The sequence below is a fragment of the Oreochromis niloticus genome, linkage group LG9 (assembly GCF_001858045.2).
Source record: "Oreochromis niloticus isolate F11D_XX linkage group LG9, O_niloticus_UMD_NMBU, whole genome shotgun sequence".
NCBI lineage: Eukaryota > Metazoa > Chordata > Actinopteri > Cichliformes > Cichlidae > Oreochromis > Oreochromis niloticus.
In genome coordinates, this window is record NC_031974.2 from 26,815,820 (window position 1) to 26,887,106 (window position 71,287).

The 71,287-nt window shown below is 40.0% G+C and overlaps 3 protein-coding genes, 2 long non-coding RNA genes and 3 other non-coding genes across 8 annotated transcripts; 2 read left to right on the top strand and 6 right to left on the bottom strand.

Moving 5' to 3' along the window:
• Nucleotides 1-1,842: 1,842 nt before the first annotated feature.
• On the bottom strand, nt 1,843-16,357 carry LOC109199467 (NACHT, LRR and PYD domains-containing protein 1-like). The gene is made up of 5 exons (XM_019354847.2): nt 15,761-16,357; nt 15,030-15,203; nt 12,527-12,700; nt 2,595-2,641; nt 1,843-2,489 (listed from the first exon to the last, which is right to left on the bottom strand). Exons 1-5 carry the CDS (start codon nt 16,237-16,239, stop codon nt 1,966-1,968), a joined length of 1,398 nt encoding a protein of 465 aa, XP_019210392.1. The 5' UTR covers nt 16,240-16,357; the 3' UTR covers nt 1,843-1,965.
• A 16,249-nt stretch (nt 16,358-32,606) lies between these two features.
• LOC112847933 (uncharacterized) lies at nt 32,607-33,357 on the bottom strand. The gene is made up of 3 exons (XR_003221776.1): nt 33,308-33,357; nt 32,807-32,941; nt 32,607-32,669 (listed from the first exon to the last, which is right to left on the bottom strand). It is a non-coding gene; the product is annotated as an uncharacterized LOC112847933 (long non-coding RNA).
• A 6,815-nt stretch (nt 33,358-40,172) lies between these two features.
• On the top strand, nt 40,173-40,261 carry trnat-agu (transfer RNA threonine (anticodon AGU)). The gene is given in 2 exon segments: nt 40,173-40,210; nt 40,226-40,261. It is a non-coding gene; the product is annotated as a tRNA-Thr (tRNA).
• Nucleotides 40,262-41,133: 872 nt separating this feature from the next.
• On the bottom strand, nt 41,134-41,205 carry trnap-agg (transfer RNA proline (anticodon AGG)). The gene has a single exon. It is a non-coding gene; the product is annotated as a tRNA-Pro (tRNA).
• Nucleotides 41,206-42,162: 957 nt separating this feature from the next.
• pomp (proteasome maturation protein) lies at nt 42,163-43,796 on the bottom strand. Its single transcript, XM_003459484.4, has 6 exons — nt 43,637-43,796; nt 43,218-43,315; nt 43,025-43,085; nt 42,731-42,832; nt 42,550-42,643; nt 42,163-42,454 (listed from the first exon to the last, which is right to left on the bottom strand). Exons 1-6 carry the CDS (start codon nt 43,712-43,714, stop codon nt 42,387-42,389), a joined length of 501 nt encoding a protein of 166 aa, XP_003459532.2. The 5' UTR covers nt 43,715-43,796; the 3' UTR covers nt 42,163-42,386.
• Nucleotides 43,797-43,904: 108 nt separating this feature from the next.
• Nucleotides 43,905-43,976, top strand: trnac-gca (transfer RNA cysteine (anticodon GCA)). The gene has a single exon. It is a non-coding gene; the product is annotated as a tRNA-Cys (tRNA).
• A 584-nt stretch (nt 43,977-44,560) lies between these two features.
• Nucleotides 44,561-47,758, bottom strand: lg9h11orf65 (linkage group 9 C11orf65 homolog). The gene is made up of 9 exons (XM_005465063.4): nt 47,621-47,758; nt 46,606-46,687; nt 46,421-46,513; nt 46,296-46,349; nt 45,976-46,185; nt 45,670-45,800; nt 45,285-45,455; nt 45,097-45,152; nt 44,561-44,919 (listed from the first exon to the last, which is right to left on the bottom strand). The coding sequence occupies exons 1-9, from the start codon at nt 47,623-47,625 to the stop codon at nt 44,861-44,863; spliced, it is 861 nt and encodes a 286-aa protein (XP_005465120.1). The 5' UTR covers nt 47,626-47,758; the 3' UTR covers nt 44,561-44,860.
• Nucleotides 47,759-56,739: 8,981 nt separating this feature from the next.
• On the bottom strand, nt 56,740-58,991 carry LOC109199463 (uncharacterized). Its single transcript, XR_003221767.1, has 3 exons — nt 57,849-58,991; nt 56,887-57,281; nt 56,740-56,793 (listed from the first exon to the last, which is right to left on the bottom strand). It is a non-coding gene; the product is annotated as an uncharacterized LOC109199463 (long non-coding RNA).
• Nucleotides 58,992-71,287: the final 12,296 nt, after the last annotated feature.

Genomic DNA, 71,287 nt, shown 5'->3' on the forward strand with positions numbered 1-71,287 from the left:
TTGTCCACTCTTCTCAAAAAAATCTGTAATTGAGTGCTGTCAGATGCATCATCAAGCTAACGAAAAAAAGTCAAACTCCACTCCTTTTGCATCCAACTGCCTCTTAATATCAGATGAAACATCTTCAGTTCTTCGCATCACAGTGTTACGAGCCAGGCAAACATTAGCAAACTCTTGCTTCTTCTCAGGACAAATGTTCTCCACCATTTTCATCGGACCTATATGACAGAGAATGTGCATCTCCTTTTCTTTTTGCATATTAATTTATTGTATTGTGGTTTGCAGTGCTTTGTGTTGTTTCACTTTAAATTTGTTTAAAAGGAAAAAGCTGAAAATTTAAATAGTTAAAAGTAGAATTGTAAATGTTTGGTTTTTGTATTTTATAATTTATTTTTTAAATTTTATGTGGAGTGAATAAATAAAAGCATACTTATATAATAAACGTATGTAAATAAAAAACACATTTTTTTTTACATTAGTAATTCATTTTCTGCATAATTTTATATTGTTGTTGATAATAAATTAATTAAAGTAGACAAAACAACCTGAAGAGCCGTTTGGGAGCTCTTTTGGCTCCCAACCAGCACAAAAGTTCACAGTTCAGCTGTTCCGGGGGCCGACCACGTGGAAAGTAGCAGCGGCGGCAGAGCAGGTCCGGAGGCCAGCCGCGTGGAAGACGGCGGCAGCTACAGAGTGGGTCCGGAGGCCGGCCGCGTGGAAGGATTAGACGGATTAGACGCTCAGCCACGTAACTTCAGCTATAACTGTGTGTTTTCACTGTGATGGAGGTGCTTCATTACCATGGAAACGTCACATTCACATTCACTAAATACTCCTTATACAAGTTATACACTCTTAGTTTAATACTAGATAAATTCAGACATTTCCCCCAATTCAATCAAATGTTTTTACAGCTTTTCTGTTTCTTATCGAGGCTTTTATTGTGAAACATCAGCAGCAAGAAGTGTGTTTTTCTCTGTGAAGACAAACAAAGTGTAAATGTGTGTGTTGGTGAGCTCACAATCAGTGATTGTGCTTCTCTTTTCTCTCTGTGGCCTCAGAAATGCTCACTCTGTTTGTACATCACTTATTGTCAGCAACAGAGCTCGTTCTGCTTTGTGGACATAAACACATCTGTCATCACTTCCTCTTTGTTTTTCATGCAGCATTTTATCAAATTGGAAAACAAAAAAACAACAAATCTAATGTCTGTCAGAAATTTCAGCAGATATTTCACCAGGACCCTTTGTGATAGTTTTCATGTTTCATACAAACTAAAGTGATACACAACATATGCAGTTCGATACACACATATTTACATATTTCATGTGTTTGATAACCAAGCTGTTACCAACATCCTGCACCATGTTCTTGTTCAACATTGGAAAAACACAAGACTACCTTCAAATCAGGATTGAAGCCTTTGCTGTTTATTAGATAAGCCACATGCATTATGATCCCTCAAAACAATGATATTCTGGTTATAACTGCATTTTAAACTATTGTGCCAATATTTTCAGCTTATATGGCTGAAACATTTTCCAATTATGAGCTTCAACAATGAGTGAAACAGTAAGAGCATGTGGAGACTTTGGAAAAACCCCATTAAGAAAGAGAAATCAAACATTTGGATTCATTTTAATGAGCTCAGACTTGATGAAAATGCAGAGGAGCTGGTTGTGAACTGAGCTTCAGAGAAACACAACATACTGATATTCACTGTGAAGCTTTGAGTGGAAAAAGGCAGAAAAACAACATATGGATCCTGGAATAATGGTATCATCCATCTTTAAAGGACTGAAGAGGAAGAAATTTACAAGGAATCATTTAGAACAGTTTAAAACATCAACTGAATCCATGAATCTGAAAAGGTGTTTCTGAGTGAAAGAGACAGACATGTACAGACTGAACTATCTGTTCAACAGTCAGTGTTTCTCTAACAGGAGGACACTCTTTACACTCAACTCAGCACAGACTCACTGAAGCACCCATAAAGACTTTTAATCCAGGATAAAGAGGTTCAGTGAATGTGGTGTTGAAGGTGTGGAGATGGATCAGAGTGTCAGAGGAGACTCTGTAGAAGGACAGAGTGCCAGCAGGACAGTCCACATACACTGCTACTCTGTTAGAGACAGAGGAGGAGGTGGTGGTGGATACGAATTTGGTATCGTGACAAACATAAATAGGACCATCATTAGTGCAGTACAACCTCCAGGAATGATCATTCTCTCCAAAACAACAGTCATTACCACCTCCTTTCCTTCTTATTCTTCTGTAACTCACTGTTATCCAAACCTCTCCTTTCCACTCGACCTCCCAGTAACCGCGATCAGTCAGACCATCTCTACACAGCAGCTGAGGAACATCAAATCTGTCTTCATGATCAGGATACGACTGAACCTCATGCACATGTGTCACCTTCCTGTTGTTGTCAGACAGTTTGAAGTATTTGTGTACTGTGTTTGTGTCAATTGTGGGTTGACAGGAATCTGATGGAGAGAACAAACACAATCCAGCTGCAGTGATGTGACAGTTTGAAGATGGTTGAATGTGTGCTGCTTTGTTTTCATGAATCACATTAAAAACACACTTACACTTCCTCAGACCTGGTGTCAACCATTGGACTCCAGCAGGCTCCACCCTGAAAGGAGGAGGGGAGTCAGACCAGCACAGTCTCTTTCAGCATGCACACATGGACATTACATCACTCTCATACACATAATGTTAGACACTGATAAAGGAACAGTCCAACATTTTCACAAATACACTTCAGTCCCAACAGGTTCTCACTCCCGAAGCATAACATTTTACGCTAGGTGAAAAATTGTCAATATGTTAGGCTTCCGGGCACCCAACACGTCCCCAGATTACGAGATCGGAAAAATGAGGAAACATGAGAGCTGTTTGGAATGAATCTACCGATAAGGTATAGGTAAAAGTAAATACCAGAAATGATGGTTGCAGCCAAGTCTCTGTGAGTAGTACAATGCTGCTGTCCTGTACATACTTGTTGACTGCAATCTGTAATCTCAGTTCGTCATTTTTGTTGGTTATGGACCTGACGTTGGAGAGGAAGATACTCGGATGCGGTGGCTTAAATGGTTGTTTCTTTAGCCGTGCTAGTGGGCCCGCCCTGCAGCCAAGATTTTGCCTCCTTTGTTTATGTTTCCTCTTTCGCTTTATGCTGGGAAGAACCAACCATGGAGACCCTGGAGTTCTTACTATGTCCTCCAGAATGCCATGGAAGTGGTGATAGTCCGACATAAGGTACCTTGCACAGTGTAAACTCAAAAGGTCCTGACAACTGTAAGTGGACTCTACTCAATGTATAGTAATAGAGAACACATACACCCACACATATACACATAGAAAAAGTAAAAAACAAAGCACCGAACGTGAGGAGCAGTGAGCCGCTGCATCTGTGCGTGTCGGCATCTTTAAATTTTCTATTAAATAGACTGAACTCAGTTTTTATCAACTTGTTATTAGAACTCAGTTTAAGTTTTCAAGCAACTCAAAGAAGTCCAGACGCTTTTCTTTGCAAACTCCTTTCACTCAGTTTAAGTAAGTTACCAGTACTTTTCATTCAAAAAGCCGATCAACCCAGTTTATTTGAGTTGTCTTAAATTAGAAAAACTAAGTAAGATGGAAATTTTGCTTCTCAGTGCAGAAGGACAAAACGATATGGTTTGAAAATTCCATGTCACTGTTTTCCTCCTCCCTGGCACAGATCAGTTCGCATGTTCAAGGTGCACAGGTTTTTTTTCTGAAATATGTTGAGCAAACCTGGAGACGTTTCACCCTTATGAACCTTGATAACATTACATATTCTTAACCCCCGTATTTATTTTAAGGCTTTTTGGTTGCTTTTGAACATCTGTAGCATCTATTAATGTCAAATCCAGCCTTTCTTTAACAAAATAAGCAAACTGCTTTTATATTTAATGAACATTTCTGTTTAATTACATGTTGAATAACAGTAATAATAATAATAATGATAATGATAATATCAATAGTAATTGTTTTATTAAAACAATGTGTTTAGATACAAGTTTGGTTGTGAAAGTGCAAAGCCATAAACTACATTAGTGGCCTGTTAAATAGTTAAAAACTAGGTTGGCCTTAAAGTTGAAAATAAAGTAATTTAGCTTGTCCTTCTAAAGAATTAAGTTAAATCCCACAGTTGAATCATAAGAAACATTTTAAGGTTGCCTATGTTACATATAAACACTGCCATATGTTTCATCTGGTTATTGTGCTTATGGAAGTTAGCTTTTAACAAGCATGTAATGATTACATTTAAATTAGGTGGACTTTTTTAAAAACTCATATCTCTTTAGGCCTAAACTGACAGTGCCAATACCACACATTCAGACACAGTAGTAGATGGTGTTTTTTGTACTTGTAGGTGCTAGTCTAATTTGCTTGTATGAGGTCTACATTGACCTTCTGTGTTGTAAGTTATAACGACTGACACAGTCAGTAAGGATCAAAACAGCTTCTAAATAATTTCATGGTTTTTCTCCCTCTTCTTGCTTCTTACTTTGAGGCTCAGGTATCAAAAGATATATTAGAATAAACCATTTTGTCGAGAACATGAAGACCAGATGTGAAGTTTCATTAAACAGAACTTTATTTAATGTGATGGATGTGCTTGGGCAGAGGCACACAGCTCTTCAATGTTTGGCTCATTTTAGGAAAGGCTTAGTCCTAATTTGTTTTCCACACAAAGTCTTGCTGTGTATCTTGTCTTCCTGTTTGGTAAAGCAGAAAACCACCAGTGGTGATGAAAGGCATCAGAGTATTGACAGAGTGCTTAGCCAGTGCAGACTGTTCAGTGTGCAGTCCTATCCAGAAATCCACCAGGGCTTTTTGAGCATATTCAACTTTTAGAGAGAACATGTTTCAGACTGACAGGTATTCCCTTTGCAGGAAGATCCTTTCGGTAGATGCTGCAGTGTACCCAAGAGCCATCTGGGGCAACTGCTTGCCTACACAAAACCACCTCCATGTCTCCCAGTCATGGCCCGTGCACCATCAGTGCAGATGCCAACACATCTGTCCCACACAAGTCCATATGTGTTCATGAATGTGTCCAGCTTTTGAAAAATATCTACTGCAGTTGTCCTTTCTTCCAGCGGTTTACAAAACAGTATGTCCTCCTTGATAGTTCCTTCATGAATGTGGCGCTCATATATATCTCCACATATATGAGGAGATGTCTTGATGCATTCTCAATCATCCAGGAAAGTAAATCTCCAAAAGTTGAATCTGTTCATCTGGATGAACAGAACACAAAACGCTACGTCCAGATGAACAGATTCAACTTTTGGAGATATATGAGGAGATGCGCCAGGCCAGACACATCCGTGAACTAATACAGTTGTATTGCCTAAAATTCATTGTGGCATACGCGCTGAAGTAGCTGCTTCTCTTGGTTTATTTTTCAAATGGGGAAAAATGTCTGCCCAATAGTGAAGGTTTCATTGAGTTGTGAGACAATACTTTTGCACAATTATCACATTGTGGCCGGGAAAATCCACCAGTTTATACATGTGAACCCAAGCGAAATATAATTGTCATCATATTTGTGCTTCTTTGATGAGATTGTGTTACAGTGCGAGGTGACAGGCTCTGCATCAGACCCTTCATCACTTTCCTGTCTGTCTCCAGCTATGCTAGCCACTTGGCTAGTAACCACAGATACATTCGTGCTACTATCCCAATTTTTGTCTTATGGTTTTTCAATGTGTTGATGTTAGAGTGAATTGTTAAATGTTGTCATTTTTATGCTTACCATCTCTACATTGTTTTAACTCTGTGATGAAAGGATTCTTTTGTCCCCCTCCCCATCCTCTCGAGGTTCTGGGGGGATGTAGTGTTTTATTGCAGAAACATCCTATCTGGAAGATCTGTTTCTTGTGATGTTGCTTCCTGCTTTTATGACCCTTTTCGGTCAGCAGGAGGTCACACACACACACTCACATAACACACACACACACACACATTCTCACATGCATACAGATGTTCACACATATACATACAATGCCTTGTCTTAGAACCATGTGGGCGTTGCTTTGCTGTGATGTGTATTGTGTGAACTGTTTTCCCAATAAAAGGCAGCGAGAGGAGGCCGGATTTGGGGTCATTTTCGTGGTAGACACCGACGAGGCCTCCCTTGCAAGTAAATCGATCGATCGCTGACTGTCTTGTTTTCTTCATGATGAATAAGTCCCTAAACCAGCGGGGCTTGTGGAAACACAGACCCAACAGTTGACAAACACCTTATTGAACAATCATCCGTGCCATCACCAGCAAATGCATCTTCAGATATGAGCTGATTCTATTCGTGGCCGGCATCTCAGTGGTAGTGGTATTTTTTTCTTGTTAACCATTTGTCCATTTCGGTGCTGTACTGAATGCTTGGAGGCAACTTTGACAGTCAGGTGTGAGTCAATTGTTCAAGTCACGCCCATGTATCTTATATCTTATATATCTTATATCTTATGTATGTAAAGTGGCAGGAGTGAGCAGCAATATAAACTGAGCAGTACAAGATTTTAGAGGGTTTTTATTTTTATTTAAATACTAATAAAAGTAGAATGACCAGTGCAGAGTGTAGTATTTACTTGTGAGAGTGTAGGACAGCTTCTGTGTGCATCCTGTGGAGTTTAGTGTGAGGGTTTAAGTGTTGTAGTTGAGGTGTCGAATGGCTTGATGATAAAAGCTGTTTTTGAGTCTTGTAGTCTGAGGGAACAGGCTCCCGTAACGTCTGCCAGATGGTAACAAGGAGAACAGCTGACATGCTTGGTGGCTGTGGTCCTTAATGATGCCATGTGCTTTAGCGTTGAAGATAAATGTCCTGAATGGCAGGAAACCTCGTGCAAGTGATGTGCTCTGCTGCTTTCACCACCCTCTGTAGTGATTTATGGCTGCTGGCAGAGCAGCTTCCGTACCAAACTGTAACGCAGCTTGTCAGCAAGCTCTCAATCGCAACTGTGGTGAGGTAATGTTGGCATTCGTGCCAAACTTCCTCAGAAAGTAGAGTCCGAGGAGAGCTTTCCTGATTGCAGGAAATTGTCTGTATGAAGGGTCCAGGAAAGATCCTCAGTGATGTTAACTCCAAAGAATTTGAAGTTGCTGACCCTTTCGACCTTGACACCGCTGATGTGGACTCGTTGTTTCTGGTAGCCCACTATCATTTCTCTTGTTTAGCTAACATTGAGAGACAGGTTATTTTCCAGACACCACTTGTACAGTGCCATCACCTCCTCTCTACAGGACGTCTCATCGTTGTCTGTGATGAGGCCTATGATGGTTGTGTCATCCGCAAACTTGATAATGGTTTTGGACTTATGTCTAGCAACACAGTCGTGTGTGAACAAGGAATATAGGAGGGGATTAAGCAAACATCCCTGTGGCGTTCCTGTGTTTAGGATGAGTGATGAGGAGGTGTGTTTGCCAACTCTCACCACCTGGGGCCTGTTTGTGAAAAAATTCAGAATCCATCTGCAGATAGGTGTTTCTAGCCCAAGGCCAAGCGTGTCAGCGAGGGAGGAGCAGATGTGACCTTTGACCAGCCGCTCAAGGCACTTCATGATGACGGATGTGAGTGCAACAGTACGGTAGTTATTCAGACAGGAGACCACTGATTTCTTTGGTACAGGAATGATGGTGGATGTTTTGATGGATGTGGGGACCACTGACTACCTCAGGGAGAGGTTGAAGACCTTGGTGAACACCCCTGCAAGCTGGTTGTCGCACGCTCTGAGAACCCGGCCTGGGATGCCATCTGGTACTGGAGCTTTGTGAGGATTGACCTTTTTGAAAGACCATCTCACATCTTCTGAGTTACAGCCTCACTGTCTTCCTGAGGGTAGAGGATCTGATCTTTGTTGACGCAATGGGGTGAACACTGCCTGTGTTTTCCTTCTTGTAGTCAACAATGCAGCACAGCCCATTCCACAATCACCTGGCATCAAGGCTGTGGTAACTAGACTTTACTTTGTCCCTGTAGCCCTTTCTGGCCTTTTTTTTTCTTTCGGAGGTCCGCACCTTGAGCTTAGCATGCATGTCTTTATTTACCCAGAGTTTCTGATTTGCATATTTGCAGACGGGGGTTTTGTTGATGATATCTTCTATGCATTTTCCAATATATCCAATGACAGAGTCTGTGAGTTCAGTGATGTTGCCATTTGTTGCATCTTCAAATATCTGCCAGTCAGTTGTCTCAAAGCAGTCCTGTAAAACCTCCTCAGCCTCACTGTCCCATTTGGAGATGTCCCTGGAGACAGTTTTTTCCTGTTTAAGCCTTTGTCTTTATGCAGGCAGCAGCAGTATGGAACAATGGTCTGTCTTGCCAAAAGCTGGGCAGGGAAGGTGTTTGTAGCAGTCCTTGAATGGAGTGTAGCAATGATCCAGTGTCTGATCACCTCTTGTAGGGAAGGAGATGTGTTGGTAGTATTTAGGGAGAACTTTCTTCATGTTGGCTCTGTTGAAGTCTCCCAGCACACAGTTCGTCCACAGCCGTAGCTTTACTGAACTCCCTCGGGAGCTAAAAAGGACTAACTTTGATGGGCAGCAGCTCAAGGGTCTGGAAGCAGTATGTTTTTAAGATATTCACATCCCTAGCCCACAAAGAGTTAGCCATAAAGCACACACCTCCTCCCCTTTCCTTGCCTGAGTCCTGTGTTCAGTCTCCCCAGTCTTTTTGATGTTTAATCTGTGTAAGCAGCTCGTCGAGTTTGTTGTTTAGAGACTGAACATTTGCAAGCAGGATGCTGGGCAGAGGTGGTTTGTTGTTTCTCTGTCAGGTTCGGCTCAAAACTCCGGGGCTTTTCCACCTCTTTGTTTTCCGTCGGTGTCGAATAGACAAAAGTAGACAAAAGATCCCAGGCAGCAGACCATCCACGGTGTTGAAACCTGCTGTAAAGTCCAAACTTGCTGACGAACATAACTCCAAAGTGTTTGTCTGTCATACAGACTATATGATTGTGCTGTGCACACAGCAATAGCAAGTAGTACAAAATAAATAATAAAAGTTTTGCTGAGATGACTCAGAGCTCTCGTCGATGCGGCCATCTTACGGCGCAACCGGAAGTTTAAAAAGATATTGTAATAATGCAGCTAGATTGCCTAACTTGAGGTTTGTTATAGAGCAAATACAGAAAAAAATGTTTTAAGAAAGCAAATATAAGTTGGTGTTTTAAAGAATATGATTGTCTGTGAAAGTTCTCAGTCATCCAGAACATCCTAGTCTAAGGAGCTTGAACAGAAAAGCATCTGGACTTCTTAAAGTTTCTTGAAGACACTTCTTCAGTTCTAAGAGCAATTGGTGGAGAGTCCCAGATTTTTAGCCCTATGGGGTCATGAGGGTCATGGACTCCCTAATGATCCTCTATCTAATCAGGCCAAGGTGTGAAAACGGGTGTGGGTCACAATCAGCCAAGGTTTTGAGTGAACCATTGTGAAACCTAGGCCCACCCTATCATGTGATTTCTTGAGGTCGGATAGCCCAGGATGTGAGTGGGCGTTAAGGCGTCTGGGAAGGATCTCAAAACTGGATTCTGGATGGCAGACAGTTGGTGTGGTAAACCACTGCCTCTGTTCAAAAATGGTCATTCACAGTAGACACAGATGGCTTCTTTCACTCCTCTTTCAAACCATCTGTCCTCTCTGTCCAAAATGTGAACATTGGCATCCTTGAAAGAGTGACCTTTGACCTTTAAATGCAGATGGACAGCCGAGTCTCGACCCGTGGTGGTGGATTTTCAATGTCGTGCCATGGGTTTATGAATGGCTGTTTGGTCTCTCCAATGTAGAGGCCTGAGCATTCCTCGCTACACTGTACAGCACACGCTACGTTTTCTCACAACTTTCTTAAATTTAATGGCAGTAAAACAGAATTCATTTTTGATAGGTACCAAATCAAAGCTGACCAAAGTCCCAACCAGAAGTCTTTCATTATCCATTGATAACTCTGTTGTAACACCCTCCCCTCAGGTTAAGAGTCTTGGTGACATCCTCGATAGCACTTTCCTTCAAAGCACATATAAATAATATCACTCGGTCTTCCTATTTTCATCTCCGTAATATTAACCGCCTTCGTCCTTAACTCACTCCAAACAGTACCACCATACTTGCCAATGCTCTTGTCAAATCTGTTTTAGATTACTGTAATTCTCTTATCTATGGTCTACCTCATTAATCTCTTTTACAAGGTGTGGGGGCAATTCCTGAAATACTTTTTCAGCCTTCAGGTTTTTTTTAAAGTTATTTGTGTGTTTGTTTTATTTTGTTTTGTCCTATTGTATTTGCAATGGTGTTTTTTGTTAGTTTGTTTTTGTTTTTTGCTTCTTCGTCTTTTTTTTACCTGGCCTGAAGGATAGGGCTACTGTGTGGTATGGCTAGGGGATAAATTGGTAAAAGCTGGTCCTGGGTCGGTGACCCAATGTTTTTGGTTATGTACTTTTACTTTTGATAGTTTTGCATTATGACTGTTGTTTTGGGTTTCCTAGGGTTTAGTGGTGATCCCTCTTTTTGGTGTCTTCCCTGCTTGTGCATCCCCTTAGTGTAGTAGGTCTCTGTGTTTAGTCCGCGTCTCTGAGTCTGTGTCATTATGTGTATGTGTTTCCTGTTTTACTTTGAAGGTCTCTGTCTTATGTCAGTGTGTTCTGTTTACGTTTCCCCTGCCTCGTCAGCTGTTATGTCTCCCAGGTGTGTTTCCCTCCTGTTTCCCATTCCCCGATTACTGGTGTGTATTTATAGTGTGTGTTCACTCGTTCTCATTGCTGGTTCGTCTGTGTTGTTCCCCTAGGTCTTCCTGCTTCTCTCCGTCCGTCTTCCTGTGGATTTTCCTCCCTGCATCTACGTTTCTGGTTTGTTTTGTTAGTTTTGCCCAGTTTAGGTTTTCCTGTTTCACTTTCACCCGCGCCATTGCTGTTTGTATTTTCTTTTGTTATTAAACTCACTTGCACCAGAGCTGCCGCATTTTGGGTCCTATTTTCAACTCCACACGTCTGCCACCCCGGACGTGACAAAAGCAATTACTAGATTTGTGAATGTGTCATTAATCTATATTCTATTATTTCACTTCAAACAATCATTGTGAACGGCTTGCTTGTTGTTTAACAATTCTGTGTGTATCTGTTTTTCTTTGATGCTTCAGTTTAACCCATCTAACCCTAAAAATATCTTCGAGAAAAAAAAATATAGTAAAAAAATGCTAACAGACTACTGGTAACAGTTGCATTTAATTTGTGTGTAAGCAAAACAAAGTAAATTAGCACAAATTGTTCTTTTTTAATTTAGTAGAACTTGATATTTTTATCAGTAAGTAAATGATCAGTATTTTACCCTCAGAAACATCCAATTATTCTTAGTACTGTGTATTTGCAATGAATAAGTTGTCCTAACGTAGATATGTTAATTAAGCTTTACTTAGTTTTTTGAGGCAACGAGTTGCATATTTTATTTAACGTCTGGGAACTTGTGGTTAAATTAATTAATTTGTTTGGTACTAAGTAATTAAGTAATGTACTGCATTATTTTAAGGAAATGGACAATTACTGTGTAATACATTAATGACCACAACACTAACAATGATAATAATTTATTGTTGTTTTTCTCTTATCATCATTTTAATCCCCGCTTTTTCCTCTGCCCAAATGCGTTAATCATGGAATGAACATAAGATGAGTACCCTCACATTGACTACATGCAGCCACATTTAAACCTCTCATATTTTCTTTACCAGCTCTGTTTTGTCAGATTTTTGTCTGTTAGTATCTTTCCATTTTCATGGGATGTCATACTCTACTTTGTATGCTCTATTTTTTGAAACAAAGTTTTAAAAGAGGCAAAAGCACAAAAATTGATTATTTGTCCCAAACAGACTTGAGGCTGTAATTGCTGTCAAAGTTGTTTCAACAAATTATTGAGCCACAGATGTAAATACTTATGTCAAATTATATTTAACTTTCAATACATTTGCAAGAAATCTCAGGCATATTTTTTCACCCTCTCATGAGCGAACTATTTCTTAGGAGCATCAAATTGCCTAAAATGTCTTAGCATGCTGAAGCATTGAGAGTTCCTTTACTGGAACTAAGAGGCTGAGCCCAGCTCCTGAAAAACATAATATAATCATATTACCCCCTATGAGCAAGCAACAATGGGGAAGAAGGGGGAAAAACACCTTTATAACAAGAAGAAACCTGCAGCACATCCAGGAAAAGGTTGCCACAACCAGTTAGTCTGAGGGGAGGAAGACTAACTGGTCAAAAGACACACAGGTGAAAGAGAGCCAGAGATTAATAATACCTCATGATTAAATGCAGGGAGGTGTATTAACACACAATGAGTGAAAAGAGTTGAAAGAAGGAGAAACACACAGAAACAATAGATAGAAGTTTCCTGTGTGTTTGTTTATGTCACGTCTGCATGAAACAAACACAAATTGAAGAATTAAATTATTTAAAGGAAATGTTTTCAGCTCTTCTTCCTCTATCAGACATTATTCCCATACCTGAGAGTGTCCAGTCTGCAATTTGGATCCTTCAGTTGAGATGAGAGGAGCTCCACTACTGAGTCTCCCGGATGATTGTAGCTCAGGTCCAGCTCTCTCAGATGGGAGGGGTTGGAGCTCAGAGCTGAAGCCAGAGAAGTACAGCCTTCCTTTGTGATCAGACAGCCTGACAGACTGCAGACAAAAGTAAACAAACAAAAAAAGAAAAAACAATCCATCTGTGAATACTGCATGTAAGGATTATTTTATTTGTTTTTCTTATTTCCAAATACAGGGCCATCCATCCATTTGATTAGATAAGACTAGTTATGTAGTCAGATTATCAAGGGGGTGGCTGTAGCTCAGGAGGTATAGCAGGTCATCTGCTGATCGGAAGGTTGGTGGTTCGGTCCCTGGCTCCCCCAGTCTGCACGCCAAATATCCTTCGGCAGGATACTAACCCCGATTTGCATCCATCAGAGTATGAATTTTAATTAGAAAACAGTGCTTGGGTGAATGTGGCATGCTGTATAAAGCGCTGTATAAAAGTTAGTCCATTTAACACTATTGTTTCAAGTTTAATTATCTAAATCTACTTTTTGGAAACACTAAGAACCACAAGTTTAACCTGCAAAAGTGAATATGCTATTATTGTTTCTTTATGGCCTGATCATTCGGGAAATCGTGAGAAAAGGATTTTTATAAACTCTGAATTTAAAAGGAAACCGCAGATTTACGCGGCCACTCGGGGGCTCACTCAGTGAGGTAAACTTCCTGGCAGCCTACAGGTGTCTCGTTCACGAGTTCATTCTTGCTGCTCCTCTGTCCATGGGGGTTGCGGAACGGCTGCTTGGCTCTCAGGATGGACCTTCGGGTCACATCTCTTGCTCAGCCTGCTGTTGCAGGCTGTGTCCCCTGGCGTGTTGCCCGCGGATTGCCGGTTAACGTGCCAGTTGGAACTCACTGTGTCTGACACCTCAGCCAGCGGGTGACAGTTCTCCATCCACCACCATCCGCTTCCTATCTAGGGTATTGCCCGCGTGTCATGGGTTTGCGCGGCTAGCAGGGGTCCCAGTCAGTGGTGAGCTACACTTCTGCACCTGGTGTCCCAGCTTCGGGCCCTGGGGATCAGCTGGAGGCCTTTGAGGACCCGGTGGCCACTCTCAGGGCTTGCCCTCCCTCCGACCGCCTCCTGACTTTCAGCCACCTCCCGTGTCTGCAGACAATGTGGGGCAGTTTCTCTGCTCTTGGGATGGGCCTTTTGGGTCGCATCCCTAGCTCAGCCCCTCAACTCAGTGGCTTAGCTGCAGCTGCAGGCTGTTTTCCCTGACGTATTGCTCTTTTTCAATGCCTCTGTCTCTGTAATCTCACTGCAGCATTTTGGAGCAACTGAAACTTCTGTGAGAGCATTTAGAAGATAATGATTACAGTCAAAGTCAAACCTTAAAGTAACAAATGATCAAACCATTTTTTCAGCATCACTCTGAGAAAAAATTATTTTTGATTTTAGCAGGAATATTTTCAGGACAGTAAAGTACCTTTAGTGTTGAAAGAGGCAGATGAATAACCAAACATTTGACAGTGAGCAGGAAAGTGGTGGTGACACAGCTGGAGAACCACAGACCATACTGCTACTGACATAATAAGAATTAAATTTGCTGGTGGTTCAAGTGAAACTGTGCTCTCAAAAGCAGATGTAGATCACAGTATAAAATAAGTCAATATGTAAAAGTTTGCAATTATTGTGCTGAAAGGTTTAAGCAACACAAAACACCACATTCTGTTGTAACAGGAAGTAATACATTAACACAGTGAAAGCAAAGATTACAGCATATATGCTATTAAATCTTCTCTACCATAATGAAACATCTATGGGAAAGACTTACACAGTAAGACAATAATTTATACTACCATTCACACCTACAGCCAATTTACAACTGTAGCCAGAAATTAACAAGAGTAGCCAGAAAGAATCCACACAGGCACAGGGAGAACATGCAAAATTGCTTTGTGGCACCAATTCATCTGAGGCAAAAAACATATAGATTCTCAAGGTGGGACACAAAGGATGAAAGGAGTAACCAATTGATACGCATAGATTCCTATATAAAGACACATAAAGACACAGAGGTCATTGGTTATGGTTAATGGCTATGTGTCGTAAATTGATAAACCGGACTAAATTCTGCAAAAGACAAAAGAGCACTTTATCTGTTTCAACTTCATTCCCACAGGATCAGATATAGAAAATGTTTCCTTTATTATATTAAGTGCCTTGTTTTGTGTAATTTTTTACCTTTCAGAGCAATTTGTTTGTGTTATTGAATGTTTTTTATTTATTTTATCCATTTTTACAATTGATAGGTGCTGTTGATTCCTTTTTTCACTGCCTTAAGATTTGTAAATCAGAGGCTAATATAAATATGAATAATAGGTCAATTTGGAATTTAACAATGTTTTTCTTTAATCAATAATATAATCCAGATTATAAACATAAATTAATGAAAAAAGCTTTCATTCTTACCTGAGAGTTTTCAGTGAACAGCTTGGACTCTTCAATCCAGCAGATAGAAGCGTTACTCCTGAGTCCTCCAGGTCATTGTTACTCAGGTCTAGTTCTCCCAAACTAGAAGACAGGGAGCTGGGAACTGAGCACAGAGCTCCACAGCTTCTCTTTGTGAGGTTACAGCCAGACAGTCTGAAATTATATTTGTGATCAAATTAAATAACTTATTTTCAACTTACCACAAAAAGAACCAAATAATTCCATGTCCACTTCATAAATAATAATACAACTTGTAATTCAAGCATGGAAAAAAGAAAGAAAACAGAACTTGCTTTAAAATAGCAGCTACACCACTGTATCTGTTAAGCAAGTGGGGATCTAGTACTTTTAGTGATTACAGATCAATACCCACTGACACAGGCATCCATACTTTCCTAATTAGAGTAGCAGGGATTGCTGTTGCTAGATACAGTTCAAAAAATTATTAATTATCACATATTGAACCTTGATGAAGCCACCATTCATCCTCTGTTGGAAAACAAGCTGCCTTAGCTCTTTTAGGATTTTTTTTTTTTATATAATTTTCTTTTTATTTATATTAGTTTTTGAAGAGCTAAAGAAAATCTCTGGGTCCACTTTGATAAAGGTTAAATACACAAATGTTTTAGAAATGCTAAGACTTTCTGTTGCTATAAACCGTACTTGCATAAACATTTCAACAATAAAAGTGTATATAGATGCATACATACAGAGCTTTGTTGGAGACTTTGACCACTGGCAGCAGCCTCAGAAGAGCCTCATCTGAAGCAGAGTATTTCTTCAGGTCAAACACATCCAGATCTTTTTCTGATGACAGTAAGATGAAGACCAGAGCTGACCACTGAGCAGGAGAAAGTTTATCTCGGGAAAGTCTTCCTGATCTCAGCGACTGTTGGATCTCCTCCACTAGAGAATGATCACTCAGTTCATTCAAACAGTGGAACAGATTGATGCTTTTCTCGGCAGACAGATTCTCACTGAGCTTCTTCTTGATGTACTGAACTGTTTCCTGTTTGTTACTTCGTGTCTCTGTCAGAAGGCCTCGTAGGAGAGTCTGATTGGTCTGCAGTGAAAGACCCAAGAGGAAGCGGAGGAACAAGTCCAGGTGTCCATTTGGACTCTGCAAGGCCTTGTCCACAGCACTCTGGTAGAAGCGTCTCCCTGCAGATTCTTCTCTTCTTTCAGACATCTGGGATGTAATTACTTGTTCTTCCAGCAGATTGACTCCAGAGTTGACGGAGGTCAGATGGACATGAAGAGCAGCCAGAAACTCTTGAACACTCAGATGGATGAAGCAGAAAACCTTGTGCTGGTACAGTCCTCTCTCCTCTTTAAAGATTTGTGTGAACACTCCTGAGCACACCGAGGCTGCTCTGATATCGATGCCACACTCTGTCAGGTCTGATTCATAGAAGATCAGGTTTCCTTTCTGCAAGTGATCAAAAGCCAGTTTTCCCAGAGACTCAATCATCTCCCTGCCCTCTGGACACCAGTGTGGATCTGTCTCAGCTCCTCCATCAAACTTCACCTTCTTCACTTTGGCCTGAACCACCAGGAAGTGGATGTACATCTCAGTCAGGGTCTTGGGCAGTGTTCCTTTCTCTCTGGTTTTCAGGACATCCTCCAGAACTGTAGCAGTGATCCAGCAGAAGACTGGGATGTGGCACATGATGTGGAGGCTTCGTGAGGTCTTAATGTGGGAGATGATGGTGATGATCTGCTTCTTATCTCTGAATCTCTTCCTGAAATACTCCTCCTTCTGTGGGTCAGTGAACCCTCTGACCTCTGTTACCCTGCCAAGACATTCAGGAGGGATCTGATTGGCTGCTGCAGGTCGTGTGGTTATCCAGAGACGAGCAGAGGGAAGCAGTTTCCCCCTGATGAGGTTTATCAGCAGCACATCCACTGAGGTGGACTTTCTAGGGTCAGTTAGGATTTTAGTTTTGTGGAAGTCCAGAGGAAGTCGACACTCATCCAGACCATCAAAGATGAAGACAACCTGGAAGTCTTCAAAGCTGCAGATTCCTGCTTCTTTGGTTTCAGTAAAGAAGTGATGAACAAGTTCCACCAAGCTGAACTTTTTCTCTTTCAGCACATTCAGCTCTCTGAAAGTGAATGGAAATATGAACTGGATGTGCTGGTTGGCTTTGTCTTCAGCCCAGTCGAGGGTGTATTTCCGTGTTAAGACAGTTTTCCCAATGCCAGCCACTCCCTTTGTCAGCACTGTTCTGATTGGTTCATCTCTTTCACGTGAGTCTTTAAAGATGTCTTCTTGTCTGATTATTGCTTCTAGACTGTCTGGTTTACTGGATGTTGTTTCAATCTGTCTGACCTCATGTTCATCGCTGACATCTACAGTCTGTCCCTCTGTGATGTAGAGCTCTGTGTAGATCTGATTCAGAAGGGTTTGGTTTCCTGCTTTAGCGATCCCCTCAAACACACACTGGAACTTCTTCTTCATGTTAGATTTAAATTCATGCTGATGCCACTGGACACTTCGAGTGGAGGTTTCTGAGTGACACACACACACACACACACACACACACACACACACACACACACACAGAAAATCAAGGATTCATCACATATGTTGAATGTATTTTTTTCTATTACTTGAAATACTGTTGAATGTTTTAGCATGTTTTTTTTTAGAATGTTTTTTTATTTAGAGAATAATTCTCACTTCTCAGCAAACGCTCAGCGAGCTTATTCTGTTTCATTTTCTTCAGGAAGTCCACTGTAATCATCACAAATGCTTCTCTGCTGCTCGTACTCTGTTCTTCATCCACACTCTGTAATACAGCCTCATCCTCACATTGACTCTTAAAACATTGTAGGTCATCTGGACTCAGATCTGTCTGGATCTTCTTCAACTCGTTCTTCACAAAAGAGATTATTTTGTCCTCCAGCATCTGGAACAAAATATTTTATGAAATACCCCAAAACTGTTTCTAGGAATCAGTTTAATTAGGCTCAACATACACAAAACCTCAATGAAATTCAAACCCTGGTTCTTTAAAAGAAGTGGGACAAGGCAAAATCCACAGTTTCTCAGAATATTTTTCCATATATCTATCCCTTTATATTGCTCTTAAATCTTAATGTTGTCACAAAGTTATGTCTCATGTTGTTCTTAAGAACACGTCTCTCTATATCTGCAGCTAATTCTGGATATTATGGAGCCTTTATCCAATCTGGTGAAGCCAGAAATGTTCCACCTCAGTTTTACTGTGCTGTGCAGTGTAATACCTTTATGCCCTTTTCAGTACTATAATTTTTACGATCCCACAGCATGTGCCAGGTAATCCATATAGTACATTGTATGACCATGCATTGTTATTCGGAGCTGAGGAGCCTAGATGTTTCTCTTGATAGCGCCCTAAACTTTGAAATACTTATCAGTATTATTACTTGGTGATCATATTCCAACTACATAATATTAGTTATCATTCCCCACAGATAACACTACTGCTATTCTTGTACAAGCTCTGGTTATATTCCATATGGATTAATATAATTTTATCCTTTCTAGATTACCACACAAATATCTCCATAGACTTCAGCTGGTGCAAAATTCATCTGCTTGTGTCATTAATAGAACCCATTACTACTGCTCTTCAACCACTTTCTGCTTCTTACTTCAAAGTATCTCCATAAAGTCACACCTCCATATCACATATTCTGCACAGCTCCACTCCTTCCCGTACTCTGACATCATCCTCCTCTGCTACTGTTACTTTCCCATCTGCTCAAATTACCCTCCAGTGCTTTCAGCTGAGTGTCCACTGGAACTTTCTTTCACACCACTTTCACAACATTAATCCTCTCCCTATATTTAAAGTAGCTATAATACACATATTTTTAAACTTGCCTTTTCTGATTCATTTTATGCAGTATTCACTACTACTACCCAGTACTATGCAGTAATATGTAGTATGTTCTCTTTCAAGTGGTATTAGCCATACTGTGATTTTGTTATTTAATTGCTTCTAAGGTATACTCAATTCTTGAAAGGCGCTTCTAAATAAAATGTTATTTTATTCTATTTATTTATACTGAGGCATACTTGATATTTGCCACTGTTTTTGCAGTTTAGTGGAGGCACAAATCTGACCAAATCATTCTGTTCAAAGGAAAACTCACTCTACCTTCTGAGCCAGAACCAAGCATGAGTTTTATGAACAGAATAGATGTAAAAGTAATATTTGTATATGTACAGACCATAAATATGGAGTCCAGGTGCGTCTGATGCTGCTGGGTAGAATGACCACTGGGAACCTCTGAGCTTCCCTGGTCCCCGCTGTGGATACATCATAAAGACTCAGAATAATACACCAAAACTAAAAAGAAAAACTCCCACTTGATAATGACTATTAAAATATGAAAAGGTAAAGACTCAGTATCCTCAAAGAATTTGCAATAAAATTTTGACATTTTTCGTAGATATTATCGAGAACCTCAGCAGTCAAAGACAGGAAGAAGAGTACCACTGATTCCAGTGTTTTTTGTATGTCTGGAATGTCACAAAAGATCACTTTCTTAAACAGAGCTGGCTGCTCTTTTTGCTATTTTCACTATTTCATCCAGCATGAATGGTGATCATTTCGTCCCAGATGGGCCTTAATCTTTTTTTTTTTTTTTTTTTTTTTGCCTCTGGTCAGTTACAGATATTTCAAATATTAACAAGTCAACCGCTTGTTTTTATTTATTTATGTAAATCTTTATCTCTTATATCCACAGATAGATAGATAGATAGATAGATAGATAGATAGATAGATAGTTTAGTTTATGTTTGAGTTAAATGTTTTTTCACTTCGTGTTTGCTGAAGTGGATTTTCAGTTCTTTAGAAATCAAAGGCTTCTTTTTAAGAGACAGTTTAAATGGGATTGAGGGAATGATTTGTTTGCACTGCAGATTATATCCAACAACACCAAGCAGTTAAATCGAAGAGTTCATGCTATTAACAGCTCACATTTTTGCTGCAGACAGAGGCTGAAGTTCAAAGTGAATGCCCTCATATTTAGACTTGTCACTCTGTAAGGACCCACAGCTGGGTTCAGGTCGAGGTTGGTTCCTGTGAATAAATATGGAGCAGTGATGTGAGTGCTGAGCTGTGACATGGAGAAGAGTCATGGACAGTTAGAGATGGTCATCTCACCTCTGAGCTTTGGTCTGGCTTTCATATTCCCCACACAGAGTGGGTTTAGAGGGAGGGACTCCCTCCTCTCTGTCCTCACACTGATCCATGCTGCTGAATTCACATCCACATCAGCTCACACACACTTTCTACTTTCACCTGCAGAGGAAACACAAATCATTCATGTGCACATCAACAGAAATCCTCCTTTCGATCAGCTGCTTCTTTTCTGCTTCATCTCAGTGTCAGCTGAATGCAGTCAGACAGCAGTGTGAGGCAGAGGAAGCTGCCATCAGCTGCTCTACTTCTACTATCAGTCCACTAGATAGAGCCATAAAGCACACACGAAGCATTCACTGACACACACTGATTCACTGTTAATAAGAAAAATAAGTGACTCTATCTCTGTAAGTGTGTTAATATGGACAGAAAACGAAAGGGGACAGGTGGAGGCAGATTTTCACAACAAGAGGAGTTTTTAAAATTTTCTGTTGTTGTTTTTTTTCTTACTGTGTACCTTTAACTTAAATTGGAGGAGAAGAGTATGAGTTTAAGAGTTAGAGCTCTTTCTCCAGTACTTCCTCTCCTCCCCTGGAAGCCAGAGGTGGCAGAGTTAAAGATGCTAAGATTTTAAAAAAAATACTACCAATATCAATGTTTTATTTATTTCTAACACGTTTCTTCAGTCACAACATCTCACTTTGCCTATTGACATACCTGATAACTAATATCTAATTATCTGTTAATGTTTTCAGTAATTTAATATGATAATTTTGTTTCGTCTAATTAAGTCAGTCTGAATATCAAATCCAAAAACCTTTGTCTTGTTGTTGTAATTAGTTTCTGTTGAAGCAGGTGCAATAATAAGTAATAAACAGACAGAATGTTCTTATGTTTCAGGTACATGGGCCAGACGTGGCCATCAAAAAGGCCAGGTGGGTCTGGTACCAGGTAGTTTCTTGAGCACCTCCTCTTTTTGCATTCTTGCATTCAGACAGAAGCCAACAGGTTTAATTCAGTTCTATACTTCATCTACACATCCACCTGCACTGTAATTATAAAGACCCCCGACCTTCAACCGCTGTTGACACTATAACTGGTTATGATCAAAAAGATGTGTCCACCTAACAGCAGTTACTGTGGAACAGCGGCCGAGCTCAAACTGCAGTTAGTCTGTCAGTGAGAGCAGCGGCTCCTCTCCGCCTTCTCCACAGACTGATGGAGGCAGCAATCTCACTCTGGATTCAAATGATGAACAAATCAGTCCTGTGTTTACTGCCATGGAGCTGACACATGCCATACATGAATCCTGAAATCAAACGAATGAAGACATTCTCACCTAAGGGTGTACTCACTTTTGTGACAGACTGTAAATGCAGTTTTTTACTGTCTGTGTACAAACTGATCTTTGAGTGTCGCTTCAGACTGGATTTAACTCTGTGTGTCTGTGAGCCACACCTTTATGTGTTCACTCCAAAAAAATGTTGTCTAACTGCTCAGACTGAGTCAGAGTAAAGTTCACACAGTGATGTGCACTGTTGGGGTTGTTATTCGAGAAAATTATTACTCTATTACACATAACTTCTTGCTTTTCTTAAAAAGTCATGCAGTACAGTAGTACTTGATCTAGTAAGTAACTACCTGTCATATTCTGTTCCTCAGGCCAAGGGGTCTATGAACCAACTGTTCTTACACATTTTTAGATCTGGGCTCTAAAATCTGCTTACTGGCTGGCAGCTCTAGTTAAGCAGGATGTCTTTGCTCAACTGAGGTTGTTATATACATGCTAAAGAAACAAATCTTGACTTATTTTTCACTCAGATATACTGTGACAATTAAATGTTAAAAATGTATTTTTATTCGTGGTCTGCAGGAATAACCTTATATGATTCAAAGTTCAAATAAATCCTTTCTATCCTCTGTCTTCTATGGAGAACAAACTTAAATATCAGACTTGTGTTAAATATGATTTAAGCTTTAAGATGATCTCATTCTGGATCTCAGAGCTGAGCTTCTGGTCCTGGGATTTAAAACAGCAAAGCAAAACTGTCAATCTTCAGGAATGACGTGGAGATATTAGATACAGAAGGACTGAGAACAGAAAGTGAGCTGCTTATTGAGAGGAACTCAAGAAAGTAGAACACAAAAAGCTCTGTCCTTCAATATATTCATGAGAAACAAAGTTGCCTCAAGTGATGTGTGGTGTTTTAAGTGAAGGAAACACTCTTCAGTGGAAGTTTAAACTAGAAAAACTAGTAACTCCATGCAGTAGAGTTTCAGTTTGAAGCACACCTGATCTTTGTAAAGTAGTAACAACATGTTATTTAACAGAGCTGAAAACACTATCACAAGCCCGGGAGTTTGTTTGATTTACAGTCAAATTCAAATCAAACATCTGACATTTGTATTTACATAACATACAATAAGTATGTTATGTAAATACAAATGTCTCAATTCACATTCTCCTCCTAAAGTTCCTAAAGACAAATTCTCAAAGGAGGAAACAAAGCAAACTTACAGTTTCTTCAAACACATACACCAACAACAAGCTCCACTCCACACCTGAACACTAAACACGGACACACAGGTGAGCTGCTTACTGGAAGGAGGCGGGACTACATTTGAAACAGGACAGGTGGGAGGGGGGAGGAGGCACATTTTTTACAGTTTTTCTCAGTCGCTTTGGTGCGTTTCTCAGAACACCATCAACATTTGCACAGCAGTTAGTGCATTTCCCAAAACAATTAGTGCAAACTGCAAAACCTAGTGGATAGCCTGCAAAAGCACGTCACATGCACAGAATTGATTATCCATACCGCAAAAGCAAGTATCCATGTCAATGAAACTGCCAGTGCCATCAAAATGAAAAGTCTTGACACCATCTGTATGAACAAGATAGTCAAATGGCATTGTCATGTTTCCACTATGACAGTTTATAATTTCAGTGTTTCCCATTGCAAAAACAATTGGTGACACCTGAAAATGCTGACGACAGCACTATGGCCTACCTGTACAGCCATCTGAAATGTGCAGTGAAGTCACTGTAGATGTTATGGGAGTCTTGGGAGTAACTGAGACACTGAATACGTACGTTTCACATTTCCATTGTGTAGAAGTGTTTGTAATCCTACAGAATTGTGCAAAAGAAAAATATGCTACAGTCACTTGTTCACTGTAGAATACATGTAAACATAAAATCACCCATTTGGTAGAGCTGTGCACTAATGTGAACAATAAACAGCACATGTAACAGTACAGTAAATCATTCTGGCACATCCAGACGTTCCTGTCTGTCTGGCCACATATTTTCATCTACATCACAACAGATGTTATCCCTCGCAATGCAGCGAGGAAAGTATCTCCTGGAGTGGCAAATCCACCCTCTGCAGGACTCTGCTGTGATGTCATCACAAGCTTTTGTAGATTCAGTATGCACCTCATGCCAATCCTGTCTGTTGGTTTACATTATATATATACTTGTAGAGTAGGGGATACTGTAACGCGATTCACCTATGACTGGGTAGAAGAGGCTTTTCATTGGTTGCAAGTAAGAGTAACACACACCAATTTTCATTAGTGTGAGATAAGGTTCACCTGAGAAAAGTAATTTATGGAGAGGCATTTGCCTTTGGACAAAATGAACATGAAACCGCCACAAGGTTGTGCCAAAACAACTACATGTTGTGGAGGTTGAACTAACTATTGTGCAAAGTTTAATTCTGTTGTGAGAAATGCACCAAAGCAACTGAGAAAAACTGTAAATGACTTTCTGACTGTTTAACTTTGTGTTGTAACTTTTTTTAAATAATGAAGTGACTTTGTATCCTTCTCTAAATTCCTAATTATCAGTAAAGTTCCCTGAAAAATACTTCAGCGTTAAAATCAACATAGCTTAGTACTGATACAAAAACCTCCTTTTAATCGCTGTCATTCAAAGTGATCCAAACTGCTTCTAAACTCTGGAGAGCAGCCATCTGTTGAGACGTTTCACTGTTGCTCCTGAATGCAGCACATGGAGAGACTTTCTAAGTTGCATATGACTTCACTGCAGACTGATGGCATGCCTGTGTCAGTCTTTTTCTTTTGAAACAAACTTTATTGAGACGCATGAACATTCCAACACCCATGAATGAAGGTGGTGATCAGGAATTTAGAGTATTAGAAAAATGTTGATAGAAGTTCTCGGAGGTGCTGTGGAAATATTTTTAACTCACTGTAGAAACTGTGATCAAAGTTAAAGTCCTGGTTTTAAAATGTAAGCTTTTGTGCTCGAGCAGTTCTACAGAATTAACATTAAACTCTCACAGTACTGTTATATACAGTGAGACCCCCCCAAAAGTCAACACAGGGATACTAGCAGAATAACCAGGTAGAACTTCTGCCATTAAAACTGTAAAAAAAAAAATCAGATCAGGCACAGTGGATCTATTTGACTGTTTATGAAGAACAAGCAAATATATGATGTCAGATGTCAAAGTAACTGACTCTTTTCAGCATCTCTTTATTGACTCACACATAGTTGCTGTTCCGAAACACACACCACTTTTCAGCCGCCAGCTGATCACATACCAGCTTTTTATGATGGCAAGGCGTGATTGCAAATGCCGTGCAGTTGCGCCCATCTCCCCTGCAGCAGCAACGCAGACCACGCCCCGCCACAAAGGCAAAGGCAACAAAGACTGTTACGGCCCTGAGCCTTGGAGGGAGTGAGACTGCCTTTTTTATTCATGCAAATCCAAGTGTGCTAGGACTCGTAGATGATTGGTTACTTGGAGACCTGTGCCAGCCCTCTTCTATGCAGATTGCAGTGTGACAGTCCACACAGATGATTGGCTGCCTGGGGATCCCATGATACTCCAAGAGGCAATCAGTGGCTGATTGTGCTCACCTGCAGCTACAAAAGGCTCGAGGTCTTTCACTCAGTGGCTGCTCCTTAGGACTGAACATGCAGTTTGCCCTTTGTGTCTCCCTCTTCGAGCTTTGTTTGTTAAACCATGTTCAGAGTATTCAACTTTGTTTGTTAACCTAGCAAGTAAACCGTCCGAGTGGCTCTTGTATTCTGTTTGTAGTCTCTCGTGGTCTGATTCCAGCAGAGTCATATGTTTAGACCCAACAGTGTGGTCTCACACACACACACACACACACACACACACACACACAGACAAAAACATCTTATGACAACACCTCAGTACGTATGAAAATACAGTGTAAACCCAAATGCTCGAAGTACTTAAATAAGTTAGGTAGTGTAAGCTTAGTTTGTTTTGTTGTTTTAACAGTAATACTAACTCAAACCTACTAACTTGATCATAAAAGATATTAGTCTTTAGGGTGATATAACTGCTGTATTAGTTTTGATTCTGAGAAAAGACAATGGAGTAAAATTAAAATGTTCTTGTCTTTTAGTTTTTCGCCGGTTCTTTTAGTTCAACAAATAGTTTTGGGGGTGTTTTTTGCTTTGTTTGCCTACCATGTAGGCAAACAAAGCACAAACGCCTACATGGTAGAGGGTGACTATGAGGGTGAGGGTCGCTTTGTTTGTCCACAGATTAGTGAGCCATCTGAATCTTTCAGCTTACCAGCAATGATCCAGCAGAAGAAGAAGAAGAGTGAGATGAGGCAGCTCCTGGTGCTGCTGTAGTTGCCGAAAACTCATAAAAATGTATACTCTTTCTATCAGTGAGTCCACCTGTGCTTACGAACAATGAACTAAGCAATGGGCATGACACCTACAATCACCTGGAAACATACTGAGGCAACAAAGAACACATATTAAAGTTAGCAGGATTATCTGCTGATGTGAGGTCACTTTGGCACCGTTTGTTACTGCAGATGGAGGTTCAGGAGGTCTGAGGATGACTTTTCAGCTGGTGGAATAAATTTGTGGTCTACCTTTTGCGTCAATAGCTTTACGGCATGTTTTACAAATTAGCACATTTTGTTTGACATCCTCCTTTTGAAATCCAAACAACAGTGAGTCTCATTCCCTCGCTCATCTGAAACTCCCGCTGGCACCATATTTTCCCTATCTGTTAGTATATGAACACGCATGATCAGCACAGCGCACCAGGTAGAATTCAGTTTTCAGGCCCCTCTTCTGTGGAATCAGCTTTCAGTTTGGATTCAGGAGACAGACACTATCACTACTTTTAAGATTAGGCTTCAAACTTTCCTTTTTGGTAAAGCATATACAGTGGCTTGCAAAAGTATTCGGCCCCCTTGAACTTTTCCACATTTTGTCACATTACAGCCACAAACATGAATCAATTTTATTGGAATTCCACGTGAAAGACCAATACAAAGTGGTGTACACATGAGAAGTGGAATGAAAATCATACATGATTCCAAACATTTTTTACACATAAATAACTGCAAAGTGGGGTGTGCGTAATTATTCAGCCCCCTGAGTCAATACTTTGTAGAACCACCTTTTGCTGCAATTACAGCTGCCAGTCTTTTAGGGTATGTCTCTACCAGCTTTGCACATCTAGAGACTGAAATCGTTGCCCATTCTTCTTTGCAAAACAGCTCCAGCTCAGTCAGATTAGATGGACAGCGTTTGTGAACAGCAGTTTTCAGATCTTGCCACAGATTCTCGATTGGATTTAGACACCAGACAGGTCAGGGATAAAGTTACTGAGAAATTTAAAGCAGGCTTAGGCTACAAAAAGATTTCCCAAGCCTTGAACATCCCACGGAGCACGGTTCAAGCCATCATTCAGAAATGGAAGGAGTATGGCACAACTGTAAACCTACCAAGACAAGGCCGTCCACCTAAACTCACGGGCCGAACAAGGAGAGCACTGATCAGAAATGCAGCCAAGAGGCCCATGGTGACTCTGGACGAGCTGCAGAGATCTACAGCTCAGGTGGGGGAATCTGTCCATAGGACAACTATTAGTCGTGCACTGCACAAAGTTGGCCTTTATGGAAGAGTGGCAAGAAGAAAGCCATTGTTAACAGGAAACCATAAGAAGTCCCGTTTGCAGTTTGCCACAAGCCATGTGGGGGACACAGCAAACATGTGGAAGAAGGTGCTCTGGTCAGATGAGACCAAAATGGAACATTTTTGGCCAAAATGCAAAACGCTATGTGTGGCGGAAAACTAACACTGCACATCACTCTGAACACACCATCCCCACTGTCACATATGGTGGTGGCAGCATCATGCTCTGGGGGTGTTTCTCTTCAGCAGGGACAGGGAAGCTGGTCAGAGTTGATGGGAAGATGGATGGAGCCAAATACAGGGCAATGTTGGAAGAAAACCTCTTGGAGTCTGCAAAAGACTTGAGACTGGGGCGGAGGTTCACCTTCCAGCAGGACAACGACCCTAAACATAAAGCCAGGGCAACAATGGAATGGTTTAAAACAAAACATATCCATGTGTTAGAATGGCCCAGTCAAAGTCCAGATCTGAATCCAATCGAGAATCTGTGGCAAGATCTGAAAACTGCTGTTCACAAACGCTGTCCATCTAATCTGACTGAGCTGGAGCTGTTTTGCAAAGAAGAATGGGCAAGGATTTCCATCTCTAGATGTGCAAAGCTGGTAGAGACATACCCTAAAAGACTGGCAGCTGTAATTGCAGCAAAAGGTGGTTCTACAAAGTATTGACTCAGGGGGCTGAATAATTACGCACACTCCACTTTGCAGTTATTTATGTGTAAAAAATGTTTGGAATCATTTATGATTTTCGTTCCACTTCTCACGTGTACACCACTTTGTATTGGTCTTTCACGTGGAATTCCAATAAAATTGATTCATGTTTGTGGCTGTAATGTGACAAAATGTGGAAAAGTTCAAGGGGGCCAAATACTTTTGAAAGCCACTGTAGTTAGGGCTGGACCAGGTGACCCTGAATCCTCCCTTAGTTATGCTGCAATAGGTGTAGACTGATGACAGGTATTTCTTCTTCAGTCACTTTCCTCACTCACTATGTGTTAATAGACCTCTCTGCACTGAATCATACTTGTTATTAATCTCTGGCTCTCTTCCACAGCATGTCTTTTGTCCTCTCTTCCTTCTCTCACCCAACCGATCGCGGCAGATGGCCCCGCCCCTCTCTGACCCTGGTTCTGCTGGAGGTTTCTTTCTGTTCATAGGGGGTCATATAATTGTTGGGTTCTTCTCTGTATATATAATTGTAGGGTCTGCCTTACAATGTAAAGTGCCTTGAGGCGACTGTTGTTGTGATTTGGTGCTGTATAAATAAAATTGAACTGAACTGAAATAATGATGCATTCGCAGTGTGTGAGAGAAAAAAAAAGCTCACAGTGAATTAATGCAGGCAGCTTAATATTTCCATGACAATTTATACTCGATGGTTACGATAAAGCTATTTTAACCATTGTACGTGGAAAAACTCGTGATACACTGAGTATATTTGATATATCGGCCAAAGAGAAATGAACCAAAGCGATGGAGAAAACCTGCAAGCAGTTGAGTTTTAGTGCAGTGCAAAATTGGTAAATTTCTCTTATTGTTTGTTGTACTTTGCAAAGGACAGAAACTGAGGGAGCAGTTAAAGCTTTTAGCCCAGGAGGAGGAGAGTGATGAGGAGATCAGTGGAGCACAGTTCCTCTGTGAGAAGATCATGGACCATCTCATTTTGAGAGAAGCCCCTGACCATATAAACCACCATACAGCCTGGAGCACAGCTGCCACAAAGCAACAACTATGAACATCACCTTGTACAGTGTACTTGGTCACTAAGTTCGTATCTGTAATCTACTAAAACACATTTCCAGTAATTTCCGTGGGTTCAAACTTTGAGGACAAAGATGAGTCTGAGAATAGAGACAGGGCAAACAAGGTCTGTGTCATTAGACTCCAACTTGAACTCTGTCTGGATGCATAGGTCTCCATTGGATCACCAAAGAGGAGACAAGGCCAACTTAGTGCACAACATCCAGGATGTTTTTCATTTCTGTTTTTCTGCATGAATACTGATTTTACATACTTGGACAAACCATCTCTTTTTTGCCTCCAAGCTATACAAAATGCAGCGGCCAGACTACTAACACGTTCTAGTGAGTTCACATTACTTTAGTTTTGTATTGTTTAAATTGGCTCCCAATAGATTTTCGAACTCATTTTAAAATTCTTGTTTTCTAGCACTAAATGGCCAGGCCCCAGATTATTTATCCAAGTTTTTTACAAATTACACTGCTGCTCGTTGTCTCCGCTCACAGACTCAGAGTTTGTTGGTTGTTCCCCGTACACTAATGCATACACTAATATACTAATACTCATACATATACATATATTTCTCCATGAAATTAAGGGAAACGATTAAAGTGAGACTGTACTTAACATTTATTTTCAATCAATTATTCAGTTAAGGTGAATTATTCTTGAACTGGTTCCTGTTATCCAACTTAAACCTGCCAACTCATCTTAACACTTGAAAATGTAAAGTAAAAGTTACTTTGAGTTATTAAATTCAACTTTTCTGAAGTATTGCTAAATGCTCATTTCCATCAGTAATCTTTCTAAACAACACTAAAGCTGAATAAGAACCTGAAACATGCTGGATTTATTTGCATCATTTATTGAATCATTTGCCCCTGTAGGTGAAAGATGAGGCTAATCTTGTCCAGGCTGAACTGAAGAAGCACCAGAATCCTTCCAGAAAAGCCAAAATACTTTCTCTTCTTTTTCAGGCTCAGTTCTGCAGCTGTTTGTTTTGTATTATGAGGTTTGTCATCTCAATGAAACGTTCTTCATGCTGCATCTCCATTTTCTGGCAGCCTTTCTCCAGTTCTTCTAATGCTTCTTGCTTCTCTTGGTCCTTTTCTTTCAGGTGTTTATATTTCTCTCTCTGCACTTTCTGTGTCTAAGCATGGTCTCATTTCTTAGTTGTAAGTTGTCTTGCATGGCTTCTAATTCCTGATGTCTCCTCTGCATTTCTTCAAATACGTCTTTTTGTGTTTGTTCTTCTTTTCTTCTTCTCTTCTTGCATTTCACCATTTGTGTATTGGACTTTGTTATACATTCCTTGCAAATGTGTATTTTTGTTCACCATTTCTTGCTTTCTGAGCTGCATTTCTGTGCATTTTTTCTCCAGCTGTTGTTTCTCTTCCTTGAGTTCAATATTTTTGTCCTTTACTTTGCTATAAAACACTTGCAGGTTTGCATTTTTCTTCTTGAAGTCGTGGAGAACATCCTGCATCTCTCTTTGTGTCTCTTCCAGTTGTTCCTTCTCTTCCAACATTTGTGTGTTTCTCCTGAGTGCTTCATCAAACATTACTTTCAGCCTGTCAGAGTTATATTGGTGGACTGTGTATGCCCTCTGCTACCGCTGCAGCAGCCTGTGAGGTCCTGCACACTGTAACCAGCAGACTCCAAACACAGCACCCACAGGCCCTTTTCCTGATCTCTGGGGACTTTAATCACATCTCCCTGTCCTCCACTCTCCCCACCTTCACCCAGTATGTTACCTGCCACACCAGAGACAATAAAACATTGGACTTATTGTATGCCAACACCAAGGAGGCATACAGCTCATCACCTCTCCCTCCCCTGGGGGGCTCAGATCACAATCTGGTTCATCTCCAGCCTGTGTATAAACCTCTAGTACACAGAGAACCAGTAGTGAAACGCACAGTAAGGAAATGGTCAGCAGAGACTGAAGAGGCCCTGAGGGACTGTTTCCATTCTACTGTGTGGGACGACCTCTGCAGCCCCTAGAGGATGACCTCAACAGCATCACAGACTGCATTATGGATTACATGAACTTCTGTGTGGACAACACCGTACCCATCAAAAAGGTACGTTGTTTTTCTAACAACAAGCCATGGATAAATCCTGAAATTAAGGCTCTCCTCAAGGAGAAGAAGAGAGTCTTCAGATCTGGAGACAAACAGGAGCTGAGAGTTGTTCAGAAGAAGCTGAAATGGAAGATAAGGCAGGGAAAGGAAAATGGCAGGAGGAAGATGGAAGAGCAGCTGCAACAGGACAACATCAGAGGGGTTTGGAACAGCCTGAAGACAATCTCAGGACAAAAACCAACCCCCCAGGCTGCAGGAGACTTGGGGTGGCTGAATGACCTGAATAAATATCTTAATAGGGCTTTGGAGTTGACGTCACTGGAGGTGGGCCACGCCCCCTTTCCGCCATGACAGTAGGCTAGACACAGGATACAGCTTCAGCTATGGTTCGTACGTGTTGTGTTATCAGTTGCAACGTTTGATCACACGATCGTGAAGGCAAGAAGCTGGATAATGGGCTCTCTTTGCATCGTTTTTCAACCTGGAGGCAACGTGAGGGATCCCATGTATCCGATATTACTAAACAAAGACGTCAGGCTTGCATTGCAGCGGTGAGACGAGCGGATCGAGTTCTGTGCAATCCCCAGCTTTTTGTTGGTTTGGTCTCCGCATCTTCTTTCCGGTGAGTTCTAAATTAATTCATATCACTATTAAAATGCTTTTAGTGTTATTTTCAATGTGCTGAGGTCATAGATAATGAGATAAAACATGCTAATGTGTGATGCTGCAGAACCACGTCATGTCATCATGTCGACTGAGTAGCTTATGATTTAGCATTATTGCAGGCAAACCAGCGTATGAAATGGATGTAACAAATCCAGACTGGGCACCAACACTGCTCATGGGCCTCTAAAAACATACTAAATTGCTCTCATTGTACACTAATCCGCACATAACTTCCAGATGAATCACACACCTGTCATGTGCACTAATTTTATCTTACAGGCTTTTATGCAGCTGCAGAGTCTGAAGGTGTGCCCCGTGCAGAAGTAATCGATGAAGATCTGACAGAAGAACAACAACAAAATTACAATGTCATAGCTGTGGACAGCAGTTGTGTTGGACAAGTGGAGGTTGAGGTACCACCTGTAAATGTGGACAGTGGTGATCGGACAGACAGCATCACAGAAGCTAAAGGGCAGACGAAGCATTGTGTGTGCAATGAACAGGGCAGAGCAGAAATAAACACAACACTGCTTGATAAGATTGTTAAGGTTTGCTGTGTTTTGGTGAATATGTGCCCCAGTGTGGTTGTCAAACCAGCGCCAAATGAAACTTGCTCTTGTTGAGTATTCATAAAGCTGTTGTGTTGCATGTGTAGTTCATTGTAAATAATTGTACTTTGTGTGAAGTAGTTTCAATAAAACAGAAAAGAATAGTATACATGTTTTGGGTTTTTTTTATTCTTGATCTTATCACATGTACTTAGCAAGTACATAGAAATGAAATGCAAACTATTTACATGGCAACACACAGCTGGCATCAATCTTGAACCACAAAATGAAACATTACAGGCCATTTAGAGCAGCACGTTGTTTGGAGAAGTATTTCCCAACAAGTTCAGGAAGACACACTTTAAGAAAGAAGTCTTGTGCTTGCTTTAAACGTGGTTCCCAGAAATCCACATCAGGGAAGATGCGTATGACAGGTCTCTCTGTGTCCACACAACGAGGTCACAGTGCAGTTTCATTCAGTCGTTGTGAGTGCAGTACCTGAAACACACAAAAACCACTTTTAATAAAAGGTCTGTAATGAACCAAGGCTAATATAGATGGTTTGGCTGTACGTGCAAATCAAAAACTGTAACAAGGAAGTTGTTTAGAAAGTTATCATGTTCAAACCGACTTACCTTTGTCTTAACGACAACGTACAGTTGTCGCAGCGTGGAGGCATAAAGATGGACAAATCTTGCACCCAGCCGTTCGTGAATTGGATGTGGGCCTCCAGGGATTTATAATTCTTAAACTGGTTTGCTGTGTATGCGCTGACTCCACAGACAAGGTATGCAAAGATCGGGATAGGACAAAGGCGGTAAGATAAAATTAGTGCACATGACAAGTGTGATTCATCTGGAAGTTATGTGCGGATTAGTGTACAATGAGAGCAATTTAGTATGTTTTTAGAGGCCCATGTGCAGTGTTGGTGCCCAGTCTGGATTTGTTACATCCATTTCATACGCTGGTTTGCCTGCAATAATGCTAAATCATAAGCTACTCAGTCGACATGATGACATGACGTGGTTCTGCAGCATCACACATTAGCATGTTTTATCTCATTATCTATGACATCAGCACATTGAAAATAACACTAAAAGCATTTTAATAGTGATATGAATTAATTTAGAACTCACCGGAAAGAAGATGCGGAGACCAAACCAACAAAAAGCTGGGGATTGCACAGAACTCGATCCGCTCGTCTCACCGCTGCAATGCAAGCCTGACGTCTTTGTTTAGTAATATCGGATACATGGGATCCCTCACGTTGCCTCCAGGTTGAAAAACGATGCAAAGAGAGCCCATTATCCAGCTTCTTGCCTTCACGATCGTGTGATCAAACGTTGCAACTGATAACACAACACGTACGAACCATAGCTGAAGCTGTATCCTGTGTCTAGCCTACTGTCATGGCGGAAAGGGGCGTGGCCCACCTCCAGTGACATCACGCTCCAAAGCCCTATAGGTTTGATCAACCACCCACCCCTCCCACAGCATCGTCCCCCCTGCTGCAATCTCCTTCATCTTCAGGGACTGCCCGTCCTTCATCTCAGGACTTCACACCTCTCAGCTTCACACCTCCCAGCTCCCAGTCATTACACCCACCCCCGGCTTCTGTGGACTCCAACATACACACCCCTCCCCCAAAATCCACTCTTTCTATCTCAGCACTTCAAGTGAGGAATGAGCTTTGCAAGATCAAGGTGCGGAAGGCTGCAGGTCCAGATGGCGTCAGCTCCAGGCTCCTGAGATGCTGCGCAGATGAACTGTGTGGCATCCTAGGTTATCTGTTCAACCTGAGCCTGTCACTGGGGAAAGTACCACAGCTGTGGAAGACATCCTGTGTGGTACCGGTACCAAAGACCTCCCATCCCAAGGACCTCAGCAGCTACAGGCCGGTAGCCCTGACATCGCATCTGATGAAGACCCTCGAGAGGCTGGTTCTAAACCATCTGCGTCCCCTGGTGAGGTCTTCATTGGATCCGCTGCAGTTTGCTTGCCAGCCTGGCATTGGGGTGGAGGACGCCATCATCTACCTCCTGCACCGAGCTCTGACTCACCTGGAGAAGCCTGGAAGCACTGTGAGGATCATGTTCTTTGATTTCTCCAGTGCTTTTAACACCATCCAGCCACGACTTCTGAGAGACAAGCTGGAGCTATCAGGAGTGGACCACCACATGTCCCGGTGGATACTGGACTACCTCACAGAACGTCCACAGTATGTGAGGTCACAGGGCTGTGTCTCTGATACACTGGTCTGCAGTACGGGGGCCCCACAGGGAACTGTGCTGGCACCGTTTCTCTTCACCCTCTACACTGCAGACTTCTCCATCAACTCCCCACCCTGCCACCTACAGAAGTTCTCTGACAACTCTGCCATAGTCGGCCTCATCACAGGTGAGGACGACTCAGAGTACAGACAGTGGACTCTGGACTTTGTAGACTGGTGTCAGCAGAACCACCTGCTGATCAACGCCGGGAAAACCAAGGAGTTGGTGGTGGACTTCCAGAGACGCAGACCCACCACATTGACACCGGTGAACATCCAGGGAGTGGACATTGAGATAGTGGACTCTTATAGGTACCTGGGTGTTCACCTGAATAATAAACTGGACTGGAGCCACAACACTGATGCTTTTTACAGGAAGGGTCAGAGTAGACTCTACCTGCTGAGGCGGCTGAGGTCATTTGGAGTACAGGGAGCGCTTTTAAAGACCTTCTATGACTCTGTGGTGGCATCTGTCATTTTTTACAGTTTTGTATGTTGGAGCAGTGGTTTATCGGCAGCTGAGAGGAAGAGGTTGGACAAACTCATTAGGAAGGCCAGCTCTGTTCTGGGATGCACCCTGGACCCAGTGCAGGTGGTGGGAGACAGAAGGACTCTGGCCAAAATAACATCTCTGATGGACAGAGTCTCCCACCCCATGCATGGAAATGTTGCTGAACTGCAGAGCTCCTTCAGTGACAGACCGCTGCATCCTAGATGCATGAAGGAGCGTTTCCGCAGGTCCTTCCTCCCTGCAGCTGTCAGACTGTACAATCAGAACTGCTCCCAACAATCATAGATGTTTACATCAGCACTGTAACTGCAATAAGTTAATTAACCGATTCGCACTACAACCTGGTTTGCCTCTTATCTGGAGTTATTTATATTTAATTTAATAACTGTACAGTACTCTCTGTGTATAGTAACCATTGTCCTTAATGTAAATATGTAACAAAAATTGTGTATGTTTCTGTTCTGTGTCCTGTGTACTGTTTGTTTGTATATGTGTCTTTTTGGCTGCTGTTACAACCAAATTTCCCCCTTGTGGGACAATTAAAGGATTATTCTATTCTATTCTATTCTATTGTTATTTATGCTTAGAAACATATAATCATATATGCTTAGAGGTATATAATCGATTGTATAATGGTAGAATGTCTGCTCCTTAGTAGTCTGCAAAGACTCTGTGTGCATTCTGAGTGCTCTGGCATACAGACACATCCTAAGGTCATGAGAGAGGTCGTACCTTCTCTTTCTGATTTAAAGTATAGGAGGACACCTACTCTGTGTCTGGTTAAGCTCTTTAAGGAGGCGTTCACAGGGTCACGTCTTGACCCACATTCACACACACACAGACAAGGTACTGACTGAGAGTGACTGGGGTTCGAGTGGCAGGAACAGCGCTCGTCTCAGTCATCTCCCTCGTGCACGAGATCACGCAATGAGTTCTGCCTGGTGTCCCATGCTTTGCTAGCTGCAGTAGGTTGTCTCTGATTGTTCCAGCAATAGGTTTGTGCCTAGACAGACCTATCACAGCCCTTCATGGTTTTTCTCCATATCTTCAAGCTTGCACTCCAACTGTTGGTGCATTGCGTCCTGCTGCTCCTTTTTTTGCACCATTTGTGTATTTCGTGCGATCGCTTCATCCAACATGACTCGCAAGCCTTCACTATTTTTTTCTGTGACTTTGAGCTTGCAATGCAACTAAATTTTAATTCAAAAGATATACGAAACTGGCTTATTGCTAGAAAATGCTAATGCTCCCCACTCATATGCAAAGGGTTAAGGCCAATGTTACCCACCTGCCACTGGGACAGAAACTGAATAAATAAGCAGTGAAATGAGGTCAGACTAATGAGTAATATCACAAACTAACCACCTGCTATTACCAGTTTTAATTCACCTTTTATATAAATAAATCTTCTTTGTAAGTACATAATTGTAATTATCATACTGAATTTCTGTTATTACTTCATATGAACTGCAGCACCACTGTGAGGTTTTTTTGTTGTTGTTTTTGCCAAAGGAAACAATCATTCTCTGTGGGGGAAAACTCACTGGTGGATCCTCACCTCTCTGCTTTTGGCCCAAACCTCGTTTTTTGTTGTCTTCTTGTGAGAAGTATTATGTCTGTGTTAAATATACAAGTTGTGGCCACATTCATAAGATTTGATTGTTAAAATTCACTTTGACAAATTAAGGATTTGCTGAAGGCTGAAAATCCAAATATGTATCAGATTATACATGTGACATAAGGAAACTAATCTGAAGTGAGATCAGTACTTAGTTAATTTTAATGTTTACATAAAATGTGATTACCATTACCGTGTTACAATTATTGTAGAAAATCTGAGCCTCTACAGGCCCAGACAGCATGTTAAATGTTAACGTTCATGACAGTTTAATTAGAAAAAGACAAAACAAGTATGGTTGGTTTGGAAGGGCCGCCAGGAGAAAGCTTATTGTCTCTGAAGAGAACACAACAACTCAGTTGAGGTTTGCAAATTTGCCCTTGAAGGCTTCTGGAGCAAGATCTTTTTAAAAGATGAGACCAAAGTGGAGGTTTGGCCATAATGCACAGCAGTACCTTCAGCAAGAATCAAACACAGCACAAACACCTCAAATCCACTGTCAAGTATGCTGGTTCAAGTGTGGTGATTTGAGCTTGTTCTGCAGACACAAGCAATAAGCACCTTGCAGTCGGCGAACTCCTCTGTATGTCAAAGTTTTCTAGAGTCAAATGTGAGGCCATCTGTCCGACAGCTAAAGCTTCTCCTAAATTAGGCCATGCAACAGGATAATGACCCCAAGCACAGCAGCAAATCTACAGCATGGAAGTCCAGACCTCAACCTGACTGAAATGCTGTGCATATAGGAATGCTTGCAAATGTCGATGAATTGAAGTTATTGCTGCTAACTGCTGGTTCTGTAACCTACTCAATCATAGAATGATTATGATATTGAAAAAAAACAAATGCCTGAATCCTAAATTGTGGCTATCCTATTGTGGTGATTTAAAATGTAACACTAAATGTGATTAAAACACTAAAAATCTGGACTCCTGGGCTGAACAACCGTGAGGATCACCAGCCCGAGGAAAACACAAAATACACATGACCCCGTGACAAAGACAGTTCATTCTTGAATGAAGACACTGATCTGACTTATTTAAAATTTTGCCAATTGTGTTTATTATTAAATTATTGAGGAAATAGAAAGGAAATAATTTGGCTTGTTTGTCTTCGAGCCTTTCTTTCATTTCCTTAGATGTTGCCTCCTGCATTAGCTTTGCCTTGTGCAGCTCCGTATAATTCTGTTTTAATTTGTTGTGCGTGTCTTCCAGCTGCTGACTTGTCCTCTCGATTTCTTGAAGTGTACACTGCAGGTCTTCGTTTGTTTTCTTAAGTTGTTGCTTTAGCACCTGCACCTCAGTGTTTTTGCACTTCAAGTTGTCTAAAAGTTCCTCGAGTTCTGTGTTTTTTCTCAGCATGTCACTGAGCTTACTCTGCATCTCTGAGCATTGGTTTTGCAGATTCAACTGATTAAACAAGCATGAAACTGGATGAGTGGAGGACAAAAGAAGATGTTTCAGACCTACCCCCCACTATCTACACCAGCTGAATAGCTTCTGAAAGTCACATCTTTAAGAAACAGACAAGTCCCCACACAGGACCTGAGAGATGCATCTGAACCTTCAGTTCACTCCGAGATCACACATGTGCAGGAGAACTGAGTGCTGCTGTCAGATTGAAAAGTGCTTTAAACATGATGATACTGTCTTTGTTAAACAGCAGAATAGGTTTATAAAGTATCATTACCTAAAAATAGTGAAATAAATATCTCTAAATCTACTAAATGCAGCATTTTAAATTTTGGACAGTTTACAGCTGCTGATTAAACAATAGAGACAGATGTGTAGTAAAACATTTATTTAGTGTTTCAAGTCAAAAACAAACAGAGCAGAGATACAGAGAAAGTCTTTTGGTGAAAAAAAGAAGATACTGAACGTTGAGTTTCCCCTTATGATGTGTGTGCAGTTGGGTGAATGAGGCTGCGTTGAGTGTTCAGACTGAGTAGAAATGCACTGTGCTTGTCCATTTACATCCTTTAGATCCAATCTTGACTTTTTTACCCGCTCAAATAATAAACCAGTACTTTTTTCTGTATGTAATATAATCTAAAGCACCCACAGTAACATTTTCCACCATACGATTGTGCTCTAAGGTCAGCACAGTGATGCAGTGGTTAGTTCTGTTGCCTCACAGGAAGAAGGTCCTGCATGTGAATCTGCTGTTTGCATGTTGTGTTCTCTGAGGGTGCTCCGGCTCCCTCTCACAGTCCAACAACTTGCTTTTTTAGGTTAATTGTTGATTCTTTTGGGAATTACAATAATCTATTGGGAATGTGATCATGAGTGGTGAACTGTCAAGTGTGTAAGCTGAGTTTTACCTCGTGACAGCTGGGATACTCTTCAACCCCCTCTCCAGCAACCCTTAAGTGCTTAAGAGGACGGAAGAAGGAAAGGAAGGAGGATAACTACACTTTATTATCTCAGCTGTGATTATTAAAGGTTTGTGCTTTCTAGACATTCCCTGTAATGGAAAGAGCAGAGGGGTGTGGTACTTCGTCACAGCCAGAAAGAGGCACTGTGGAACCATCAAACAAAAGACCCCAGTGCTGATAAGGCAACATGCTGTCTACTACCACCAGGTATGAGGACACAAGGTAGGTGTCAAACTCACCTGATCCATCCTCAGTCGCCCCAAATGAGAGTAAATGTGTTACTTTCCTTCAAGTCCTGTCATATTATTTTGTATGCACAAAGGTTTTAGAACAGAAATATCTTTCCCACCACCACAGCGATGACAGGGTTGGGAAGTGGATCCATCTGTGTCGTTCTGCTTCTAAACAAAGACACAAAGACAGTGTAAGTCAGGGAATTCCTTTAACATAAATTTTCATTTTAAATAAAGCATAAAGTTAGAGCTGGACCAGGTGACCCTGAATCCTCCCTTAGTTATGCTGCAATAAGATTCTTCTGATGTCACTTTTCTGACTATGTGTTTATACACCACTCTGCATCTTATTATTAGTTATTATTATTCTCTTGCTCTCTTGCACAGCGTGGCGCCCCTTACCTGAGCCTGGTTCTGCTGGAGGTTTCTTCTTTTTAAAAGGGAGTTCTTCATGGCCACTGTGGGGTATGTGTTATTGTAGGGTCTTTAGCTTACAGTCTAAAGATTTGCAATTTTATTTATATAAATAAAATAGAATCGAACTGAAAATTGTAATGAAAAGCAAAACAATTTCAAACAATAAAAACTAAACTAAAATACATAAACTCACAATAGAAAGTAAGTGAAACTAGACAAAATTAAAAACAAATGAAAAAATGGAAAAAATGAAAAAGCAAAACTACAGTAACTCTGCAGTTACCCCACCCACTGCTGTAGAAGCTGACTAGTGTGAGTGGGCATCAAGGGGCAATGGAGGAGGCTGACTGAAGATGAGCAGCCTGACGTTTAGAGTGTCGTGGAGAGTTAGCAAAACAAAAACACCGTCCCACTTTTAACCCCTGAGTTTTTAACACGTCGTCTCTTTTTATGCGACAACCTCTGGTGATTAATATAAGAAACAAGACTGCCTTTCATGTGTTTCTGTTTAGGCTCAAATCTATTTAATGGTTGGAGGTTTTCTCAGTGTTCATCAGTCACTGATCTGTGTGGCATGTATGTGGCACTGTGGCTTAGTTGGTTAAAGTGCCTGTCTAGTAAGTGTTAAACTAGAAAACAGGAGATCCTGGGTTCAACTCCCAGCAGTGCCTAAAAGTTAGTAGTTTTGTCTGTTCTCAGTCATCCAGGGCCTGTTAGTCTAAGGAGCTTTGAAAGATGAGTGTCTGGATTCCTTTAAGGGACACATCCCACTGGTGTTTAAATACCTGGGACTGCACCATTTCATTTTAGCAAGGGTCTCAAACTCGCGGCCTCACTCCTACTTGCAGCCTGTATATTGACCTGAAGAAATATAATGCAATTTCGCCATTGAAGTTACTTTTGTTGTTAGGGAGGATTTGTTTGTTGTTGAGTGCAATGTAAAAATAATTTCTTTAAAAAGCACAAAATGATTTAATATGAAGGCAATATGAACAGAGAGCACAAACTTGTTGAGGGATTGGCTGTTAGTTCAGTGAGAGAGTTATTTGTAAAGTAAACACTTTTCACTAGCAGTCAAAAAAGAATGTGTACACTTAGAGACCATTTTGACGTTTGACCAGAGTGCTCTCTCGGCTGCAGCGTAATATTAAAATCCACTTCAAAAGACACTCATCAAATGTTTATAGTTTATTTAAAAACTTCAATGACACTGGCCAGAAAGAGAGTACCAAGTTGTTTATTTGGTAGTTCAGTGAAAAGCTTCAGTTAATTAAGAGTGCGAAAATAATTAATTCACCTTTGCAGTTTTGTCTTGTTATTCAATATTTGAAAATAAAAAAGGAACACAACACTAGATTTTTGGGAGTATTTGTGGGTGTTTTCTATTTGGCCAAGGCCAATGATGTCATTTATATCAGATCTCTTAGCTGCTCCTAAATGAGATACTATGGGAACATGTGTGATTTGCATCTGTAGAGAACATCTCACTGACTGCTGGATCAAATAGAGGCTAAACAACATTTTGGTCCCGTAGACAACATATGGGCTCGTCCGGGATTTGAACCCGGGACCTCTCGCACCCTAAGCGAGAATCATACCCCTAGACCAACAAGCCACACAAAAAAATGCACCAAGTCCTTTTCTGAAAGTCACACATCAGAGCAAATGAAGAGGCATGTATGAACGACTGTCCTGAAAGCTACCAGTCAAAAGTTTGGACACACATTGTCATGGTTTTTCTATATTGTAGATACAAACTGAAGTCATCAAATAAATGAAGCAAGAAATATGGAATCATGTAGCATCGAAAAAGAATGATAAATAACTAAATATGTTTTATATTTTAGATTCCTGAAAGTAGCCACGCTTTGCTTATTTCAGTGCCACAAACCCTTAACCTTCTCTCAATGAGCATCATGATATAGTCACCGGAAATGGTTTTCACTTCACAGATGTGCCTTTTTAGGGTTAATTTGTAGGATTTCTCTTTAGCACATTTTCACATGAGCATCATACATCACCCAGAAAAACATCAATCACAAACCTATACTCTGCGTTTTTTCAACTGGTTGCAGATGTTTGATCAGCCCATGCCACCAAGCAGCAGCCATTATGAATTCAACCTCAATGATTTCCACCCTGCTATTAATGTTAACAACCCCGGGCTTCACAGTGCAAATTTTAAAAGAGAAAGTGGAGAGCCTTGCCAACAGCTCCTTAAACTCTAAATGGAGAGTACAGTCGTATAAACATGCAATTAGACTTAAATAACATATTTGAAGAATTTAATTGTGGGATGAAAAAGAACGATTTAGATATCAATGACTTTTTTAAGGACACTTCAAGTTAGGCAAATGAAGAATGAGTGAAGTGAAGAATAACATGGATTAAAATACAAGTGTTGCTCTTTATTAACCTGTTGCATTGGCAAATCAATGTTAGCTATACAGGTGAACATACTCAGAGTGGGTAGTGAGGCTTTGTTACACCTTCTCTCTGAACACATGCCAGGTAATTTTATCAGCGCAAGCTCATCTAAAAATGTAAATAACTGATCAAATGAACCAGGACAATGAGGAGAGTCATGAAGTTTATTAGAAATAACCAAATTAAATCATACAAAAGCAGCCTGTGTGAGTGACTCTTTTCAAGATCACTACACACACACACATACACGTCCTGCTCAAAAGTACTCCACAACTAAAACTCTCCACCAACTACTAACTTTGGTTATGGAGTTGATAAACAAATGTATTCATACATAATAATAATATGGATCTGTGTGCCCAACTCTGTTCACAACAATCCCAATTTGTACTCCACCATCATGTGTGGCTCACCCATCACTTCACTCTGGGCTGGATCTATAAAGGAAAAAGACAAAAGCACAGTATAAGCTATGGTTTTATTTCAACACACATATCACTGAAGGTGTAAAAGGGAAGGACAAGGTTCCCACCGTTGAGGACGTCTTCAAATCCAATGGACTCATCGCTGTTTCGCAGCGTATCGAGAGCCAAATTTGAGCTCTGTAGGAATGGGAGACGCTGGATCTGGAGGGAAGAAACAGTTGGTGTCAGGACTGAGAAGGAAAAAAGAAAACAAAACAAGAGAACACCCTAAAAAAGGACTGCAGCTACCTGTCGGGCCGCCCTGTACTCCATTTGCAGTTTGAGAGGAGCGTGAAGACCCTGGATGTTTCTGAGTGTTGAGAAATTCATCTTATCCTGGTTCAACTGGAACTGCTCATGGAGAAACAGAAAACAGTGAGATACCGAGAGAAACGTATTTTTACTACTTGCCCTTTGTGTCTATTGTGATTAAACTGAGCTGCATTTGACAAAAAAAGTAATTTTTATAGTAAAACCAAGCACAAAACACAAATACCATTTAAGCATTTTATGGAGACAGCATTAATTGGTTTAATGACTCACATTTTTTTCTGACAGCTCCAGCGGGTGGCTTGGAAGCAGTTCATTCTTAACACTGGTAAATCTGTTTAATAAAAGTAGTAGAGAAAAAAAAAAGTGTTACAAACAGCACGTTGTTCTTTATTTGGGGGCTAATACAAAAATGTGTTTTTTGAGGTTATCATGCAACTGTGTTTCATTTTTAACAGTTTCTCACCCACTACGGAGGGAGTCCTGCACTCCGTAAGCTCCCTGTGGAGAGAACCCAGCCACAGGTACACTGTCCTTAAGCTGAGAGCGAAGTCCTCTGGAATTCTGTAGTCCACATCAAAGACATACATAAACCATTTACATTTGATCACACTTAGCTAATGGCTATCTAATGTAGCTAATAGCAACAAATACTGGAAGTTGTATTTATCTAAGGGACCTTGTGGCTAACCTAAGCGCTAGCTGGCATTAGCTCGAGTGACTAATCAAATTCACAGCTACTCAGTTTGGGCACGGTTAAAAACAAACAGCTTCACCACCGAGACTTCAAATGATCACACAGATTATTAAAGCAAAGAGAGTACGCAACAACAAGGCTTAAGATATTTAAAAAATATGGTATAGGCATTAAAAACGCTATCATACCATTTTCACTTCGTTTGTTCCCCTTTCCTTTCGATACACTGCTGTATCCGGTAGCGTCTCGTTTTGATGACGACACATCCGCTGATAGCGTTATGTACAGAACCACGTCTTTCCAGTTAAACATACTATCGTGTGCTGTACAGTATCTAAAGTATACGAAATCAATTCGTTATCACTTAACTGAAGATAGAAACATGAACTCCCAACTTCGTGTGGGGAATGATTATGATCATGACAAATACGTATGCGTCCGCTGTGCTAAACGTGAGGGGGTATAGCTCAGTGGTAGAGCATTTGACTGCAGATCAAGAGGTCCCCGGTTCAAATCCGGGTGCCCCCTGTTTTCCAATTTTTGCGTTAGTCATTTGCAAAACTTTAATTTATCACTTTAATGACAAGTACAGCTTTTGGAATTTAATGATAATAATAATAATAATGATAACAGCCAGAATATCTGTTACATCAATTACCATACTATGTAGCATTACATTTACAGATACATGGCTTCAATCAAACAAGTAACAAGTAAGGCTGACCTGTAAAATGCACTTCTCTCTACAGTGGTACAGTGTGCTCCCACAATGAGCTGAACACCCTCGGATATCAAGTTAAGAAACACAAAAGCCATAAATACAGTTAGATCCAGTTGGGATTGTCATTTTGCCTTCATATACCACCAGCATATATTTGAATTGAACAGTCAAGACGTGATTGAAGACAAGGGGAGTCATTTTCATGCAGCACTGGATTTTAAGATGCTCAGAAGTAGAAGTACTTCTGAGCACAAGAAGTATTGGAAAATTGACCAAATGTCTCATTATTCCATGAGAAACTAAGGATGTGGAATTGATTCAGTAGAAGCTGGTGATCTGCCAATTCAGTCACCTCAGCAATCCATAGGCACATGGTGATTTCCAGCTATCAGACGGATACAAACACACCGGATATCAGCTGTACGTTGATTTGCAGATGTTTGCGAGCTGATGATTAAGGACAATTTTTGGCAGTCTGACTCTCTGGAATTCGGAATGTGGTTTAACACACTGTTACTGTAACAAACTATAGTCTACACACTAACAAAAAATGGCACACAGTGATGTCTACTTATATGACAGACTAACAAAGACTGTAAACAACTGCAAGTTTCAGACTTTATTAAAGTGAATACTGCAACAATAACAGTGTGGCACACTCCACTTCGAGACTGCACAGTTTTAACATAAATCATGTTTGTTCTGCTGCCAGCTCGTGTGGATCTAACCTGGGTGGGTGAGAAGGGCCATCTGTAGGAGATATGAGAAAAAGGTGATGAAGAAAAAGGAAGACAGAATAGCATGAGACTGGATTATCAGGATCATCCAAAGACTTCCAAAGCAACCTACATGATGTTGCCATGTTAGCTATCAATTTAAAAAAATCAGATGGCAGCACAGAATACAGTATTTAGGGAATATTTTTACCTTTGCTCTGCTCAGAGGAGTAACTACAGGCCAAATGTCTCCATTCCTCCATATACCTGCACAGGCAAGAGAGGAAAATTCATACTCGGTGGTGGTGGTGGTGGTGGGGGGGCGGGGTACATCCTACGATGCGGGAAATTATAAGAAAAATTACAAATGCCACAAACATTCTAATCAGTGTGCCTTACTCCTCGAAGTTTAGAGTGTTGGTCCAGGCCAGCAGCTCATCCAGCTCCCATTCCAGTATTTCATCATCTCCTTTCTTTTCAACGGTCTCCATGAATTCCTGGGTGGAACTCTCCACCAGGGCCGCCATGTGTCTGTGCTCCGCATGATCCTGCAGACGACCCTCTTTATACCTGTATGTAAGGAACAGGAGTGACAGCTCATTTAGCACAATTAAAGCAACACACCATTATGTGTTTGTTAGCAAAGATGTGATTCTATAAGGGGGAGGTTTCTATCACTATTAATAAATAACAGACACAAACTTCAGATTGCATTTAAATTATTGTGATCACTGATGCCACAGTGGTTTGCTCGCCAACTGTTTCATTTCACAAAAGCGCTTACATCTGTTTCAGCCATTCAATTTTCTTTCTCTTCCTCCACCTCTCTAAATCTTGCTTCCGCTGCAACTTGGAGTAATGAAAGTCCATTTTTTTGTCAGCACCGATCTCTGCAGGCTCACATGCTAAAACCACCTAAGAGAGAAGACGAAGCAAAAAACAAAAAAAAAACAGACTTGCAGAACTTTGGCTTTTAGAAGCTTCCTGTTAAAAAGCATTTGTAAACTTGCTGTAGCTCTTTGGCTCACTGTTTCTAAACAAATGGCAGAACTTGACTAAAGCAGAACAAAAACTCATTTTTGTTCCTCACCTTGTTACAGAACAGCCTCCAACTATTGTTCTCCATGCGCTGGTACCAACCCAATCGGTCATCCTTTGCGACGGCTGGGCCTTTGTTGGTCTTCTGGGCCACAAGCTTCCTACGGCTTTGCTTGGTGTAGTCTTTCGGACTGCCTGCACACACATCCGTAATGGGCCGATGGGTGAAGATCTTGTAATAGATATTGGGAGGAAAGTTGATCTAAAGTGGCAGAGAGGTTAGATGTCAGAAGGCATGTCTCTAATATCATATCCATATAGCTCCTGAGTGATCTATTCCTGACCTATACTATTTCCTCTCTGAGCTCTTACCCCTCCAAGTCGAAATCTGATAAACACTCCAGCTGCAGCATCCAGTAGTTCGGCCTGCCACAACAAAATCACATTTCATTTTGTTTGATTTGGTTTTATTTCATAGGGGTTGCAATTTCCATTACCTCTCGAGGATTGACAGTTTTGAGGATGGTCTTTGGATCCCGCTGTTTGCAGTAGAAAATCAGCTCTTTGAAATACCTGAAGACTTCACTGGCCTGCAATTTGGGTAGATAAAAACAAGTTGTGCCTACAATTGTGCACATATGTGAGTCTGTGTTCCCATAGCAGTAGTAGCAGATGCTCCTACCACATATCCTCTCCAAGCCCTCTGAATTATTCTGACTGCCACTTCCTGCAGTGTCCCTTGTTGGGGCTCCTCCTCCTGCAAGCTACAGAAGAGGAAACATGAGAAGGAAGGACAAAGAGACCGATTATTTTTTACATTACAATATATTGCATAATGTATCTTATGATGAGTTCTACTGATGAGAGAACCAATAGTGGAATATTTACACTGACTTAGATACTTATTTTTCGTATAATCTGGTGGTATGCACTTTTACTTTATTCAAATTTTAGTCATTTTAATTGACTTTATATTGGTAATTCACCGTCCTTTTATTTGGGAGGAATTAAGCTGATTTTTTTAATGTACATTTTCCATTACTTTTAACCAACTGTTAAGGTTAACTGTTATTAGGACTTTAAATATAAAAATGTGCAGTCATTTTCTAAAATATCATACACAGCAGCACATTAGTTGCCTATTAAATTGCCTTAGTAATACTATGCCAGAATAATAACTTATTCAAGCAATTTCTGACATAGCATATTGGTAATTACTGTGATAAAATAAAAACGGGGTTTTCAGTGCGCATGCGCCGACCAGCATGCAGCCTGTCACAGCCTGCTGCAGTTTGTCTTGCTTTTTTCTCGTTAGTTTAGCTTTTTTTTCCCTTACTTGTACTTTCATCTGTTTATTATCTTTCCCCCAATCATGTGGATTGAGAGAGTTTTTGTTCTACATAATTTTCCCTATGGATCAATAAAGTATTCTGATTCTCTGTGTGTATGTATCAATAAAACGGCATAAAAACTTCTGCATAATGGAAAAGTCATAAAAATGTTGTCCCAACTATGTACAATACAAAAATAAGATGATTTAAAGTTTGCAATTTATCTGGGAACTAAGCTAAGGCATCAAACAGCTAACGTTAGCTAACTTAAGCCAGGGAAATAATATCTACAGTATTTACATTGTGTGATACACACGTGACTTCTTATCATATGCAAACGTCATTATGATGTAAAATATACATCACCTCATGACTGCTGCCAATAAATGTCTAAACTTATCAGCTGATGACAGCAGAAGCTTTGAAAATATCTCAGTAAGTTACTTGGCAACATAGCCTGACATTAATTAGTCTTCCGGAAAGTACTTTCAAAATAAAATGTTGTTTTGCTCAGTTGTATTACTTAACGGTAGGACATAGAAGTTCATTATAAGTCAAGACCAAGACTGATATTTTACAAGCCCAGGTACAAATAAATAAATAAATACATAAATAAATAAATAAAAATTAGATACATCTCTATAGGTCTTGACTTTAGCCCTTTTTTGCCTTAAGAATTGCCTTAATTCTTCATGGCATAGCTTCAACAAAGTACTGAAAACATTCCTCAGAGATTTTGGTCCATATTGAAATGATAGCATCACACAGCTGCTGCAGATTTGTCCATGTTGTGATTCTCCCTTTCTACCACATCCCAAATGTGCTTAATTGGTTTGAGATCTGGTGACTGTGGGGGCCCTTTAAGTACAGTCAACTCATTGTTAGGTTCAAGAAACCAGATGATTAAAGTTTTGTGACATGGCATGTTATCCTGCTGGAAGCAGCCATCAGCAGCCATGGTCAGAAACAATACTCTGGCAGGGTGAGGGACTGGATATTTGATCTTTTTTGGACCATTCTGTGAGGTTTTGTGCTAAAATCCCAGCAGTTCAGCAGTTTCTGAAACACGCAGAGCAGTCACCCACAACCACGTCATGTTTAGAGCCATTTAAACCACCTTTCTTCCCCATTCAGATGCTCAGTTTGACCTTGAATAGACCATGTCTACAAGCCTAAATGCACAGAGTTGCTGCCATATGATTAGCTGATTAGATATTTGCATTAACGACTTATTGAACAGGCATACCTAATATAGTGGCAAATGAGTGTAGTTTTAATATCACTGACCATTAGATGGAGCTCTTTAACAAGTAACCCCAGCTTCTCTGGTTTTTCCACCACTCTTATGGTTGACATTAATCTTTAGTATGCATATATTTTCTGAAACTTTAGACTCCAACCGTATTATATGCCAAATCCTTACCTCGAACCTTCTTATTAATAAAATTTCACAAATTTCCATTAGTTGGGATTTGTTTATTTTTGTCACAAAAGGTGGGCACGTCCATTAAATATGACTGTTTGAACAGATTTGTCCCCACAAAATGAGCAATACCAGTACCAGCACTCACATACTGAATCAGAAAGGAACTTTTCAAATCTCTAATGAGTAATGTTCTTTTCTCTCAGCCTCTTGACTCGAACAGCCAGGCCAGGCAGCAAGACCCTGTGTTTCTTAGTCAACCCACTCAATTAGTTTGTCAGATAGCGAGGCACAGATTCATCACCCAGCTGTGTGGGATTTCTCCATGGTAATAAGAAACTGCAGCAAATCAGAGCTCTTAATGTTGAAGTGACTTCATGCATTGGCACTAAAAGTCTACCAGAGCCCAGATCCTGCACATGAGATTTTATTTCAAATACAGCATACTGAGGGAAATTTAGGAACCCAAAAGCCAAAAAAATTGCAGAATTGCCTTGTTTTATCTTGATGGTGCAAAAACAGGCGCAGGTGTTTTCATGAGTCTCTGTCTCGACACTATCAAACCAATTCCACCAAACCCAAATGAATCAATCACATTCACATATAAAAACGACATTTATATTTCAGTTTCTGCTCCTTCATTTTCAAACTAAACATTTAAATAAAAAGTGAATTGCCTGCAGGCAGGCAGAATTTCTCAGCACTTTTTCTATATTTATTAGCTGCTGAATATTCAAACATGCATTTGTGGTCTATATATTACCCAGACTGCAGTCCTGTTTGCTTTCCAGATAAACTGTCCTCATAGCTGTGGACCAGAACATTTGTAGATATGAATTGCTAACTAGAAAGATGTCCTTTATGCAAATAGGCACAGAATGCATTTCCCAACCAATGCCTGTGGGCATGTAGCAAAACTCATTTCACATGTATTCAAAGCAGGAGTCTATTTCTTTTCTCTGTGGGGGATGTGCTGTCACTGTGATTCCTAACAAGGACAGATATTTTTATATTAGCTAGGCTGGTTTTTAGAGTGAATACTCAAGATATGTTGGAGGTAGTTTCAACACAGTTGAATTTTCAACCCTTTCAGTCAACCCTGGGATTTGACTGAAATTTGTGTTGCAAAGGCATAAGTCACACTACATTAGCATGTAAAAAAATTACTTGACTGTTAAATTTGAAGTTTGCATTTCTGATGGTACAACTCTCCTCCATGGTTTTCCTTAGTTGACACCTTCAATTAGTTTCAGTTTTGAGCTGCTAAGTAAAGCATTGACAAGAAATCTGTCAAAATGACGAAAAAAATATCTATATATTGATGCGAGAATATATCTCAGCAGGCTTAGCAGATAAGAATTTTGTGATCTCTACAAACTGAATCTAAAGTGCTCCTTAATTCACCCCAGTACTTCGTGGTTAATGACTTTGAAAAAACACAAAAACCTATTTTTGCTATTTTGGGATACTAAATAAGAAGCTCTTTGTAGTCTGCTTTTGTTTTTTCAGATATTTTAGCTATTGTTGACAGCTCTTTGACTAGGAGCATTTCCACCCCTAACTTACAAACTTCTGAGAATTATGTTATTTTAAAGAAGCTTTCTCTTGTAATTTTAAACGTTCCATTCAGCTAAAATTCTTATCTTTTTTTTTAATTGAAAAACTGGTTTTCAATAAATAAATTTCAATAAAATAAAGGACAATAGATAGTTATACAATTTAGTAGTTTTGCAGCTTTTAATGATCTCTTTCAACTGTGTTTTTGCAGGGTGGAATAATTGTACTACATACCTCTTTAATAAAAGCGCTCACTGGATTGACCAATACTCAGACCAGTCAGTGAAGATTTAAGAAGGAGAATTGTAGATATACACAAGTTGCTAAAGTCTCTTGGATTCATTTATAAAGAACTGCAAAACCCAAGATCATCAGTTCAAATAATTTTACATGAGTACACGTTATTTAGATGTGCCACAACTTTGTCAATGTTTGGAAGAAGATCTGGCGAAACTGTCACCCTTGGATGAAATTGGTTAGGATATTCAGGAATAACCCAGGAATCACCAAGGCTCAAGCCTGCCATGAACTGGTGGAACACCAGTGTTACTGTTAACTGTGATCTGTAAAGTGAACTGTATGGTGGTGGTAGCACCATGCACTGGAGCTGGCACTTTTTTTTGCCAGTGGTACTGGTATATTGCAAAAAACTAATATAAAAAAGAAGAAGGAGCCCCTTTTTTAATTCTATCAACTTCAACAATTCATATCAGCAGCAAAAGGGTTGAAACTAGGCAAAACCCGACCTCAACTCTATTGAAAATTCGTGGACTGGGCTTAAAAGCTGGGAACTCTACTAATTTTGCCAAGAGCGGTCAACTATCCTGCCAGAATTACACCGACTTGCAACTTCCTAATGGAAACCAAAATAAGTATTACTGGGAGTGTATGTATATATTTGACAAATATATTTGTATCTCTACATATACTTGTCTACAGGGGTCTATTTTTAAGTTCCCTTTACTTTTCCTATATACATGTAACCACTAGGTCAAATCAGACTTACACATATAATAGAGTTCTGTTACTAAAAGGATGAAAAACAGCTTCATGTCCTGATACCACCATCTATTATGTTCTGTGTTGATGAAATTCAGTAGTGCATGTCCAATAGTTTCCTGCAGCTGAATGACTCCAAATCAGAATTAATTAGTATTACACCAACTGGCCAAGCACTCGCAGCATTAACCTTCTCTTTTCATCTCTTGAAATATTTAACCAGTACTAGACCAATTCTTTTAACCTTTAATCTAGAAACGATCATACATTCTTTTATCTCCTTTATGCTGGATTATTGCAGCGCTTGTTACTCAAGCATCAAAAGGTGAAACATCGTAATAGTAAAACTTAACTTGAAAAGCTCCTGCAAGCCTTGTAACACATTTGAAGAGGACTAGCCACATCCCACTAATCCTTGTTGCCCTTCAGCGTTACCTAATGCCTTTCACAGCTTGTTTTTACAGCCTTGAACGATCAAGCTCCTGCTTTTATATGTGGGTCCTGCTAATGAGTCCAATTGCTGCTTGAGATTTTCTGGCAGAGCCCTGCTAACAGTTCTGAAATCTTGGCTAAATTAAAGGTGGTCAGGCCTTTTCTTGTTTGCACTGCTCACTTATGGAGCTCACTGTCTAAGGATCCAAGACACTCAAACACACTGTAGCAAAGCTCTTGTTAAAAACAACTTTCATCTGAAAGTTCTTTTCTTATTCTGTTTTAAAATGTGCAAATGTATCGTCACAATCATGCTGCTGACCCCAACTTAAACAGAAGACAGTTGTATTTGCCATGTCCTTCTGTGTGGACAGACATGTGGACAGATTGCTTATTCATGTTCTCATTTTCATGTCAACCTCCTGCATTTTAACTAGGTGTGCCAATCTTAGCTTTTCATATTTCTCTCTCCCACTGCTTTCACTAATTTTTCTTTTCTGGCTCCAGATGTTATCAGTATTTCAGTGCCAGGGCCCCAGAGAGATGACAGCCAATTGAGGAAATGCTTTCTTCTTTTCAGACCCTCATCAAAATGGGAACATTTCAACTCCACCATCAAACACTGGAGGGGGAACTCAAAATTTTTAATCGATATTACACCATTTAAGTCCCACAAATTTGATAAGTTCCTTTTTTGTGTTCTGTGGCAGGGAAAATTGTTCCACTCACAAGAACAGGGGAATGGTTAATACCTTAAACAGTAGGGGGCAGTATAAGACAAATTCCAACGGGGGTAAATACACAATAATGTAGTAACAATGCAAGCCCGGGGAATATATATATATATTTGAATAATGTGTTATAGTCCAAGATCACATATTTGATAGATAACATGTATTATTAGAGATGTTTTTCAAAATCAGGTAATATAAATGAGTTTATTTCAGTTTCTGTGTTTGATATCTTTATATTGGAATACATATTCAAATTAGTGATGTGCTGTGAAAGCTGTATTATTTGTTTTAAGTCCGACCCACCTTTTCAGGCACGACAAACACAAAAGTATTGCTTTGATGTGGCAAGAAACATTACTGTCATTATTGCATAGAAGAGACCAGTGAGTCTCATATGCTGCTTTGTCTAAGGTGGTTAGAAAAAGCAGCCGGTTGGATTCAGTCACGAGCAACTCAATGAGCCCTTATTTTTTTGGACTTATTGTATCTCATTAGAGCTCTTTGTAAAATATAATGGGGGACAACGAGTTGGCGTGATGGAAAGCTGTAGTGCAGATTGTTAGTACTAATTCTGTTCGATCAGTAAAGACTTTTTACAGTGCACAAAAAAGAAAACCTGAATCACTAAACAATATCAGATATAGAACAACAGCTGAAGTAAAAATGTCCTCATAGCAAACACAGGATGTCTTCAGCTCACGATCATGAAGACTGGTGTGTGCCATATAACAACTATAACTATGACTAAAGCTTGGTGGGAAAAAAATCCAGATATGAAGAACAATACTGGATTTACAGTTAATAATTAATGTAGAGAGTTTGTATGAATAATACAGAGAGAGAAAACACTGTGGGACTAATTATGTGTGCGGGTATGTTTGGATGATGCATCTGTAAACATACACAAGGGTTTGCATACTTCTCTGTGTCTCTGTTTACAGTTGTATACACACTGTATGCTCATGCTGCACATGTGCATGACGCAGCTAACTTGTTTGGTGTTCTGTCCTGTTTGTACATGACGATTAATCTGTCCCCACTCCAGACTGAAATTACGGATCACAGCCAGTGACACCAGGACAACTTCTACTTCATCACTCAGTAAATGTTCTCACCATCACACACACAAAAAATAGTAGGGTAAGGCTAAAATGACCTTTTACTGTTGTTAGTTAATTAGTTAATCTGCTGGATTGCTAACCTCTTGCTCTCTCTCACACACACACAAACTCATAAGCAGGCACATACACAACCCTGCTGTGTATACAAATTTATTGGAATACTTGGATTGCCTGACAGACTGCATCTGTCTGTGCAAGCACCCAATTTGCTGAACTTTGAATTAGCTGAAAACATCATCGAACAGCTCACTAGTATATTGACCATTCACTATTACCTGATTCACTTGGCTAACATATAGTTGCCTAAACTATGCAGTACAACCTTATGTTCTACTGCAGGTTTGTGTCCAGCATTTAGTTCTGTCTTCCTCTGCTAAATATCCCATTATGCAGCCATTTGATGCTGGGCAGTTGCCCGCTGGAGCTGAAGACAACCAGAAGTGTGTACTACAAAGGGAGATTAATGGCTTATTGAGGTATGTCGGGTTTTCAGTGTCACGAAGGTGGCTCTCTTTTTACCTGGCTTGATCACCATGGTAACTAATGCTGATCTGGATTAAACTATATTCACTATCTCTCTCTCTCTCTCTCTCTCTCTCTCTCTCCCTCTCTCTCTATGTATATATATATATATATATATATATATATATACATATATATATATATATAGAGAGAGAGAGAGAGAGAGAGAGAGAGAGGGAGACATATATATATATACAAAGTATATATATATATATATATATATAAATGTAAATGTAACTTGTTAAGTCATGTATTGTTAATGGCATCAAATGAAGCTGTGCTGTGTATGTCGCATTTCCACATGACAAACTCAGTTCATACTTTGCATACCTAATTAGCTGATCTGATACCACTGAGTAGATCTTAATGTTTAAAAATGTCAACAAGTAAATTTTAGAGCTCAATGTGCAGCTGCTACATTAGAATCAAACTACACAAACAAATATACTCCCCTTTACCACCTTTTCTAATGTACTTTAGTCCCTGGAGTTTGAGCTGCTTTGTAGCTCTTTGCATTTGTGTTATGTGCTTTCTGGTTGCGTTTGCTGCCATGTTAGTGCTCTAAGGAGTGTGTTTGATTACTTGTTGGATTGAGTTTGGGAATTTCTGTCTTTATGTGTGTATCAGTCTTATTTGGTTATTTCCTGTTTTACTTTGAAGTCTTGTTTTCTGTGATGTCACATGGCTTCCGGTTCATCCCCTCCCATGCCTGTGTGTGACTGCTTTCACCTGTGTCCCATTCTCGTTGATCATTCCCTGATCAGTGCAGTGTGTATAAATAGTCCTGGCTCTTGCCAGACTGTGTGTTAGTACGCTCTGTTGTGCTGATGATATTTTCTTTGTATTCCTCATAGATTTCTTGCTTGTTTTTTCAAATTGAACAGCTCACCTTTTGTTTTACATCACCTGCCTTTGTGTCCTGAAGTTGTGTCCTCGTCAACAGAATACAACTGCCAACTTTTAATATCCTTTATATGTCTTTATCATCCACTCTCTGGTATTGTCTGAATAAAGCTCATGGGGAGGCACTTGGTCAGTTGTGTGGAAGAGTCAAATGGTGCTTCAACCAGTCCTTCCCGTCCAACCCTTTGTGTGAGTGAGCACAGAGCAGACAGGCCGATGTGATTTGGGATATGCGGTTTTGTCAAACCAGCTAATGGTGAAGAAAACCCGGATGTTTACTTCATTTGTCTGATTAGAGGGGACTAAAACACAACAGGGAGCAATAAAACACAAAGAATGAGCTAAAAGATGCAGTTTAACTGTGTATATAAGAGCCGCAGTAGGATGATGATGTTTAGTTGGGAAATCGCTAGAAAGAACCTCACTTGCTAAGACAATTGATAATACAGTCTTTAAAGAATTCTTTGAACTATCTGTGTCACAGATCTCATGAAGCCAGTTTCCCCAAAGACTTCAAATAACTGATATGCATAAGCTGGAGATTTTTTTTCCCAAGGTCAATATTCCTTGTCTTTCTGCAAGTTATGGGACAATTCATGAACATTTATTCATTGTATTCAGACCAAGCTGCATATGTAAGGGCATCTGATATGAAGTAAAATGTTCACAAAGGCAGAAGGACTTGATTGCAGGAGGAGATTGATTTTTAGTGATTCAGTGACCCTCGGAGGCTCTATCAGATGTTATGAGTGGAAGAAAAATAGATTTTGTACTGTGCTTCAACATCTCACACCAGCAAAGAGAGCCCGGCTAACGTCGCACACTGTAAGAAATTTGTTTTGGTCTTTAAATGATCGCTTAACAGATTTTTCATGTTTCAAAATGAAAACACTCCCTGTTTTTATTTATTATTGTCATGAAATTGGGAGGGAAATATAAACAAGGTCTGGGTTTGATGGGAACTCCTCCAGTGACGCCCTGTAAATCGAACTGACAAGAAATAGATGAGACGGTGCTGCGCTGACCTCTAAAATGTCATAGATACACAGAATGTACTTTATCAGATCACTTCAGCATGTACACACATAAATCAGTATGTGGGACAATAGAAATGGCTTCTTCCAATAAAAGAAATAATGGACTCAGGGGGTGGAGACAGTGAACATACTGTACAGTGAGGTCTGTAAGCACCATCAGTTTGTCCTTTGATTTACTTCTTTCTCTACCAACTCTATTGTTCGCTCTTTTTTTTCTTTATTTTGTTTTTCTCATTATCTTCTTCTGTCTGCTGGTCCTCTGATATATAAGACTCTACAGCACAGTCACCCCCCCCTCTTTGTGTGTCCTAAGTTTCTTGTCACCGGGAAGTCGTGGTGCTGTGTGGGCGTCCACGGTTTGAGGCAACTGCAGCTCTCTTTCATCCTGATGGAGGGCTTCCATTAATGACACTGCTGCTTTCCTCTCTCTCTCTCCTCTGTCTCTATTGCAGCGTATCACATCATCTCACATTAGAAAAGAACAGAGAGTTGGAAACTCATTTGCCCTTTTGTCGTTACTTAACTGAATACCTTCCCTCTGGTTTTCATCTCAAAGATCCTTCCACTCTTTACCTACACTTCCTCTGTCCATCTGCTTGCTCTCTGCCCAGCTGTTATCTGTCCATTCTGCTTGTTATCAAGCTCGCCTTCTGGTTGCCTGTTTCCCCTCTGCGTCTCTCCCTGAACCACCTGCTGACCCTGTCATTCTGGGTTTCATGCCAGCTGCGTTTCCGATTGCTGCAAGGGAGAAATTTCTGTTCTATAAAAAGATAAAGTGATTGAGAGTGGTGGTGGTCATCCTGTGGCCCTCCTGAGTCAAAATAAAACACATTTTAATTCATTCATTAGGTTTATTATATTACCTTAAACTAACTTTTTATTGATTCGTTATAAAAAGATTCACCTTTGTGATTTTATTTCACTTTGATCCCACAGTTTACATCCTGCACGACAGTACAGATTTACTAATGTTAAATGTTTCGTTTCAGTAACACATGTAACAAAATATTTTCCCCCTTATGCATGTGTTCACAACAAACAGCCCGTGTGTATAGATGTTTGCTAGCTATGCCAGGCTTAGCTACATAGCTCACTGTAGACTTTTAGAATCTGTCCTTTCTGTTTATTTACAGAGAAGAGAAAATCACAGGCCACACAGAAGAGGGTTAATCTGGGGGAGATCCAGAGGTCAGAGGGCAGTCCAAACATCCAATCCTCACGACCCACGCACACTCTCACGGTTTGACGGGAAACTCTTGCTCACCTCACTCCAGGGACACGACGAAGGGGACAAAAAACCTGAACAGAAGGAAGGCAAACAATCACCGAGGGAACCGCAGAGGAAACACACGACAAGTCAACTAGAGATTGAGCCGGGGTCTCGCTAACGGTGTAGTTTAATGTTCCAGCAATGAACAGCTGTCTCTCTGTGCCTTAAGAAGGGCTGTGATTGTTCCTCCACTGCAGGTGGGTGAACAATCACAGGTGAGTAGGGCGGAGACTCAAGAAGAGTCCAGCCCGCGATCAACACTACACATACACGCAAAAACAAAGGGAGAGAGAGAAAGAGCGAAACAAGGAGAATCCACCAGGAGAACCAGGGCCACGAGACAGAGAAGCTTTAAAGACTGGATGGTGCTACTGCCGTTTACCAGATGGTTAATGCCTATATAGTGTAATTAGGGCTTCTTTGTTACGGTTCTTGTACTCTTTGTTCAGTCTCCTTTGTCGTTGATCATCATCTAAACCTGTTTAACTGGATTCCTGCTTTCATGAGGAGTTTTGCTATCACCACCAGTCACTGTTGCCTGAACCGGTCAGTTGCTCTCAGGACCTGCAAAGGAAAGGACACCCTTCTCCACCTACCTGCTCACTTCTCACTGCTGCTCACCCATTCGCCTTGGACTTCCACTTGACAGCCATTTACCCCTCCAGAGCATCTGTTCAAGAAACAAACAAATACTGTAAGATCCTATTGAACTCACCTTGGCCTCTCTGCCAGTGCACCTGGTGATATTTGAAAGGTTATCTTCTCTAGCTGCTTATCTGCTCTCTGCTCAGTATACAGTCGACACTCTGGTTTCTGAGTCCAGTTTGAGCTTAAATCGGACAGATCCTGTTTACATATTTTGTTTTTCTATGCTTTTTGCATTTGTCGATGTAGTGACAAGTTAAGAGTGTTTGTGTATAGTAACCTAGTAATCTGTACCACTGATAAGCGTGGTCTCCAACAATATGTGTTTTCAACATGATTGAGGGCTGTAAATGACAAAAAGCTAAAGACATGAAATGTCCCTGTGCGGCACAAGACGCTCAGATGGACAGGCAAGTACGCTATAAGGCCCGAAGTGTGAAAGCAAGCAGAACAATATTTTCTTTGAACATTCAGTTTACATATAGATCTAATCATCAATTGCAAAGTGGTTTCAAAAAAGCTTTCAGTCCCATTGTGTCTGTTTCTGCATTCACATCAAGTGTGTGCAATCAGGAAAAGATTGTTCTGAATTACACTTAAATACTGACAAGACAGCACAACCATACACACACACACACACACACACACACACACACACGTGTGCAGCATTACAATCCACAAGAAGCCCATCTTTGATTGCTGCCTTTTTTTTGTCTTGTTGTTATAATTCATTTAAGCAGGAGCCCGACAAGATTCGAGGCTTCATTAGGCAAAGCCTTCCTGTTTTCCATCAGAATGTAATTGAATGTACACGGATATCCGCCTGTAAACAACATAACCTCTGAGGGTCTCCGTTACCACTTCCTTTAATAAAATCTGACAATTCATTATGTTTGACTAATGGCTCGTTGGAATAGTTTCCTCGGGGCAATTAAATAAATGTGAGCAGTGAGGTGTGACATCATGAATTGTATAGATTTAACAAAAAATGGAGACATATTGAGGCAAATACATTTTCTGCACTGTGTAAAATGGCTTTCATTTAGAGCAGAACAGTTTTGTAAGACTTGCATTATAATGCATGTTGATGACAAATATTAGCTCAACAGAGATTAGTAATTAGATAATTTGCTGGCCAGTAATATGAGGTAAACTGTTTCATGCAGCGTGTGCAATGTGCACAGGGGTGTCTCGTTTACCTGCAGGAAAAGTTGTTCTAATTTTTAAGATGACTGGAAATTGTTTCCTTTAGGACCAGGACCGCGTGAACAGCGTGCTTTACTGCTTCCTGAAGGCATATTCTTCTGAACTTTTTATCTCCCAATTGGGAGATCACAGCAACAACAGGTATGAAACAAAAAAAATTCAAGAAAGACGTAGTTTAAGTATTCAGGCGAGATTACGCTTTAGCTTTGCAAATATTCGACCAAAATTTGGAACATGTGAATCAAAGACAGTGCCCTGACTTCCCTGAGTCAGCAGAAGGCAAAAAATATCACTAATTAAGAAATGTCTCCCAAAAGATAACAAAAGCCCGTGCAGCAATGGATGATACAAGGATTCTGAGCTTTGTAGAGCACTTTGTGCTTTTCTTTTTTAGCTTTTTTCTTCAGGCCTGTTATTCTACTAAACTATTTAATCCTTGTTACATGTGCAAATTATTCCACCTGTCTCTCCTCACACACACACAAACACACAATAAACACCAGCATCTCCACAGGTAAATTAAACTCCAATTTAAAATAATGATAATAATGAAAAAATTACAGAAAAGTCAGAATTTTGAACTTTGTTTTTTATATACCTTCAGTTTTTTGGGATAGTTCTTCTGACAAATAATAATTTTAAAAAACACATCTTCAATTGTGAATTACAGCTGGACTTCCTGTTCTCAGGACCGAGGCGTGAACACTCTCTTAAAGCCTATGTTTCACTTACTTACCCCCTAAGCTGGGCACAATGCTTCGCATTTAAATTTGATAAAGGCTTAAAGGTATGCACTATTAGTGGCTGTTTTGAAGCAATGTTGCACACTGTTTTGTCTTGTTAAACTTTGCATTGTACTGAAAGACACTGCAGGGAGCCCACTGTTCACTTTCTCCGGTAAATACATTTACAAGGCCAGGTTTATGAAGTCTAAAATTAACACCCAAAGTTAACATGACAACATTAAGCCGTAGTCGTAGCGACGACTCTCTAAGTCTGCCTTCTTTTCCAAATATGGTTTTGAGTCTGTCCTTGCCATGTTATTGGGAATCTAACTAACACATCCATTTTACTTAATAATTGATAGTTAAAAGGTTCATGGAGCATTTTAAAAGTAGCCTTATGCAATAGTTCTCCAGGTTTTCAGGAGGCTTTTCAAAGTTTTTCTTTGGACATTTCTTTGGCTGCTTTTTGTCACTCATTTTCATTCCAGTCCTTGTACCTGACCATTTTCAGAGGACTGCTTTTGTTCGTTAAGCTTTTAACATTGACCTATGAATCATTCAAGCATAAAAATTGCATCCAACTCAAGGGATAAACCAATTTTTTGTACACAGATAACAGACAATGTTTTGTAGCAACTTCACAAAAACACATAACATTAACTGGACAAGTGGAGGACAAAAGAAGAACTACCGAGCTAAAATCAGCAATTGAGTGTCATGTCCTTAAGAAACTGGTAAACAAAATCAGCAAAGACCTAATGCAGGACCTGAAAGCCATCATCAGTTTGTATGTAGGAGGTAAGGAGAGAGGTACAACAGGGAGCATGGGCAGCCGTCTGGCTCTGTCATGGTTTGGGGCTATGTTTCAGCCAGTGGTGTTGATCTTGAGAAAATTGATGGGATTATGAAAACAGGAAGTACTATCAGATTTGATCTATGATGCAACACCATCTGGAAAGTTTCTGATTGACAACAACTACATTTTTCTGCATGACATTGCTGCATAGAAAAGCACACAAAAGAACTGTATCAGTCATGGATTGGTCTCCCCAGATCCCGGACCTCAACACTGGTATTTCATTCTCTGTCCTCTCTGTCGATAGAGAACAGAACAAAAGGTAGTCAACATCTGAAGAAGAGCTTTGAAGGTCCTTCATAAAGCATGGAGAACTATTTTGAAGTTTATTTAAAGAATTTATAAGAGAGGTTGCCTTAAACAGTTGACGCTGTAATGAAAAATAAAGGTGGTCATACCAAATATTGACCTTCAAGCTCCTCAGAATGTGCAGTGTATATTATGCTTATATACTCGATTTTCATGTATGTTTGTAGTAATAATAATAAATCTCTGCCCCTATTTCCAAAATCTTAAGAAATAAAGAGTAAGCAAAGACTTTTATAGCATCATATGTGTGCGTCCATTTATAAGACAGCCTCAGACTCATGGAAAAATAAAAGTATAAAGAACTTTTGCTACTTTATTTCCCAAGGGGTCGCCACAGCAGATGCATCTGCACGTTTGATCAGTTGCTGATTACACTTGGGACTGGCAGTACTTGCTTGTGCCCCCCTAGAGGCTGGGTTTATGAGCCCTGCAACACTCAAACCAGGGATCTGGTTTGTAGGTGAGTGTGTTAACCAGGACACCGTGGAGCCATTACTACCATGGACAAATAATGATCATAAATATAGCTAACAGAAAACAGCCCTTTTGTTTGTGTAAACAGTTGCTTTGCAGGCTTTTGTGATCTTATACTACAAGTCTTTTTATAGAAATATCATCATCTACTCCGGCTGATTCCCACTGCACTACAAAGATGTGTTTTTTTTCTGCTTCTACACATACATACAATTATTTTTTTGCATATCCTCCAGCAAACTGGAGAATACAAAACAGATAAAGCGCTAAAGCTCTGCATGCTCATGTCACTCGTGTGCCCCCCATGGAGGCCTGCCCTGGGCCATGTACATGTAAACAAGACTGTAAACTGTGTGTGCTTGTATATGTATCTTTGTGAGAACCACTTTGAATATGAGGCACTGTGAGTGAGCACATTTTGCGCTTTTATAACAACCAAAGGCTGTTTGAAGGGCTTAGACTTGGTTTTAAGTTTAAGGCTGGAATCAGGTTCACATAAGGGTGAGTTTTAGACATTCAACTGTAATAAAGTTTCAGGGCTAGTTAATGCATTATGTCACTGCCAGTCCTCACACAGAGAGCAATGAAATGTGTGCGTTATGAAAAAGAACAGGTGCTTCCTCTTTTTGCAGTTTTTCTCCACTGGCCTTAAGAAACTGACTTCACATGCACTGCTATCAATACCACACACACACACACACACACACACACACACACACACACACACACACCCTGTGTCCAGATTTTTTCCCCCTTTATTTTTAGCTGCTTGGCTCCTGGCTCCCTCCATTGTTTAATATTATCTCACTTATTCAAACTCTTTTTAAAGGCTTCGTAAAGCCTAAAAAAAAAGGTGAAATGATCTCAGTCGACGTTCCCTATCCCTGGGTCGCATGCTATTTTAACAACAATAAACAATGTTGTGTTCCCCTCCTGTGACCAATGCAAAAGTCTGAATAGAGATACTGATTGTATCGTGTTTTCCCGCTGTGCTAATTGAAGAATCAGTGCAATTGGGGACATCAGCGGGCTTCTCAGGGTGTTCAGGACAAACAGGAATGATTTCTTTTAAAGTGCAATCAGAAGAAGACACTTTAGAAACTCTGACATACCTCGAGTAAAGGTTTTGAGTAAATGTTGATTGTGAGATCAGACTTTGCATAAATGATGTGAATGCCCCAAGCAGCCCTCTGAAAAGACCGTAAACAGATTTTTAATGCGCCAACTCAATCTGCAGACAGAAATGAATGAGTTCAAGTTTAGTGGAAAAAGCTACAGACTCTACAGAGACTACAGACGCAGATTTCTCACTCTTGACACAGTCAGCAGGAGTTTCCACAGGATGGGTGTCTTGGCGCTGGCACGTGCAGCACAGCCCTATTTGGGAAGCCTGCTAATAGCTTTGCAGTCAGTCCAGAACTTCCCAAAAAGCTCCTTCAGCCAACACAGAGATGTTTGCTCTCTTTATAGACGAAGACAGGAAGACAAGTCTGAGTTGCACGAGGCTAATGTTAAAGGAAACAGGAACACATTTTTGTAAGACTCCAGGTGGTGCTGGCATGTTAATGCGTTTACAATCTGGAGGATGATAAACTCTACTGCTAACAAAGTTCACAGACTGACACATATCCTCTATATGAAGGAAGAGGAAACTTTTAAGTGGTAGCAAATAATTTATGACCTCTATAGGACAAGGAGGAATTAAGAGAACCAGGAGTCTCCTAATAGAAGGAAATCAACAAATTATAAAGTTAGTTTTAAATTTTTGGTGAAGTAAAAGTCTACAAATAAATCTTTCAGACCTACAGAGGAGATTATGGCTATATTTTTGTCATTATATCCCATCACTGGCTACCTTCTGTTCTGCTGTGTCAGCAGTGAGTAAGTGAGAGGTTGTTGTCAATTTTATGTGCTTTGTGTTTAAAACATCTGTGATCAGCAACAACTGCCCATGTTTCTGTTTTATCACTGCCTGTTTCATTTTGAAGTCAGTGTTTCTTTCACTTCACTTCCAGCCTTTTCCCCACCTTCTCTTGTTTGGACTACAGAAAGTGCAGCAGCTTTCCATCACATTTTCATGTTCCTTGTATTTTCCAGTTTTCTTTTTTTTATATACACGTTTCCGAGTGTTCTCTTCATGCATGACTTTCTCGCACTTTCATGGACTTTGACTTTTGCCTGGTCCTCACTTGTTTGTCTGTCACGTTGCCAGCCTGCCGACCCGTGCATGACCTCGGCCTTTTCTTACAGCTTTGTGTTCGAGACTTTATTCTGCTTTCCTGCATCTTGTGTTTTAGTTTCCTCCTGCAAGTGTGAAAAGTTGCTTCTGGAGATATAAAAAAAATAAATAAAAAAAAATGTAACCGTACACAGTTTTAAAGCTTTTGAAGTACTAAATAATACGTGTAAACCTGAGGGAACCCCTGAGTTAAGTGCCTCATATTCATATTATTCACTGTTTTTTTCCATGTTGGTACTCCAGATGATGATGATGATCTTACTGCTCTAAAAATGAATCCACGGCAACCTAAATGATATTCAATCTCCATTTAATGACTGAGCAACCTCATTAAACCAAAGAAACTCACAGCAGTGAAATTAGTACTCGCTGCACTTCTAAGAGCTCCAGAGACTCAGATCAAGTTTCCATTAATCTACCTTTTTTTAATCTTGCTCACAGACGTCAAAAGTCAAATGATTATTTCTTCATATATTCTCTCTATTCAAGCTCATCTTAAAAAGCTTATCTACACAATTAGAGTCCCTGAAGTGTTGATTTCATTTAACAATGTAGTTTGATGACTGAATAATATTCTGTGAACTGCATTTGACAAATTTTGAACTGATGATTGGACTAGCTGAAAAGTGAATCGCTGATGTTGATCTAATCCATTCTTGTAAAACATGCACTTCTATATGTTCTTCTATGTACTATTAATACCCCGGAGTACACATTGACAATAAACTGGACTGGGCTAAAAACACCACAGCACTTTAAAGGAAGGGCCAGAGTCGTCTCTATTTTTAGAGGTGACTGAGGTCCTTCAACATATGCCGGACAATGCCAAGGATTTTTTACGAGTCTGTTGTGGCCGGTGCTATTCTCTATGCTGTTGCATGCTGGGGGAGCAGGCTGAGGGTCGCAGATGCTAACAGACTCAGTAAACTGACCTGCAAGGCCAGTAATGTTGTGGGGATGGAGCTGGACTCCCTTAAGGTGGTGTCTGAGAGGCAGATGTTGTCCAAGATACTGACAATGTTGGATAATACCTCCCACCCACTCCATGACATGCTGGTCAGTCACAGGAGCACGCTCAGTGAGAGACTGAGATTACCAAAAGCACCAATGAACGACACAGGAAGTCATTCCTGCCTGTGGCCATCTCCCTCTACAACTCATCCACTTAACACACTGTTTACTGCAATAGCTACACCCTTTTTGCACATGCTCTTCTTTCTTATTCACCTATTTATCAATAAGTGACTTATATGTATATATATATACATGCATGTATATATTGTATATTGTGCTATTTCTTACTTAGTGTATTGTCTGTCTTTGTTACTGTTTGTACTGGAGCACTGTAACCAAAATAAATTCCCCTAGGGATCAATAAAGTATTCTGATTCTGATTCACTTTCACACTAATCAATTTTGCACCATAAAAACAGAACAAAACAGCTAAAGTATCAGAGAAGTACTGTAAAATAACAGAATTTATCTGCAGAAATGTGTACGTTTCTACTAGCCTATTTTTGTTTACATTGTTATGTTTGTTAGCTTGGTACCTGCTGGTGGTGAGAAAATATCTGGGATCATGAAAATCAGCAGGAGGTATCCTTTGTGGATTATGACTCTTTGTGCACAGTAGTTGTGATATTCTGAATAATAAAACACCAGATATATAAGCAGTTCTGATTCACACTTCATGGTCTCCTTCATCCTATGAGCAGTCTTTTTTACTGAAAACAGTTACTGCAATCATTTTGGGAATAGAAAAATAGACGCAAATTAGTTCTTGATATCTGTGTGTGTCTGTGTGTGTCTCTGTGTGTGTCTGCCATGTGATTAGAAAACTAATAGCTCTGCCCTCGCAAGAAGGGGTGAATCAGCGAAGACAGGCGAGGACTTGGTCTTTAAAGGCATATTTGAATATGTCCATTTCGATTAAAAATTTAAGAGGCAATACTGAAGAAAGTGCTCTTACAGCGCATACATCAGCACTCCATATGCTTCAAACCCTTCCTCTGAGTGTGGGCCAGAAGTGCAGGAAATGGATGGAGGTGGTGCTGCCAATCAACATGTCAGAATAATTACAACCTTGTCTGAAGCTCTCATAAAGGCTCTGGCCCTGCAATAATGGATAACTTTAGAAAGTCCCTCCTTATTAGGCTTCTTGATGAGTCTTGTTGGATGAACTGAGGTTGTTTTTTGTCTGTATCTGTTGTGACAAAACCGATCAATTATTATATAGATATTAGCATAACAAGTCCTTTGTGTGACGATAATTATATTTAATCACAGCTAAATTTTTAAGTTAGTGTTGAATCTTCATCAGGCCCAGTCTTCTGTCACTGTACTCTTGATCTTATTCTTCTGTTAGTCTTTGACTTGTTTTATTCCATATCTGTGAAAGTGGTTGAAAGTCAGTGTTTTGCTATTGCTTCTGAACTTTTCTTACCAAACTCTTTCTCTGCCTGCTGCTTGGAAAAAGATGTGCTCCTTGGTCAGTGGTTAATTTATCTTTTCTGCTAACCTTGAAAAGCTTTCGCAGATATATCATGGTAGAGCAGTGATAAATAAATATAAATGTGTGCCCCTCTGAAAATCTAAAGTGGCCCCTGCAGACCTCAGCTTAAAAGTGCAAGCTGCAGATAGATTTGAAGACAGAGGTGGAGGCAAGTCGACTGAAGATAGATTTCTGATTCAAGGACAAAACTTTCCTCATGTGGTAAATGTGGAGGGTAGAGTAAAAGTATATCTTTTTAGAACAACAAACACTTGATGTGTAGCTACATATCCAAGAAATTCAGGATCTCAGCCAATTATAAATAACAGTTTTCTACAGTGTGAAAACACACAAGAAATTCCTCAGCATGGGGAAAGGTCAGCTGTCTCTGCCTTTTCATAGCAGTTTAAATGAACCTGACAGCAACTGTGGCAGCGGGAGCTACCCAGCCTTTATTCTGCAAGAAGTGATGGATGATGCTTATCCGTGGCATTGCTTCCCTGAAGTTTGGCCAAATCACTCCTTTATTCAACAATTTGTAATACCCACGACACAACCAAGGCAAAGAATACCTTTATAAGATCCAGGGAGAAAGGTTAAAATCTCTCTCTGCCAAGTCAAAAGCAAGCAACCAAATATTCCTGAAATGGGCAAAAATGTTTCACAAATTTCTGAATTAATCCATGCATTATCTTGCATTACACATTAAGTACATAGCATTTAGTTCCTGTCGTGGCTAAAACAACTCTCTAATATATTACTAATTTAATTGCATGGCTGCTGATCAATGCACACTAATGTAGGATGTTGTTTCAACAGGAAGAAGGGTATGTGGGTGTATCGTACAGGCAATCTTACAAAGTCTCACCAGATTACTGTTGATGTATTTTCATATATTTGGGGAAATGCATTTTCTTTTTGTCTGAGTCTGATGAAAGGATCAATATTACATTTCAAGGCTGACATTTCTAATAGCTTTCACTGTCTTCCCTGAGCTCAAACACAGTGTACCTGTCTTCCCCCTTTGTGTAGACTACAAAGGTACATTGTCTGCTGCTTTGATGGTGTTTGCAGCGCTGATGTAGAGTTAGGAGCTGCTGTTCCAGTGAGCCCACCATCCTCTTCACTAGCTGCTTTATGAATTCTTTATGAGGTTCTTTCCAAAGTAAAAATAAAAATATAAAAAAGAGAGAATATGCTTCACGTTTTAAACCTTCTACATCAGCAGGTAGGCAGCAAGCATATATGCTTTGGGCAACTGAACTATGACCTAAGGTCCTGACCAGAGCTGACATGTAGAAAAAATTATACAACCTTGTCAAATCCCTACATTTTCCCACAGACTTTGAATTGAAATCAAAAGAAAAAAATGATTTTGACTTCAGCTGAATCTGCTGTGTGGATACTCAACATTTTCTATGACTGAAGTGAAGCTTTTCTAGACAGATCAGTGGAATATGAAGGAAATTGGAGAGTGTGCCAGAGATGTGGAAATGATGTGCTGCGTTCTGCAATTTATAGCAAATGTGCTGACAGATTTCTGATTGGATTATATGAGTGCTGCGCAACTGTGAATAGATGGCAGCCATCAGAAGCTGAAGAGAACAGAGGAGGAAGATGAGTTTGCTTTATGCATCATTGTCAGGGTCATAATCTCTGTGGGCAATAACAGTAGTTGATATGTACGCAGTGCTGAGGATGGATTTCTATAAGCTGGGGATGAACACATACCGATGCCACACTATAACAATAACAGTTAAACCAGTACAGTCGTAACTTTTTGTCTCAGTTTGCAACAGTTAGTGAATTTGCTACCAAATTCAAAGGTACAACCCAGGAGATATTTTGTGTAGAGGTCAAACTCTGGTAAACGTGTTTTGCAAATTGACAACAACAAACAATCATGACAGTTGCGACCTTTAACCTGGGAGAGTAAACTGCTTCACCAAAGATGCTTGGTCAAATTATCTACACTGTTTCCATGGAGACCTGTTGTAATCATGTCATCACATTTTTAACAACAATGTTCCTCACTGTGAACCATTCCATATACATCAGTATATCTCACTGCAGAACTTTGCCAGTCTTAAATCACTCTTTATTTCTTTATATTTTGCTAGTAAAATGTAAAATAGGTGTAGCAATTTATTGAAAGTCAATATTTGGTCTGACCACCTTTATTTTTCAACACACTCTTAGGCAAGCTTTCTTGTTTAAGTCGTCTTCAGGAATAGTTCTCCAGGCCTCTCCCTTCGACTTTGGCTCTTTTGTTATGTTTTCTCCTAAGATGATCCTACACTATGTCAATAATGTCGCAGTCGGAGCTCTGGGGAGACCAATCCATGACTGATAGTGTTCCATTCTGTGTATTTCTTTGACTTTCAGACACTGATCATTTGCTGTGAGGTTTTTTTTTTGTTTGTTTGTTAGGTGTGCCACTAGATACATATTTATATATCCATGAACCCTTCCTGGCAGATTGTTAACAAAGCTACCTTGGCAATGCATTCTAGCTGGTCACCTGTCTAATTCCTGGTATTGATGTCTGACTTTTGCTGTCTTTTCTTTGGTCCTTTGAGCTTGTGTTCTTCGGCATATTGCTAGGCTGTCACAGAAATGCCAGACACAAGATTATCAGAGATCTTGCATAACCTGGAAGCTCTCTTGCAAGTGAGACCTAAGCCACTTCACACCTGCCCTTTTTGTCATAAAATATAGAAGGTTTTTTTTAATTCACTGTAAAACTTTTGGAAAATAAAATATTAAGAGTTTTTCTGTACTTATGAATTGAAAAGGAACCACAGAATATGAGTAAGCAATATTTGATTACCGTGTACACATATGGATCAAAACTTTATCATTTTTACACAGGCTAAAATTTCAATAATGTTACTTTAATCTCTTGAAAATACATTTAGCTTTAAATTAATTGACTGGAAATGCCTTAAACGTACAAGGAATTTCAAGGTGATGTGGTTGCATCACCCAATCCACTCAAACTGTCAAGAAACAGGGTAAGGATAATGGATCAGTATCGATTGCTATGTTATTGGACTGTCCTTGCCCCAAACTCTGTATGTGTCAGCTCTGAAAACACTTAAATTACTGATTATTTGTCACTGTGGACGAAGAAATCGACTTTTCCCAGGAAGCTAATCAATGATCCCGGCTGCAATTAAATCCAAAGGCATCTGAAAAACAACAGTTAAACATGGTGAACAGTGGAAGTTTGTTATAGAAATCCAAGTTCAAAGCACACAGAAGTTCATTCAGGAAATAGAGCTGGTTATGAGGATAGTTTTATTGTTTCTATTTGACACTTTGTTCTCAGCTGAGACACTGGGTTTGAAACCATTCAATAGATTTATGTTTTTTTTTCTTCGTAAAATCACAATCTTGAAAATTGGAAATGACAAGGAAGCCCTCTTGTGTGACTGCAGTCCAGACCGCGGGAAAACTGTCATCACTCACAGACAATAGAAGAGGAAACTATTGACTTGCTGAGTCAATGGTAAACAACCGGAGCTGGAAAGATTTGATAAAAACCGAACACTGACAGGGCTTCCCTGCTCGAGACACACTTACTTTATGACTCAATATGATTTGCTTACCCTAAATGTAATTAAACCTAAACTAACCCTCACATTCATGTCTTATTAATACATTTTATTGGTCAATGTTTTGAGGACCTGTGCTTTGCATAGAAAGTACCACAAATTTCCAAAAAACAACTGTATAAAGAGATGTGTAATATAAGCTATGATAAATCAGTGTAAACATATTGTAGCACTAACCTGAATCAAATGTTACTTCTTTCTTTACAACAACTTTTAAGTTTTAAGCATTAAAAAAATACTTTGAATCATAGAAAAATAAAGTTACATGCCATTCTGCCACTGAACTCAAGACCTGTAGCTCCTTGAATTCTATTGTGTATCTATAACAATGTTTAAATTGTCATTCTTATAATATTCAGACTACAACATCTGCAAGCTGCAAAATACATGCATGTATACAAACTGCTGATGTAGTCAACATGCAGCCCCCACTGTATAATAAAAAAGCATCACAATATCTTTATTCTGTTTAGTTTACTGCATTTGCATTTGCTGCTGCTATGAAAATGGATTTGATTACTGATGCAGAAGTTGCATTAATAATGCATGGATGTTGTTGGACAGTAATATAACATAATTTTATCCATCCATATTTTTGTGTAATTACAAGTCAGCATTGACATTCAGGTATTTGAAGTTTGGCTTTGGGAGGATAACAATTTAAATTTATACACATTTTGTTACAAAACAAAACTGCTGATTCTACTTTGATAAGGATAGGGAACAGAGCTCTGCTGTTTGGAGGCATGCTGTGGGAACAATAATGCCCTCAGTTAAAATCAAGATAATGTTAACAACAAATACTGCAGTTAAAAGAAGATTAGGTGAGACAGAAAGAAAGAAGGGTCTGTGTGTTGCACTGCATGTGCAACATCAGGAAGGATCTTTAGCTTTGTCTTAAATAGCACACCCCTAATATGAAATTTTGTCCAAATTTGAAAGAATATCAGATGAATCACGGGCTATTATCAGCTAATCTACTGGGACTGCTGGCTAAGTTTCCAGCATGGCCAGCCTGAGCTAATACTGTGCTGGATTTAATGTCTAATGTTAGGCATTAGATTTAACAGGCAAAACACAGAGAGACTTTTAATGAGGTATTATGGTCTTAAAATTATGATAATGCGTCTGTCTCTAGCAGTTTTTAAAGGAGCATTTATTTTAAATGTCAGAGTACGTCTAGCAGTTACGTAAGTGGAATATAAAACTGCCCCGGGCACCCACTTAAACGTATTTAATTGGTAGTTCAGTCAAACTGAACTTTCTTTGCCTTGTTTTGTCAGTATTTTACAGAATCCAATAAGCTGTAATTGTGTCTTGTGTCCTTATAATGCAAATAATTTGCAACCCTTAATTTGCCGGTGTCACCATTTGCCATTTTGTTGTTATGACAGCTCTGCCATCTGTGTCTAGATTCAGTCGATTCCAACATACTTTTCCTTTTTTGCATCGCAGTAATTTCAGTCAAAGTAA

What these genes read in the sequence shown, in the direction of transcription:
- pomp (XM_003459484.4), bottom strand. Translation starts at nt 43,714, where the DNA reads ATGTGTCGTCATCAAAACGAGACGCTACCGGATACAGCAGTGTATCGA. An exon ending in CAGGACTCCCTCCGTAGTGG is followed by an intron (nt 43,086 to 43,217) that starts GTGAGAAACTGT and finishes TTTATTAAACAG; the next exon opens with ATTTACCAGTGTTAAGAATG. An exon ending in AGTACAGGGCGGCCCGACAG is followed by an intron (nt 42,644 to 42,730) that starts GTAGCTGCAGTC and finishes TCTTCCCTCCAG; the next exon opens with ATCCAGCGTCTCCCATTCCT.
- LOC109199467 (XM_019354847.2), bottom strand. Translation starts at nt 16,239, where the DNA reads ATGTCTGAAAGAAGAGAAGAATCTGCAGGGAGACGCTTCTACCAGAGT. An exon ending in AAAGTCTCCAACAAAGCTCT is followed by an intron (nt 15,204 to 15,760) that starts GTATGTATGCAT and finishes ATATAATTTCAG; the next exon opens with ACTGTCTGGCTGTAACCTCA. An exon ending in GACACCAGGTCTGAGGAAGT is followed by an intron (nt 2,490 to 2,594) that starts GTAAGTGTGTTT and finishes TCTCTCCATCAG; the next exon opens with ATTCCTGTCAACCCACAATT.
- lg9h11orf65 (XM_005465063.4), bottom strand. An exon ending in GGGCTTGGAGAGGATATGTG is followed by an intron (nt 46,514 to 46,605) that starts GTAGGAGCATCT and finishes CCCAAATTGCAG; the next exon opens with GCCAGTGAAGTCTTCAGGTA. An exon ending in ATTGAATGGCTGAAACAGAT is followed by an intron (nt 45,456 to 45,669) that starts GTAAGCGCTTTT and finishes CCTTACATACAG; the next exon opens with GTATAAAGAGGGTCGTCTGC.